Here is a 72,089-nt window from a genome sequence, read left to right on the forward strand (position 1 = left end):
TAATATCTCTAAGACAAGAGGTGGTGGAGGCGCTCGCGTAAAAGAGTCCACGTTCTCTGCAGCCTATGGGGACGGAGCCTAGTCCCTATCCCTATAACACGACCCCATAATAGCTCGGACCTATGATTATCTGGCAAAGCAAGTACTGATCTATCATCGGGCCCCGGTGAACGTTCGAATCCATGAAGGTGTCGTATCTGTAGAAACTAAATTATTCATTATTCTTGAAATTAAAATGAAATTATATTAAGGTTTGAATCATTTATAGGGAATATGTGAATTATGATAATTATGTTGTATTATATTTTATGATAATTTATCAATTGCTAACTAATTATTCTCCTAACTACAATTAAATAAATAACGAACTAATTTATTTAACGAGATATTGATATGATCCTAAGAAGCTCATAGGCGATTATGGGGGCTAAAATCCATGTTGAAGACTTGGACGTACATTCTCATGTCACACGTGCTTTGGTGATGAAGATTGGGCCTTTGGAGGCTATGGAAAGACAATTCACAAGGGCATACATAGTGTGAATTATTGCTTGGAAGAGGCACAAAGATGATGGTCAAAAGATGGAAGCCACAAAAAGTGGCTAAGAGCACAATTGGGTGTGTGAAGGCCCAATGTTGGGTTATTTGTGCAAAGGCCACTTTTGGACCTTTGTTGTAATAGCGATTAATGGTTAAATGTCATGTGTGGTTAGTAGTTAATTAATTGTGGCTATGCATGTAAAGGCAAAACTATATAAGCTTGACTTGGCCTATTTTCATTCCTTAGCTTGAGATTTGTGAATAAACTCTTATGAGTGTAGTTCTCCTTGTATGGAGTTAGATTAAGTTAGGATTAGCTTATGTTAGTGTTAGATTAGTGGGTGGATTCCCTTTAACTCTTATCTTGAACCTCTCTTGGATAATCTGGGATTAGATTTCCATGTATGAGTTTAAGTTTCTCTTCTTCCTTGGGTTGATTCATATATTTGACTGTTGATTAATAGGTGTTGATATCAAATCCTATGTTGAGTAGTCACAATTAGTTGTTGATTAAACCCTTTCTTTCTTCTATCTCATCTCAAATTTCTTCATTTTCATCTCTTGATTTTCTACCTATCTTAATTTTCGCATTTTGATTGTTTGATTCGGTTTTAAGTTGAATCTTATCAAAAATTGTATTAACTACCTAATTAATAATTAATTTAGTAATTAACACATAAAATTAGATAACTAATTAGTATATTAACAATTAACATGGGATAAATAATTTCACAAATAAATAAATTAACAATGGCATAATTAACAAATAATAGGTGATTACTATGTTTTTTCTAATTAAACAACTAATAAACAATTCATAATCAAATCATAATAAATTAACAACTAATAAATTAACCAAAATATAAAGGGGCAGTGGCAGTCTCGAACTGCCCGAGCCAAAAATCAGAAAAAAAAAATCCATTTTTCGAAATTCGAGACTATGAACCGTTAATCATGCTTAGGATTATAATGTATTTAACAAAATAATTAGAAAGTTCATAGTAAAATACCTTGATCGAAGCTTGTTGTAGGGTTGTCTTAATCGAGTTGTATGTCGCTTTTTTCTAAAATTTGACCTTAGAATCTTGTTCCTTGACTCGAATATACCGAGAATCTAAACTTTTCAAATGAAATTTGAATAGAAAATGACGTTTTTGAAAGTGGGCCCGACGGTTTTTGACCTTCAATGGCGGTTTTTGATTTTTTTAAGTGTGGTGTGGGGGAACAGTGGTGGAACCCGATGGGTTTTGTGTCGGGGTCCTATAGCGCAGTATTTTACTGCACTAAAGGAGAGAAAGGAGGTCCTTTACCGCAATAATTTATTGCGTTAAAGGACTTAACAGTGTCGTTATGGTTAAGTCCTTTGGTACCATATTTTTCTCTTGGCGTATTTTGGTTCAAAACGTCTTTTTTGGATCATTTTGGTTCGGAACCCATGGCCCGAATGGGGGATGGGTGGCGACAAAGGTAGGAGGGTAAGGTGAGAAGGGTAGGAGCAGGGGTTGGATTCATAGGGGTGAGGTGAAGAAAAGACCATCAACATGGAATTTTATTTTATTTTATATTATTTCTTTATTAGTTCGTGTCAAAAAGAATAATCATTTTATATATTTTGAAACAATTTACCTCTATGCAATGATTTATAACCACACAAAATATATATAACTCATTTAACACCACAAGTTTAAAAATCTTTCTTCTTTGTTAAACTCTGTGCTCAGTCAAATAAGTTCACATAAATTGAAACGATAGAAGTATATGATTGGGCACAAAATTTATGAAAGAAAAGAATATGTTTGGGGACTTACAACCTTCTTGAACATGTCATGACATATATGTGACAATGATCATGTAACAAACATATATTAAGATGTTTAAAATTAAATTATTTTCAACAAAAAAAAAACATAAAATTTTTACCAAAACAGATTAATAAAGAAATAGCGCGGCATAAAATAAATCAGATTGAGTAAATATCTTTAGTAACATAAGATCGGATACTTGGATTAAATTTAGACACACATCTATAGTGTCGGGGAACATACATGTGGGCATGGTAAGGTTTATAGTGATTTCAGAATAGATGCCTTTCTGGGTTCATGAAGAAATTAATGCAAAATGCAGCTTTCTCAATAGACTTCTTTAAAATATTTTCCCCAAGTAGTTGAAAAGTCATCAATCAATCGTTCATAGAAGCCATTTGGGGTTGAAATTAATTGGGCAACTTACATAAATAACTACCTTTTAATGTTTATTTTCAATCACTGGCTACCTTTTTGCTATTTACAATTCGTAGCTACATTTAGAGATTTTCTCTGTATTTGTTGTATTTCAGTGTATTTGAATACAATATTCAGTTGTATCCAATCTTATCTTATGTCACATGTAGTTGGTTGTATTTGGATACATGCAACCTTAATTTCTCTTAATATAACCACCTTTCAATTTTGTGCCTCAATTTTCAATGGATGGTCCATATTTGATTAAATGGTCCATAGTTAAAACCATAATGTAGTGGTACCTAGTTCCCATGGCCTGAAGTCAATCTCTGTTCTTGTTTAGTTAATATTAGCACTTGTCAATTTTCAGGACTCTTAGTACAATATATGGTCCATGAGGTATTAATAACTACATAGGTATCCCCAATTTAAGTACATCTTTTATCTAATCTAGAGCCTGTTTGGATGGGCTTATGCCTATAAGCTGCAAACAGCTTATAAGCTAAAAAAAATAAGTTGAGGTAGTCTAACTTTTTTTTTTTTTGCTTATAAGTTGTTTTCAGCTTATAAGCTGCTTTAGATAAGCTAAGTCAAATGGGCCCAATTATTTTTTTGAGCTTATTTTAAGCACAAAATGACTTCAAGCTGGCCAGTCAAACACTCAAAAAAACTGAAAACAGCTTATAAGCAACTTATAAGTCAATCCAAACGGGCTCCTAGTGTCCCAATCATGATTAGGACTTGTGAATTGATATGTACACAGGTTTTAATCATTAAATATATTGGAAATTTATGATCATTTGGACCACCTAAAATGATATGCCAAATTAAATTATACATTCTAACATTAAAATAATAAGTAACACTAAATTATAACATTGACCATGGCTATTACCTATTAAGTAAAGGACGTGCTCATGATTCATACTAAACCACTCCATGATCCAGTAAGTAGTTATTATTCTTTATAACCACCAACTCATGTTCTCCCATATTTCGTAACTTATTAACCCACTATTTGTTTCAAGGAAGAATTCCAACACCTAAAAACTATAGCCTTTTTTACCTGTGGTTCGAAAACTTTAATTTTGCCATTTTCCTTCTTTTTTGTCTTTTTTATTTTGTTTAGATTATGAATCGACTGAACAGGTTATCAATGTGCCTGAAAGAGAGAGTGTGCTCAACGAGTGGAGATTGTTCTAGTTCGATAGGCTAACCCTAGTGGAAATATATGCAAAACTAATTCAGACTAGAGTTTCTAAAAAGATGATTTAATTTTCAAAAATATTGTCAGGCGGCTATAAATATTTGCAGTCGACTGGCCAAAGTTCTTAAGATCTTTTGTTTTTTTAATTTATTTAATTATGAATTGGCTTATCTATCTCCTAAGATATGGGAAAAGGTCTACGTGAGATTTCACTAAGTATGTTGTTGTTGATTATGAAGCGGCTCAACGGTTTTATACTTTTATTTTGAGCCAATACTTAATATGGGCTGCTAATAAAGTACATTATTCTTAGTAGGACTAAGAGGGTGTTTAGAGCAATTTAACGGGCTAATTAATGAACAATTTAGCTTGATATTGGGCCACTTAATTTTAGGCCACGCAGTGTTTCTCAAATTAGGTTGATCAATCAATTTACGTTGAAAATTGCAAATAAATTTGAAGTAATTAACTAATCACTTTAGTGTACATTGACAATTTACTGCATAACTACATGAGGAAATAACATTGAAACTAATTAAGTCCTTACCTCCTTTCGATCAAAATTGTTAACTGAGCAAATTACATGCTAACAAAACACGCTATAACAATTCATTACTCCACAAACTACTTAATAATAGTCATAATTTAACTATGGTGTCCTAATTTAACTATGGTTAATACATGGTCAAGTGCTAGATGTGACGGTAAATACTTATCCTTATTCGGTATTTATGCCATACGTCCTGGTGCGAGCAAATTTTATTTGAGTTAAGTTTAAATTTAGCGGGTTTAACTTAAATATACTCCACCCTTTCAATTTAGTTTAGCCGGTTATAACCAAATTGGATAATATATTTCTTTAAGTTATCAACCCCTATTTACTTCAGATACACGCTTGTAATTAGTTTTAAAATAATTTGAATTGTGTAAATATTAAATATATTATCAGAATATAAAACTTAACATTCCTCATTCTTTTTTCCAATAACAGTAAATATTAGACTTATTTGGAATGTCAAATAATTTTTATATATTTTTCAAATTTGGGGGGGGGGGGGGGGGGGGGGTCGTATATAGGAAACTAATGGGAATGTCCATGCGGCAAGAAATCATTATCCAAAAATATTCACTTTATAAAATATTACAATATATATTTATTAAGGAAATATTATTTACAAAATATCCAACAAGTCTACAACACTGAAATTCAACTTTGCTTACTGTTATATACCTGCGGGATATATAATTATACTGATTGTATACCTCAAAGGTATACTATTTACAAAACTTTCTTGTGTAATCTTGTAAGTTGTGGGTGAAAAAAATCTTGTAAGTTGTGGGTGAAAAAAATCTTGTAAGTTGTAATGAACGAATTCTGTAAATGAGATATGCATATTGTCGGCATCTCCAATGACGCACATGCCTTTAGCAATAAAACTTCAGTCAATTTGTTTAAAAATAATTGAAGATAGTATTAGCTTTAGAGGTTTACGGATATATGGTGTTTTCTAAGTCTTTGTTAAGGGCATAATTATGTTGTTTTTCCCAACCACCTGTTTTCAAATTTTAGCTAGCTAGATATCTCGAAAAGTTTATACATAAATATAAAAATGGGAATTTTTGTGTCTGAATTCTAATGATATTCTATCATATTAAAGTAAAACATAGCAGGGATGATCAATTCTTAGACCGCTTATTAATATTTATCTATCGTTTGAAATGTACTTAAGATATATATAGTCAAATTTTGAGGGAAAAATAATATTTGCACAAATGTACCTCTACTTAGAAGACGGTTAAATAATTCCAGCACTTTATGCTGAAGCTCGAAAATTTGACAAGTGAATCTCCAGCATAATATGCTGGAGTTCGACTTTAAATTTTAAATGTGCAATTCAAATTCCAAGAATTTTTCAAGGATTTTGAACTGATAAAGGTTCAAACTTCAGGAATTTACCACATTTGTAATATTAGAGTAAAATAATATTTTTGAAGGTAGCATGAATATATAACAATGTTAAAGAATTTTGTTATTAGATACTAAGAGAGAAATAAGCACCTTGAATGAATTAATTTAAAGCGACTATTTCATTTAAGGTACTTCTTGACATAAGTTTCACATAGTAAGGAAATATATACCGGTATCTCTTGATATAATTTTCACATAGGAGGGAAATAGGTATGAGAGAATTTTCACTCATGGTACCTTTCGAAATTATTTTTTTCTTATAAAAGTGAAATTTAAAACAACTAGTATAAAGTGTTAGAATTAGAAGCTTTGACAAGTGAAATTTCAGCACAATCATTATTGTCCTAAGTATCAAAAACCATTTATTTAAGAATCTAATCATAAACATTTGCCGACACTGTTTGCCACGCTTTCCACTATTTCATCCTAAGTACAATGAAGCTTTAATTACACATCATATATACTCTATGTCCTTGCTAAGCTCGAATTATAGTCCATGAACAAAATGATATTTGACAGTACGTGATGATATTAATAAAAGTTATTAAGGCTCTTCAATTTGGACATGCAAAAGATGGCCCACAACGTAACTTAGGTAGTACAATTTTGTCCGGTAAGAAAAAATCAGCTAACGAAAATAGAAAAAAAGAAAAAAGTATGTTAGCTGATTTTTTGTTTTTTAGCTGTTATACTAACCCACTTTAGTAGCCCTATTAATTCGAGTTAGCATTGAAAAGTAATGGAGGGTAAAGCGCTCTCTACTAAAGCCGACTCTTTCTCAAGGTTTGTATGACCTCTGATTAATGATTGAGGGGTACGTACCACCTCACTATAATCTTTGGTGGTAGGCTAGCTGGATTTTTTTATTTTTTTTTGCAATCCATTCGGTATCCGCTTTAGAACTCAACTAATCCAAATTTGCACTGGAAAATTCTACATCGGGAGTAAAACATTCCTAATCAAAGACGACTTTAGTTTCAGGGTTCGAACTGAATACTTATAGTTAAGGATGGAGGGGTATCAACCCACCATAATTTTTTGTGGTATAGGCTAGCTAATTTTTTATTTTATTTTCTCTCTAGTATCTGATATTTTTGGAGCTCGATTAATCTGGATTTGTGTTAAAAATAATCCTGCTCTGGAAAGTGACACCTCTAAGGGCCTGTTTGGAAAGCCACCCAGGTAATTGGAATTGGGTGTAATTACACAGTTTAGCCTGTTTGTTTGACCAGGTAATTACACAGTTAGGTAAGAATTGGGTGTAATTACACTCTCCAATTCTCAAAGGGGGGGGGGGGGGGGGAGCGCTGAGAATTGGGTGTAATTACACCCTATAATTGCAGGGTTACTTTTTAGTCTATTTCTTTTTAATTTTATTTTAATTTATTTTCTTTTTTAATTTTTTTTATTTCTATTATTTAATTTCTTTTTTATTTTTATTTTTTAATTATTTGTATTTTTAAAATATATTTTTCTTTTTATAGAATTTATATTTCATTTCCTTTCTTCTCATTCCCAACCTTTACTTCTTGTAGTTCCATGTAATTGCTTATATTTTTTTTTAGTTTTTGTTTTATTTATTAACCGTGTTAATATTCTAATTTTTTAAATTACATCTCTTAATATTAGAAAGAATGAGTCATTAACAAATTTGGCATATAATAAGTGACATTATTAAAGTAGAATTTCGTTGTGAATGAGGTTATAAACTTATATTTTCTCTTTCTTTTGAATTATAGGAGTATTTACTTATGTTACATTGAAACTTACTTATGTAACGTTGCAATTTGACATAAGAGTATTATGTTAAAAAAAAATCTTTTGAATTTTGAATTTAGGTTATATTTTCAATTTTAACAATATTTGCTTTAGTACTATTGGCTTGTTATTTTCACATTATATGTTGTTTATTTTTCACTTCCAGTTGATAGAATTATTGTCAAACATTTGAATAGTGTTATGGCATTATATTTATAAATATTCTTTTTTTTTTTGTCAAACATCCAATCTCATGATGTTCTCACAAAAAAGGTATGCTTTTGAGTTTTATAATCAATTAAAATTAAAATATTATTAATTTTGAAATTATATATCTATTATTTTTTACAATATTAGTTACAAATATATGATTATTAATTAACATACTTTCAATAAACAATGTATTATTAAATAACTAATTTAATATCATTTATAAAGGCACGTATTTTTTAAATATTAATTTTAAATTTTTTATAATTAAATTTTATTTTTAAATTAAACGAACTATGTAATTACACTTGTGCAACCAAATAACACGCTTGTAATTACACTGTAAATACATAATGACAAACAAACAGGTCGTAGTAATTACTACTCTAGTAGTTACACCAATTCCAATTAAATTCCACGATCGAACTACCAAAAGAAAATAGAATGGACTAGAAATCGAAGCTCTAAATGATTCATTTTGGACTCAAAAGCAAGGACTTTGGGGTTCTTATAGACCTAATTCATTGAAATTTCATCCAATAAAACGGAAGAATTATAAATCTCCAAAATAATAGATAGAAATATCGCAAATAAGGTCATTGCGACACCCATCAAAGGAGTAGTTCCCCACCCAGAAGCTACTTTACCATATTCCGAATTCAATGGTTTGGCCTAAATGAAAAAATAATTTTAGCCACCACAACTTTTGGTTCACTATACATTTGAGTGATTAAAACATGGAGCTTTATGCAGGGCTTTTCACTCTGAAACATCATAATCAGTTTTGTTTTTTTATTACTTTAATAGTCAAGCCTGAGATAATCATTGGGGTCTACAGATGAAGAAAAAGAAGTACGTAACGTTATCTTTAACAGAAAGATAATTATTCTGTAATCTATATGCGGCCCCTAAACTTATCTTTTTTTATTTTTATTTTGACATCTTAATTAAGTATTATTCTTATTGAACCCTTAAATTCATCCTTAAATGTTTCTTCCAAACCCCCTATATATCTGATTTTTATTAAAAACATAAATTAAATTGAAAAAATAAAGGTGAAGTAATAATTTAACTGAAATCTAAATATCAATAATTGATGGTCCAAAAATGATATTAATGCTTAAGAAGATATGATACTGGTGTGACATTTTATCTGTACGTGGTCCTTAATTTTGGGACAATCGGGCAAAGTACAATTACTTTTTTTTAAAAAAAAGAAAATAATTATTTTTATTACATAGTACAATTACTATCTTCGAAACGTGACGGTTTTTTATTGGTTGCACTAAAAGCAAGATTTTTGAAACTTTTGTCTCCTTCTCCCAACTTATGTGTCACATCCAAACAAAATATAATATCTTTATATTTAAATATAATTTAACTTTAAAATTCTCATTAAAAATAAATTTAATTTATAGTCACATCAATATTTATTACTAGTTTGGATAAGTTTTCAAAATCTATTTATTTTGAAAAATATTTTTTGTTAGAAGTGTTTTTCGAAAAAAATACTTTTAGAGGGTAGCATTTTGTGTTCAGCTAATCAATCTGAAAACACTTTGTGTCAACATTAGAGTAGCAATTTGTGTTTCGCCAAGATCCCAGAAGTGCGTCAATGGGAAAATATTTTTTCCCTCTTATGAAAACAACTTTTTCTACAACTTAAAAGCATTGTTTTCTCTAAAAGCTTGACCAAATACATTAATTCTCTAAAATAAGCATTTTTTTGAAAACAAATAAGCACGCTTAGCCTGCCAAAATCTTGGTCAAATAAGCTTTAAGACTTGTTTTAGATCACAAGCTAAATATTAAAAGTTTTTTTTTATTTTTTAAATTTCGCACCCAATTAAATAGAGCACGCCATATGAATTGAAACAAACGAAATATGTATTATTCTTGATTTAGTAGACTAAAAAGAAAACGTATTACATAAAATGAGATTGTAGCATTTTTGTGGTTGTAAATGCAAGTAAAGTCTTGAAAATCTTCTTCTACGTCACCTTCTTCTTTATAAAGTTGAAGCGACAAAAACTAAGATGATGATTAATGATAGTACGGACTACAATTTAGCCATTTGGTTTTGTCCCTCAACAACGTTGACGTTTATTCTTTACATTCAATTATCATTTGAGATGAACAAATTTTCAAAAGGATAAAAAGGCAGAAGGGTCCACATTTCTCAAAAGTAAGATCATTAGATTAATTGGAACAAGAACACAAGTAGCACAGTGACACATGTATATATCACACCTACTTTCACCCCTTCAGCTTTTTTGTACTCCTATGGAAAGAGGAGGGAAAGGACTCGATGAAAATAGTTGAAAAGATACTTGTGGGCACACAATATACAGGTAATATACAGAATATAATTCCAATTAGGTAATCGAAGAAGGTTGTTGCGTTTGTCCCAAATCGGTGGAACGTAAATTTTGGATACTCATGAGATAATATTGGAGTTGAGCTATGCCCAAAATATATTTTTTTAGATAGGTATTAGAGTCCGATCCATCTCAATTCTTGGTCTACCCAATATTAGGACACCATGTGTTATCAGCTTTTAAGTTTGCAGGTATGAGTGTGTGGGGGAGAAGAGGTTGAGTTCCCACATTGGTGGGAGGTGAAATATTTGATCTCTTTATATAATCTTGGTGAATCCTTCAATCATGATGAGATATTTTGAGGTTGAGTTTAGACCAAGTTCCATTTTTTAACATGATATTAGAGCTGCCAGACTCATTTCAATTCTTAATTTACCCAACTAGACCACTATATATTATGTTGTTCATACTTTAGTTAGCAGGTAAAATATTTGGGCTTTTGTTGAGAACAATTTACCCTCTTAGAGTCTTAGTGGACTTCCCGGCACGATCTGAATTAATCCTAGCTAGTGCGACTGAGCTAATTATAAAGTTTCATGAAAGTGTTTACTTAAATCCCCTATATCGGAAAATGACACGGACAACAACAACATACCCAGTGTATTCCCACAAAGTGGGGGTATGAGGAGGGTAAAGTGTACACAGACTTTACCTCTACCTTGACAGTAGAGAGACTGTTTCCGATAGACCCTCGGCTCAAATAAAATAGGAACAATTATTTTGTGTGTGTAATTAAATTCTTTTGACATAAGAAAAGCTAGTGTAGTAATAAAGGTGATTTAGAATATGCTTTAGGTCGTAAATTTTTACATTTTTTTTTAATTCCCGTGTTATCACTAAGTCCAGCTACTGAATTTCAAATGCCAGATACCTAAAGAGAAAAGGATAGTCAATATTTCTGTACTCCTCATCATTGAAGATTTAGAAATATAGTGCTATATATGTGAATGGTCCATGCAAAGTGCATGGTGAGTTGACTGTTGTATTGGCATATATTTGCCGACGGAAAATATATAAAGGTTTGCAATGTTTGTATCTGAAAAAAGTAAATTGAAAAGTGGGGCAATGGGCGGTGCAATTGGCAGTGGATTTGTAGTTTGTTGAGGAACATAGTGAGGACCCTTCTAGATTTTGCAGACACAGATTTTATATTTTCTCAGACGCAAATTATCTTCAGCCCGTCATTACTGACTAAATTGGTGCACTTCATTTTTCTTAATATAATATAAATTATTATATACTGTCTATCTTAATTTATGTGGTACGCTGTCATGAGTTACATGTATTATCCGTTTCGACCCAAAATGTTTAGAAATTGTCTTTAGGGCTATGCCCCCATCAAGCTCAAGAACGTGTACTATGTGAATTTGTGAATGTTGAATTCGCCTAACGTGTCATGGTACCCTTTGTTCAGAAGTTTTCCAACTTAGAAGTCTATCAGTCCTTTCTTTGACAGGTCCTTTTCGGTTAGACCCTCTGTCATGGGCGTCACACACACTTTTCGTTAGTCTATCCCGAAAAAATATCAACTTTTTATAGTTATAAGTAATTTAACTTTAAATTATTATTTTTTTACACTTAATAAGATGATCTATAGTTACACAAATATCAAAGGCTAAAAAAATTCTTTTCTTTCGTAAATTTCATATCTAGTTGAAACAGTGCCATATAAATTGAACAGGAGAGTATCTCTTTATAGTCAACTAGTTAACTTGCCCGCGCATAGCGCGGCACACAAACTTATCTTTTTTTTCATAAATTTAATCAATATGGATGACAAAATTCTTATATAGAACTAAAAACTAAAAAATTGAAAACTTCTAGAAGGAAACTAATTGTAAGACCCTCTGATAAAAGTTTTTATACGAATCTCGTCTCACACACAGTCACACACAAAATATCAAACAAAATGGGAAGGAGAATTGAATATAAAACTCCCAAAAGCTTTCATATTCTTAAAAAGCAATAGAAAATAGACAATAATAAATTAACTTCTACAAGTCATTAACGATTTAATGTGATTGTTACCTTGTCGATCGGAAAAAAGTTGGAGTAATTGTATCAAGAGGCTTTTACACTTAAAATAAATTTAAAACAAATAAAATAAAAAAATACACAAAGATAAACAAATTCTATCGAAAACCACAAAAATAATATCGTGCATCAAAGTTTTTTTTTTTTTTTAAAAATACTATATAAGAAGAACAAATGAGAGCTAATATGATGTTTGCCCCACATTTTTGGAAACTTGCAAGTAGCATCTGAAAATTTATCAAAATTAACCAACAAAAATGCAAAAGCAATGAAAACTAAAAGAAAGTAAAGCAAATGAATACAACCTACCCATCTCATACAAAATTTTAAACAACTATTGCTGATAGGTAAGGAGAAGAGGACAGAAAAAAAAAATACATTGCCGATTATATATACTTTCTGTATTTTAAGTTTTTTATTAGATGCACTACCAAAGAGCACAGCCATTGTTCCATCTCCTTTTCTAAGTAATTTGTCCATCTAATTAGGCATTCTTTCACGCAATGCATTTCCCTCTTGCCAGTACCTGCTAATACGCGCTTATTTTTGGGATTTTTCTGTACTTCATTTACATGCTTTTAGCGATTTTCAGTAACAGAAAAGACGTTAACTTCAGAACACCTCCTAAAGTTGCTGGTGTGCGACCTCTAATTGGCTATCTCCACCTTTCTGGTGGCTCTCTGCCTCCTAAAATTTTCGAGCTCATGGGCAGATAGATCTCTTGAGTTTTATCATGAATTCATATTGTGTGTATAAATTTATAGGGAAAAGCTAGAGTAATTTAGCCTTTTTGGTGAGAATTAAGAGGGTTATAAATGTGCTGAGGACCTCTTCATGTTTTACGTTTCACACACTATCCATGTTTCCACACAACTTGATAACTAATCATGGAGGAAGAGGATGAAAACAGTTACAAATATAATTAGATATAAATATTATAAAAAATGGTTTTAGACTTTTACTGAAAACAGATTCAATGTATGACAAACGTATTGCTTCTAAATGGGTTGAATAAGAGAGTTAATGTGCTTTATTGCAAAGTTTACGTGGGCCGACCATTTTTACTTCACCATTTACTTTATGAGGTTTGTATTAATTCAATTAATTAGTAGATTTTGTTAAGAAAAAATGGCAAAAAAAAGGAGAAAAAAGATAAATATGAATGCTAGTCATAGAGAGGTGTCACATCACCTTGTCTATGCCTAGCTTTATTATATATATAGATTCACGTGTGTGTTCATTTTCTCAGGGGATTGGTCATTGGCTTGGCCACCTAACTTTTTCTTCTTTCTGGTATGGTCCCAGTTTTCACTTTAAAGGTCTCTATGGCGGTATTAAATGATGATCTAGACACACTAAAGTATAAAAATGGCAATAGCTCTTTTGATAATAAAAATAATATAATTGGTAAAATTTAATATTTGATAATAACTTAATTTTATTGTTAATATATATGATAAATCTTTTAAAAATGAACTTTTTTTTATTGCCAAACAATTTAATTTTGTTGTCATAGTATTGACTGTTGTTGCAAAAAGTATTTTTGGCAACAACAAAAAGTTATTACACGTCATTGCAATAACAGCCGATGGAAAAAGTTTATGGAACAATAAGAAAAAATATTATTGCCAAAAGTACTTTTTGCAATAATAATATATCTATAGCAACAAAAATATTTTTGTTGGCAAATGCCTTCTTTCTTGTAGTGACAAAAAAATAAAGGAAAAAATTTGATTATAATGCCAATCTTTCAATAAATCCATTTTGAAGTTGACAACTTATGAGGAAATGGTTCAAAGAACTCAAGATTTGATTATAATGCACTCTTCGTGCGATATATTCACTTTGAAGTTGACAACTGTTGGGCCAGAAGTAAGTTCAAGCTGATATTACTATCGAGAGGCATTTATAGTCCTCACAAAAATTTTCAATTTAATGTCAAATTTTTTAATTAATTACTTCTTGATTTAAATTTATTTTTTAAGGTCAAATTTATTTGTTAATTTTATTGTCTACTTTTCATTACTTTACTACTATACATAAGGGAGAATACCCATTTTTTGTATTCTTCACGTGATTTTTTTTTTTTTACTCTTTTTACCCCTAATTAAAATTTTAATGGCTTTGTGAATCTTCACACTTTTTGATAAATTTTGAAAACTTTAAGGACTTTTTTCATGCCCCTAAAAATGATGATTATGAAAAAGGTTATAGAGGCCCCACAAAGCATACTCATACATATTTGAATCTTTTATGTAGGAATATTATTAAACTTGTTTCAAATTATGTTTTTTCATAAGAATTTATTATAGACACACAAAGAGTTATCATGTCATTCAATTCTACTTTAATATAGGCTTAATTATTGAACTAAAATATTATTCTTATAATACTATTTATTATTTATTAATGTTATTTACCATTTATCATTTGCTATTTTAATTTTTTATTCGTCCATTTAGTAATTTCTTTTTAATTTTCTCCTACAATCTTATGTCGTACATGCTAGCGAACATAAGTAATTTAGAAGGATTTCACTTAAGTTTGGATTAACTTTTAAATTAAGAAAATAAATATAAATAACTTATATCATTGTTAAATACTTCAAAAATGTAAATTACAATCTCTCCGTCTCAATCAAAAAAATGAATTCCGAAGTACGGTAGTTAATTAATAAATTTTATGTGCGCAGACTGTTAAAATAAAATTTATTTACTATATTAAAAGAGTAACTATAAAATATTTGTATTATGAAAATGTTTGAAAAAATAATGTAGTTAAAGAAAATACAATTTGATTTTCAAACAGAAATAATACTAGACAATTGCAAAAATTATATTTTTTTACTTTTTTCTTATATATTAAAATATTTTGTAAAATATGGGATAATCAATATTTTATATAGTTTAGGATAAAATAGTTACGTTTCACATGAAAAAGTTATTACAATGTAGATTTCATAAAATGATTTATTAAATTAAGAAAAGGTAAAAAGTGTTATTTTTTAACATGCATCTTTTGGAAGGTAAAAGAAAGCTTAAAGTTAGAACAATTAATTTTATTGACATTTCAGTATTTTTTTTGTGATTTAATTTGAAAGAATCTACAAAAGTTTCTTGTAATATTCAAGGCTTTTAATTATTTATATTTATTTGTAAGTTAACTTTATTGATTTCATCATGCAACAATATTTGGCATCAAATATATTTGACATATATTGAATACTGTAATATCTTTGGTAAAAAATAAGTTAACCAATATGGATTCAATTGAAAGAAACAAATGAAATTGATTGAACATATGAAAACTTAATTTGGATTATCAGAGACTTTAATCTCAAAAAATTTAAGTAAAATGAAAATTAGAAGAGCTTTCAAATGTTTGATTTTTTTGAAAAAATATCTAAATATAAACTAAGAAAAATACTTTCCTTTAATTTTCAGGTACGTTTTTATAGTTTAATATTTTTGAAGTCTTTCAAAGTATCAGATTGATGTTGCAAAAGCAGAAAAATTTAAAAGATATCTACAAATTAAAATTTTAACGTCAATTTGGGTCCGGGCTTATCACAGGCCAAATGACACTAGTATCATAAATAAAAGGAGACATAATAGTACGTTAATGAACAAAATGAGCTGGAAATGCATTATATATAGAGAGTAGACACATGGTAGAAGAATCTAAAGCAGAAAATGGCCTTCATTCTAGATTGAATGGTTGAATTCATCAAATTTAAATTCTGAATCTGTCTTCATTCCGAAATATGCATTCGCGAGTGTAATTATTTAATAAACATATTCATTAAATTTAATTCATAATTACAAATATTTCGATTGACTTGAATGTTTAAACAAGGGCAAAAGACATAAATTGACCCTTAAACTATATCCCAAATGTCGATATCACACTTAAATTTTACTAGTGACCTATTACACACCTAATATATGAAAAAATGATATTATTTACTCCCTGAGAGCTGATATGGCACAATATATAAAAATAATAAAAAAGGATGTGCGTTTTGGTTATATATTATTTATTTCCTTTTTTTTTAATTGTAAAATTTAATTTTTTGTAACCCCCACCCCACCCCACCCCACCCCTCATTTTCTTCTTCACTTCCACCTCCGCTGGACCTCCGACGAGCACCCCCCACCGCACCCCCAGCCATCCCTTTCTTCCTCGTTTTTCCCCGCCAGCTCCGACGAGTAGCTCCCACCCCACGCCTCTTCTTCGCGCCCCACCTTCCACCGTCTTCTATTTTATTCTTTTCTCATAATACTTCTCTACAACTTAATTTCTTCGTCAATCTTTTTTCTCATCAAACTCATCTTCTTCGTAAAATAGCGGCTGTAAATCCAACCATTACACCTCAATTCTCAACCAAACAACCCAAAATTTCAAGTTTCGAATTCCTCTCGAAATAGGAGAACATGATTTTACAAAATGTGGGAGAGAAATAAAACCCCTTCAGTTTATTGTATGGAAGAGTACTGCAACTGGATCTTGACTCCTTTGAAGCCAAATAATGATATGCTGCATCTTTACAAATTAGACGTACACATGAACCACTAAAACACTGTTCGATAATGATACTAATAAAGTAAAATGATCGATTTAATTTGAAGTCAAACGTTGTTGCTCCATTTTTGGGATGCTTCATCTGTTGAAGATTTAGGTTTGCAGCAGTGAAGCATGAAGGGTTTGGGGGGTCGGGGTGGGGATGGCGGTGGGGGTGCGCGGGGGGGGGGGGGGGGGGGGGGGGGGAGGAGGGTGAAATGGAGAAGAAGGAATGATAAAAAGAGTTTTTATTAAAATCTAATTTTTTTAATTACTATAATTTTTCATTTCAGTATTAAAATATTAAAAAATAAAAGATTTCTGACATGGTGTTGACGTGGCGTTGATGTGGCGAGAGAATGTGTAACACCTCCCACCATGTGATTGATTTTCAACTCTCTAAGGGTTAAATAATATCACTTTTTTATATATTAGGTGTGTAATAGGTCACTAGTAAAATTTAAGTGTGATATCGACATTTGGGGTATAATTTAAGGATCAATTTATGTCTTTTGCCTTTAAACAAGTGTTGAACCACATTGTAATTTTTGAATTACATTACATATGAAAGGTATTGATGTTTGAAGTGATGGGGCACTTGAGCTTTCATATTAATTTTATCTCATTGAATACTTTGATATAAGCCCGTTAACCGGTTTGACCGGAACCGAATCGGTAATCGGTTATAAAACCGGCCGGTTTCTGGTCTAAAAATCGGAACCGGTGACCGGTTCCGGTTTACCTGTTTAAAACTCGAAATCGGAACCGGTCCGGTTCAAACACGTTCAAACCCTCTTTTTTTTTGTATAGTATATATATATATATATATTATAGTATTTATTAGTATATTGTAGGTATATTTACATATGTTATATAAGTTTATAAGTAAAGTTTATATATTTACTGACTAACAGGCTAATAGCAAGTCAGCAATACAACATATACGTGTATAAGTTTATAAGAATATACTTATATATATCAATATACTTAGGTTATATATATATATATATATATATTATAAGTATATTCTTAGTATATTTTAGTTATTTTTCAAGTATATAACTTTCTAGTTTTTAATTTAAGTAGATGTATGTTATAGTATATTCTTAGTATATTTTAGGTATATTCCTAACTTAATATTAGTAAAAATATGAACACAAGTAAATAGAAGAAAGCTCAATGAGCCATATATTTTATTCATTCTTGGATAACATTTATTTGCAAGTTGTAGTTTTTTTTAACTTGCAAATAATACATGAGTTGCAAAGAAATAGTAGAATAATAAAACCACCAATTCTCAATCATTTGGTTAATTTGCCCTATACCATATTCGGTCATGGAGATATCTTCAAAGTCTTCCATTTGGTCCGGTCCATTTGCTATCAAATCTTCAATCTCTTTCTCTTCGCCTTCCTCCGCTTCTAAGTTTTGGTTGCGTCACTCCGATCTAATCCAATCGCAAATGCACACTAGTACTTGCAAACTGAAGTCGGATAATGAGTGTCTATGGTCTCCAATTTGTTGTCTTCCTTGGCTGAATGCACTCTCCGAAGCCACGGTTGATACTTGAACCGTAAGGATATCTCGAGCCATTCTTGAGAGCATCGGATGACTTGCCTTGTATTTCTTCCACCATGCTAAGACGTCCAACTCATCTAGTTCCTCGATATCCACTTTTGGCTGCATCAAATAAAAGTGATATTCATCAAAGGTTGCATTACAAGAAGGAGTTGGATGTGAATGTAAAACTTTTAAACCCGACAAGCCCTTTTTGCTACTTTGAGAAGTAGTAGGGCGTGGAGCAACGGGTGTAGCATGTTCTTCCAAATTAGAATAATGACTAAAAACTTTTCTAAACTCGTCATCAATAGCGATTTCGGCTTCAGCTAAAGATGGTTGAACTCCCTCTTCAATTTCTAAAAATGTATAAATTTGACCAACCAATGCTTTAGTATAAGACACTTTTAAACAAGGATTTAAAAGAGAACCCAATATAAATAAAGTTGGGATGGGAAAAAAATATTTCTTAAATTTTGTTGTCATATCAAAAAGCTGCTTGATAACCGGGTTTATATTTATACTCTTGTAAAACTCTTGCTATTTCCCCTAAGTAGGCTAAAATTCCGGTTACCGTGGGATAGTATTGTTTAGAAAAAGCAAGAGTTGCATTATAAAAAATTTCTAAGAGTTCAACACATTCCTTAACATCTTCCCAATCCGTAAAATTTAACCAATCATCACTATTAATATTATATTTATTGTGAACTTGTTGTATGGGAATCCTATACTCATATGCTTGTTGTATCATAATGTAAGTGTAGTTCCACCTAGTCTCAATTTCTACTTGAATTTTCCTAGGTCTAAGGTTATTTTTCACACAAGCATTCTTAAAATCTCTAATTCTTCCCCTATTAGCATAACAAAAAAGAAACGCAACCGCATCTCTAACTTTTTGAATAGAATCGTCAAAACGCACAAGACCATCTTTAACAATTAAGTTTAAAATGTGACAACTACATCTTACATGAAAAATATTTCTTAGCGGAGTGTTTAGTTCTCTTTTTAAAAGACCAATCGCCTTTGTATTATTAGAAGCATTATCTAAAGCAATACAGAGTGTTTTTCTATAAATGTTAAAAAATCTCATAATAGTAGACATTGAATCCGCTAAAAAAATTCCATTGTGACGACCTTGTCCTTCATCATATAAAAGGCTATAATTCTTTTTTGCATAACCCAGTTGTCATCAACCAATGACATGTAATAGCAAAAAAATCTAACTTGTTAAGACTAAGACCCAAATCAGCGGTAAGACAAACATTACAATTTAAAGAATTAAATACATGGCGCAAATAAAATCTATATTTTTTATACAAATCTATAACATCCGCTCTACAAGTACTTCTAGGAATACCCTCAAATAATGGATTATAACAACGTTGAATGTAAGTAACAAACCCCAAACCCGAAGGAAAGGAAAATGGTAAACAATCATAAGCTACCATTTTAGCTATTTCTACACGCTCTTTTTACTTGTCATACTTAAAAATTTTACCGGTTCATGGGTCTATCGTCATTTGAATACCCCCACATTTGAACCCGTTTGCTCTCCCCAAACATCCATATGTTTCTTTCTCATATGAGCATTTAGTGTACCCGTTCCACCATCCTTACTAGTTTCTTGCTTAAAAGTAAATACTTGTCCACATAGGGTACATTTAGCTGTTTGGCTTTCCCTATCCTTAGTTATAAATTTCCAAATTTTAGCTGTTGGCTTACGAGTTCTAGGCGGTTTGTCTTGTGTATGTGATTGTGCAGGACATGTATCTCCTATGGGATTTTCGGGGGGTTGTGTTTCATCATCATCATCAATTTCATTAAAAATGTCGGTATAATGTTGTTGCATTGCCTCGTGACCTAAAAGTGGATTATTTCCACCAATATCAATACCTAAATTAGGTATTTCTTCAACCAATGTTTCCTCATTAAGCCCACGCCTAACAATACCACTACTACCGACACCACGTCTAAATCTCTTCGCCATTATTAAATAGAATTAGTTTAAATCACAAGAAAATGAATTGCAACAAATTAAATTGCGAAAAATAAAGATAGAGTTGGAACGAAGGTACCAAATTGCCGGACTAATTTCCAACAAAGTGAAGGCGGCTAGAATTGCAAATCTACCAAAGCTACTTCAGATTGTTGCAAAATCACCAACTCCACCAACAATATTATAATTGCAAAATTAATAATTGAAACTATAATAAGACTTTATAATACTTATTTGAGAGAAATTTAAAGTGGCTAATTGTTGCAAAGTAACTATATTTGAGAGAAAGAGAAGAGTGAATTGGTGTGGATTAAAATGGAAATAGAGAGGGGTTTAGGGGTGGGGGTGGGTTAAAGTGTTAAAAAAAAAAGTTTGGGGGGTTTTTTTTTTTGGGGGGGGGGGGGGGGGGGGGGAATGAGTTGGGGACCGTTGCCCAACGGTCCAATTTGGGGCCCAAGCCTGCCAACGGCTACAAACTAAATAAAAAAATCCACCGGTTCCGGTTCCGGTTTCAAAAAAATTAAAATCGAACCGGTATATAATAAACGGTTAATCGGAACCGATTAATCGGTTTAACCGATTCCGGTTACCGGTTTGAACCGGTAAAACCGGACCGATTGACGGGCTTACTTTGATATAATATAGACAAAAATGTCAGGCGCCACACGATCTAGTGGTGGACGACAAAAAGGAGAAAAGCTTTTTACACGATCTAGGCTTTATTGGTGATTATGATATTCACATTCCTACTGTTTCAAACATGTTTAAGTTATGAATATTTCATTTTCAAAAATGAACCGAAACACTTATTGGCCAATTGATGAGTAGACTTGTAGTTTTCATCATTTTCCATTTGAAAAAGAATTGATACATTGGAAAAGTAATATCCTTTCTCTAAGTATCACATCCACTAGCACAAAAAAAAGTTACATAATGCTCTATTACTTCCGGACATTAAAATTCTTAGGACAAAGACTACCTTAGAAATTAAAAAGTGGGTCCCGTAATTTTTATCTTTTCTATTTGAAGTTAATATGGTTAAAAATATACTTAAACTATCATATTTACGCGAGTTTCATATCTCAACTATTCATTGTTCCATATTTACCTACCTTAACTATCATTACTTTTGTATTAAAACACATCTCGATGCTGAGTTAGTCTTCACATGCCTGTTGTCGATTGATTTTAAATATTTTGCCGACTTAACATCGAGTTGTATTTTAAAACAAAGGGAGTGATAGTTTAGGTAAGTAAAGAGAACAACGGATATTGAGGTATGAAACTCGCAAATAATTTAAGTGTGTTTTTTACCATTAACTCTTCTATTTGAAAATGAATTGATACATGCAGGGGCGAATCTACCCATTAAAAATGGGTCACATGAACACATGGTCTCCCGACTAAACTCGGTATATTATGTATATAATCCTTAAAATATATATCTAATATTAACTGAAGGAACACATGGTTAAACTAGATTTAGTGGAGCAGTGGTTAAGTGTTGGTTATAATCCCTTAAGGTTGTGGGATTGAACCCTACTAAATGCACTTTTACATCTTTTTTTCAAAAAAAAAAAAAAAAAAAATCAAGTTAAACTCATCCTCTTGAAATCCTGGATTCGCCTCTGGGGATACATGGGGAAAGTTACTTATTCTTTCTCGGGAAAATAACACTCTATGGCATTTTGGGTAAAGTATTTACCCGAAATGGCCATAGTTTTTTTTTTTTTTACATTTTGTTGCCTTCATCCCATTTTTTTTAAAAAAAAAATTTACCCAAGATAGCCACCCCCCTTCCCCCCATATCAAACTCCAAGATGTTGTTTTTCCTTCCAAATCTCTTTCTAATGTTGGTGTTTTTTCAAGGGTAAAGTGTGTATAAACCACATACATTATGTTACACTTTTAACACTGTATAAACACTGTATAACACTGCATAACACTGTAGAAGTGTGTATAAACAACTCTTATACGTTATTATACATTTTTATACAAGGTTTATACATTGTCTACAGTAGGTGTATAAAGTTGTACATTGTTGTATAATGCTGTATGTATAAGCTGCGGCCATAATTTGTTGGGTCATAGGTTTGTAATTTAAAAATATGGCTACGCAAATATAATTTTGTGTGCTAAATTGTATATTACTGAAATTCCCCCTTCTTTCTCCGTAAGAGTGTATCATCTGATAGAACAATAAAAACTACGTAATGCTTTATTATTCGAGACATTAAAATTCCTAAGATAAAGGCTACTCTTAAAAGATTAAGAGATGGGTCGAGTCCTTGTTTTCATCATTTCCATTTGAAAAATAGTTGATACTTTTCTCTTTACAAGTATTATGCGGGAAAAGTTACACATGCTCTATTATTTGAGGCATCAAAAAGACAAGGACGACGTAAGAAATTAAGAGATGGATCGACTCGTAGATTTCATATTTTCCATTTGAAAAAGAATTAATACATTGCAAAAGTTATTTCCTTTTTCTTTACAAGTATCAGCGATAGTACGAAAAAAATTACATAATGTTCTATTATTCAAGACATCAAAATTCTTTAAGACAAAGATCCTAAGAAATTAAGAGATGGATTGATTTGTAATTATCATCTTTCCAATTTGAAAAAGAATTGATATGATACATTAGAAAAGTTCTCCTTTCTCTTTACAAGAATTATTCAATAGCACAAAAAAGAAAAGCTACATAGTGCTCTATTAGTTAGGACATCAAAATTCTACATTAGAAAAGTTCTCCTTTCTCTTTACAAGAATTATCCAATAGCACAAAAAAGAAAAGCTACATAGTGCTCTATTAGTTAGGAGTTAGGACATCAAAATTCTCAAGACAAAGACTACCTTACAAATTAAGAGATGTGAACTCGTGGTTTCATCTCCATTTGAAAAGGAATTAATACATTGCAAAAGTTATCTCCTTTTCCTTTACAAGTATCTGCGACAATACGAAGAAAATTACATAGTCCTCTATTATTCAAGACATCAAAATTCTTTAAGACAATGATCCTATGAAATTAAGAGATGGATTGACTCGTAATTATCATCTTTCCCATTTGAAAAAGAATTGATAGATGATACATTAGAAAAGTTCTTATTTCTCTTTACAAGAATTATCCAATAGCACAAAAAAGAAAAGCTACATAGTGCTCTATTAGTTAGGACATCAAAATTCTAAAGACAAAGACTACCTTACAAATTAAGAGATGTGAACTCGTGGTTTCATCTTCTCCATGTGAAAAAGAATTGATACATTAAAGTTATTTCCTTCCTTTGTAAAAGTATATCATACATATGATAGCACGAAAAAAGCTATGTAGTACTCGAGTATTGAAGACATCAAAATTTTCAAGAGAGATTGCCAAAGAAACTATAATGTGAAACTCAATAACTTGACTAATTTTAGAATCGCTCCTCATAAGACCGTTAAGAGGATGCACTCCCTCTAGAAATTTTTCATTCCCAGGACTCAAACCCGAAAACTATGGTCAAAGGTGGAGAAAGCCCACATTCCTTGATGGTATACACAATCTTATTAGTTTTTACGAACATTTCTTTCAATATGGTTTCCTCTACAACCCCTATTTCCCCGGAATATTATCAAGGACAGTTTCTGTACAAGGGTTTATCAGAACTGTATATATTAGTGGTACATATCCCGAGTGCTTCCTTCTAATTTTGCATTAACAGATGTTAGTTACAGTTGGTAATTTTATAGAATCAAACTCGAAAATCATTGCAAACCCTATAGAAACTCTGAATACATGCCTAGATTGTTCGTCTGTAAATGGACAGACGGATGGTCCAACTATATAACAAGAGAGAATCGAGACATTGAATGGTCCAAGATAGTAAAGAAAACGATAGTACACTAGTATAGTGAACAACCGAATACATGAATAACTTCCAAACTCAAAAACATGCAAAAGGGATTGGAGGGCACACACACACACGACTGGTGACAAGATTTTTTTAGGTTCAGCATATTAAAATTTAAATAATGGACTTGAGAGAATATCAGAGTAAAAAAAATGTATAACACTAATATCAGCCGATTAGTTTTTAACACTTCAAAAAATCTCAGTTACAACTATAGTGTTGGACTCAGAAGAGCATTTTCAGAAGTAGACTAATTGGTATGCGCCTAATAAGCAATAGATACATGTGATTCCTTGCTAAGTCTATATCAAAAAAGGTGCGGACAATCGTCTTCTCTGTATAATAATCAAGGCAATTCAAAATTTGAGGACTATAGAATTTGGGATACTTTGGCGTACATTCAAGGAAAAAAGATCGAGCGTTTACAGCACACAATCCTTTCACATGAAGCTCATTCTACCAAGTATTCCTATCATGAAGCTGATAAATAAAGTTACTCGTTATGAGTAGCCCTTTATTGCCATGGATTCTTCTTTCGTGTTGCACTTCTTTTCAAAGTAGGTTTCTGCCAATTTTCACAAGAAAAATACAGGTGTAAGACATTTAAAGTTGCATGTATTCGGAAACAGAGGAGTCCAAAACATACCGATTTAGACTTCTTAGTCTTTCCACGCATTCTGTTCTTAGGAGGTTTTAATTTGTATATTCGAACCATCCAGTGGTGAGTAGTAAAAACCTGCATAAAATACATATACCAGGAGGTGAATAATATGTAGTAGTTCACTAGGTTGCATGAATGCATGTCCATTCACAAAATTGCAGGTGAATGACAAATACTTCAACCAATGTTTGCGGGAATGCAAGGCCACCCACAAACTATTTTTTCTTTGGACACACTATCTTTTAGAAATTCCTAACATGTAAACAGGTTATACAGCCAACATCCTTATGCCTTCCAATATATCCAATAATATATAGAATCTATATCACACTAAATGCCTATCTAGTTATAATCATGGAATGCCAAAAACTGCTGATTCTTGAAATTTTATCTGAAATTCTGATATATTCAGTAAAAGAAACATTGAAATCGTCTAATACTAATTTAAATATCCTATTCACATCAATGTTTCATAGATTAAAACAAAAAAAGAAATGTGCCTGTGCGTGTCTCTATGTGTTTTCAACTGCATCTTGATCGAAGATAAACACTAGTGATATAGGAAATCGAGAATCTGTGGACAATTGTCTGAGTGCTAATTTATGCACTCAACTTCAGTCTTCATTAATTCCATGATAAAATTTCCAATCACCACCCCCAACCCCCACAAACCTCACCGGTATCTTTGCTTTCTTTGTGGCATCCTTTCTTTCCACCCACCACCAGAAGAAACAGAATTAGGAGAACCAACACACATTCCTATTGTTCTCCATGCAAAGTAGGGCATGTACAGTTCTGATAAACATTCATATTTCCAATCTACGGAACAATCTCATTTTTCTTTTCTCATTGTTCGGTCTATAATTTCCAGAAATGACTGGTCAAGGATCTCTGGATCTATTTTGCAAGAGTTCACCTACTCATTGACAAAAGCCACAAACATATAGTAGCATAAGTCAATTCAGCTCTTGAAAAGCAAGTACTGAGATAGTAGGGTTGAGCTGAATTCGTACATCACAGACAACAGAAAATTATGAATATTCTTTACTGGGTATTCCTGTGTCCAACTCTCCTAACGATTTCCACAAAGCAAAATGAAGGCCTTCCGTACTCCACTATTAATTGGGAGTTAAATTTTTTCAGTAAATCGTCCATCCTTTTTCACCCTTTCAACTTTCTTTGTTCCTTCCAATTCAAGATTTTGGGTTCCAAGAATAGCTCACAGCTCACACCCTTGGAAGGTTAACCCTTTCTATCAAATTAACAAGAGCAGCAAGGTGGAGAGCAGAATGAATAGTTGAAGTGGAGAAATCAGCGCCCTTCCAAGGCTGCTATCTAGAATTGTATAGCATTTACAATATACAAAAAGATTTGCATAGCTCATCAATGGATTATTTCAGCAAGAAAATTCAACCTCTTGGTATCAAATTTGTTAGATCTGCAAAGTGGGTGCAGGTGTAGAAAATGCTAGAGAAATTAGCATTCTCCGTCTACGGTACGCTATCTAGAATAGTCATATGTATGACCTTATATTTATGAAATTTATATTCATTTTAGGCAAGTTCATGAACAAATTTCCTTTAACAGCGCCACATTTATCCTTGCCTCAAAGCATATTAACAAGGCCATAGTGATAAATCCAATGAACCAAATGAGTCGTGAGTTGGTGCACAAAAATGCTTCAACAAACTATTGTTGCTTCATCATCAATTCCCACCAACCAACTTAGAAATCAAAATGATAATTGGTTGACGACTAATTAAGTCTTCTCGGAGCTACAAAGATTCAACGCGAAATAGCTTTCAACACACACAGCACGCATGCTTCACTTAATACACATGCAATTTTCAGCAAAAATATGCCTTCATACGTACCTCCTCAAAGTGGGTGAGCTTAAAATGTTTCTTTCCAATTTCAGTCCGCCTTACTCTATCGAAACCTTTGCCATCTGTCTCCACAAACCTACAGCACAGGATAGAGACAATGTGAGTAATTGAAGTTCATGCCTAAAGGCCACCTAAAATAAACTTGCATGTTCTCAATAATTTAGCACCTGTAATAAGATAGTTTGTACATAAGGCAGTTCAGCATGGTTGGAGTAGCCATATTGTCAATCCGGTACTGGCCATCTCTCTTTCAAAAGAGAAGGAAATGATTAGTGGAATTGAAACTAGGATTCTAAGATAAACTCAAACATCAATATGTAGCTCTTAGCCTCTTAGTGCCTAAGAGCATGAACTTAATAAACAGACATCGGACATGCAATAACACGATAAGAAACAATTGTGTAGCTTTTAGTGTCTAAGAGCATGAACTTGATAAGCAGTTTATAAATGGCTCGAATACTGGTTAACTCTTAAAGATAGGCAACTGCATCCTATGATAACCATATCAGAGTTATCTACTTGTACTAGGCATAATCTCACGATTATATTATCACGACTCCAATAAGAGCCTGCAAATGTTCCAGAAGGAAGATCCTTAATAAGCCTAGGACTTGCCTCATAAAATATATTATTAAAGAAGCAACAAATATGCTCAATGTCTGCTCATCAAAGTAAAATATTAATGGCAACCACATCAAGTTCAGAAACAAAGAACAGTCGATTATTTGACCACAAAAAGAAGGTAGCTAAAGGACAGTAACACACCAGATAATCAGGTTCCTTGATATGAGGGAAGACACCTCCACCAATTCGAACCATCCAGAGGAACTTGTTGATATCATCACTTGGGTACCCAACAAGACCTGAAGTTGATGGTAGGCATTACACTTCAAGGCTATTGCTAAACAGTAAGTCTTGATTGAGTTTGAGCAACACTATAGTACCAACCTCCAAAGACAACAAGAACATATTTTACATCCAAAGAGTTGAAGATTTCCCAGGCTGCCTTTTCAGGAGATGACATGGCTGTACCAACTGTTGCAATGTGTGTATTGTTCCAGGTGTTATTATCAACAATAACAGTGCGATTGGCCATGGCAGTCGTCTGATAGCCATAATCCCACCATGATGCCACCTGAAAAGAGTTAGCAGAATAACATAAACACCAGTGTTTGAGCGAGGCATACACAGACACAGACATATGTATGTATGTAGCAAGAAAATAACTACAAAGAGTGAATAATTACATGGGTAAAAGAATTGAAAAGGAAGCAACTAAGTAAATTATACAAAGTAAGAAACCATTTCAATCACATTTAAAACTATATTTAATTTTCATCAAATGCATAAATTTAAGTATAAATTTTAGATCTAGTGACTAACCTGCTCATACAATATTTCTAATTTCACATCCCTAATCACTAACATATTCATCCCCTTTTCTAAATCAGGCTTTCAAGAACAGATAAATAATTTAATATAAAATAAGCAGTTGGTTGGCTGGTGTTTGCCAAGATGCATGCCTCAACGCCTTCACTAAAGCACCGCATAAGTCAGCGAAGCCCCAGTTTGCACTCCGCCTATCCTTATGGCTTAAGCAAGCTTCATGTACACTTTTGAAAGCAATGGTTTACATTAGTTAAATATGAATCCAACTCCAAAACAAATTGTTTCAAGATCAGTTGTGCGGGTCTATAATTACTCACTGAATGCTAATTGGGTTTGATTAGCAATCTTTAGATCATGATCATGCCCAGTGAAATCCCACAATTTGGAGTCTAGGGAGGGTAAAGTGTATGCAGACCTTACCCCTACCTTGAAAGGTAGAGAGGCTGTTTCCGAAAGACCCTCGGCTCAAGAGAAAGCATGGCAAAAAAGGTCAGATAGGGACAAGCGATTCAAAGCAGTATGAAATGAAACTAACGAAAGTGAAAAAGCCATGATAAAAGCAGTCTGAAAAAAAGGAGCAGTAGCTACTAAGAATTATTTAAAAAAGATATTTTCAGCAGGTATAAGTAACCAAGCCACGTTAAAATTTCATACTATCAAATAGAAAAAAAAAATAGCTGAATTGGGTCGATCTGAAAATATACTTCAAGCAAAGCAAAAACCAAATCTTGGCCACCATTACAATGTCCTACTGCACCGCCACTACATCCATTAGTCAACCAGAATTGGTGCATAAAGAAACCAAATTGCAACTTCTAGAACCATCTCATCAACAGAGGGAAACCATAAATCAAGAGAAAGAAGAGGATTAGAACTCACTTTATCATCTACATCGGTATTGTGGCTCAACCATGCATAAGCCTCTCTGAAGTCATCAAAAACATGAAGTCCGTCATGCGAATGTGATGTTAGTACAATGGAAGGAGCTGAGTATGCTTCCGCAGCTGCCCAGACACAATGAACCTATAAGGAAATTTCTTTACCGAATAAGTCAACAAAGAAATAAAATTACCTTTTCTCTCAAAAAATCAACAAAGAAACCAAGGAGAAAAAAGTCTTTAAAAAGGTTGCAAGGAAATATGAGAACTTGAAGAAATGCAAATGCCATAAGGTATTTCATTGGTTCATATGGGATTTAGGTAACACTTTTCAGTTTGCTATGGCACCGAGATAGTTGTGTACAACTAAGAATAACACAGCACATGAATGTGACAATCTATTTATTCAAACATATCAAATTGAGATATTCATCAAAGACAGCTATCAAATTTAATCTACAAACTGACAGACCATGTAGCTATATGAGATTGTATTTTCTCTTGCATTAAAACCGGGTTTGCACCTCAGGAAGTAAGAAACAGAACTAGAGCTTTCCGTTTCTGTCATTTACTGAGCCATGAGTTTAAGATGCTGCACCACTAGGAAATGAGGACTGTAGCACATACCAACAATGAGTCCCTAGAACTTTTCATTTACTTTCTTAGTTTACCCATGACATATACCCATCAGAGCAAATGTTTACCTAAAACATAAAAAATCATCCTTCATTTGCAGCTATGTTTACCTCTATATTGCTATCAATAAAACAAAAAAGTTGGCTCACGCAGGTATCAACCTAGGACATATGTTCCTAATCATTCCCAGGGAACAGCTCCAGCATCAATTCCTTGTCCACTCTTTCCCTTCTATTCCCAGAAACAGCAACTAGGAATAGTGATGGTTGATAGATGAATGAAAAGGAAATAGAATCCAGATTGCCAGCGATGAGGGGAAAATTCTTCTTTTCTTGAGCAAAAAAGGAAGAGTGTGTGCTTTTCTCAGTGGGATAGAATCCCCCAAACACTAGTAATGTGATAGCCCTGAGCCAAGGCATGGGACCATCATCTAAAAATTGAATTTGAAGCTTGGCTAGTCTTAAGTGCTAGCTTTCTCCAAGCAACTTTGTCAGGGAATGAAAAGAACAAAGCTAGCAATTAAGAATTGTAGTGACGAAAAAATTTAATAAATGGTCGCTTATTTAATAATTAATCCACTGGAAAAAGCACCACCTCAACCAAGCCAAATTATTTAGAATGTTTCCTCTAAAAAAATATATCATTATCAGACAAGGAAAAGAAAAAGAACTTAATTACTTGTATCTAAAAACATAAAAATGGAATTAATAAATAGGACTGATATAGCTGCAAGTAGTACATTCTGGACAGAGCAAAGGTACATACCACATAAAAGGCACCCAGCAGTATAAGTAAAAGAATAGCAACAACAGACGTCTCCATGGGTAACATCAAAAGCCTCCTCTCATTTTTTTTAGTAGCAATAGGAGCTTTTGCAACATTCTCCTTTTCTTTCTTCTTTTTTCTTGAAGCTTTTTCCTTTGGTGGTTCTTCATTTCTATCAGGCTTCACCACATCATTCTGTGTAACACCATTACCAGTATCCCCTGCCTTGATGGTGAATAAAATGACAAGAACTAGTTCAGAATTATGAAAATAGCTAACAATTGGCATCACCTTTGAAAGAACAACAAAGACACTTACATCGGCCTCTTTTCCAATTGATGCGAATTTGATTGATCGAGTAAAAACACCAAAAGCTGATGATAGAGCAATCCCAGACATTATACATGCTGCTGGGGCCAGTACAAGCATTAGGCGGACCTGTGATTTCAGCAAATGGAATGACGTTTAGCAATAAGGGAGCCTAAAGAAAACAGAAGAAAAAGGCAGAAAATCTTGAAATCCTTACCATAACACCAGAAAAGTATACGGAAGTCACTAAATAAAGAATCACAAAGGAGCTAGCATCAGTCAGGGGCAAAAAGCATGCCTACAAATGGCAAAAGTAAAGATCGATTCGAAGCCCAGAGAATGATAAATTAACATGAGAAAGTCGAGATAAATGGAGCTGAAAATTGACACTTACAATAATGCCTGCGGGGACCAAGAAAGCTAATACATTTATGTCCATAAAGTAAGAAGGCCAAGTAGGTGGCTGATGTTCACTAACACTGGCAATAATCGGTATATACTTGCTCGCATAAGTTCTGTCTCAATTCAAAGAAAAATAAAAACAGAAAGTTGCTTCAGTACGCTGCATGAGATAAGAATTGTGGAATCTAGAAGCAACTCCCCCAGAATTTAACAAGGGACAAAACTCGAAAGCGCAAAGTAGAAATGCCAAGATTTTGTAAGGGTGAACGGCAGCAGGGGCTTTAGCTACAAGCAACAAGGTAAGCTTACAATTTAAAGAAAATCAAAAAATACAAAGCATTTGTGAACTGAGTGCTTATAACATAAGTACTACTTTCTACATCAAACAGTCCAAAAACACATCATTAGAACGCAATTTCAACAAGCCAATAGAGACATAAGTTCAATTTTAAAACTGATTTTCACTTCTGATTCTTCAGATATCAAAAAGTAACAAGCATAACTCAATTTATAAGAAGCAACATGCATATTTTGCTTCTTGTAATTATTTCACGGCACCTTCTTGCAGCTGATATCAATGCTATACCTTTAACTATCAAAAAAGGAAATAACATGCATAAATCAATTTCAAATAATTGCTTAAGTAACTGCCATAGTTAAACAAGAATCACTACTTGTATTTTCAAAGCAATCAAAATAAGAATGGAAGAACAGAAAATGAATCAGAGGTTTAGAAATAAAGAAAATAGAATCATACTAAGAGATAGTAGAAGAGAGACATAGAAGATAAGAAGCCCAAAAAGGGTAGCAAAAGAGGATCATGTACAATTGAAGGAAGAAAGAATCATCATAGAGAAGGAAAAGAAGAAAAAAAGTAAACAATAAAAGTTGAGTCGCAGCTGTAGACAAAGAGTCATTGCATGGCTAAGTAGAGAGAAGACTATGATAACAAAGACAACAAGGAGAAAACCGAAGCACACTTGAAAGAGTCCTAACACAAAGATAACAAAAGCTATTTCTCCTATTTTTCTTTGCCCACCCCTTTAAAGTCAAATTCAAAAAATAGACCCTTTTTTGCTTAATCACATTGCACGCCCCACTATCTCAAGCGTGCACTTCTTGAAATCGCATTGCTTAACGAATGAGAAGCGATAAACCCTCACTTCATGTTTAAAGCGCTGGAACGACCGCTCTTAACAATACTGGGGCCTAAATGTTGCATGAAAATCAATCAAATCTCTTGAAATCCAAGATTCAACATCTTAATCGTCACCGCAAAATCTTCATAACACTGAGAGATAGAGGGAGGGAGGGAGAGATTCTACTCTTTTGGCTTGTAATAGAGGCATCTGCGACAACAAAAATGCAGGAGAAGCATGGATAATTTTGTAAAGATCACTATTTGTTTCTTAAAGGCTCAAACACAATCATCTCATAATCAGGTTATACAGGTTCCTTAAGAGCTTAGTACCAAGACATAAATATTCTCTACACTGTTATATGTAACAGTAACTGCAGTATATGTAACAATCACATCAAGCCCTCCAGACACCCGAATGGAATAATTCATATTTGGTCATCTGCTTCAAGATACTGGATTCTGTGCACCAATGTGCATCAGAGATCATAAGTCACAGCTTTATCTTGAAATGTCAGTCGATTTTCTTTAGGGAAAATCAAAGTAAGATATCACTGTGTCCTCTTTTTACGGTAGAAAACTAAAGATAATGTAAAGTAATCATAAAAGATGACAACATGATACACAAAGCAAGGAGCATACGGATCAAGCAGGCTAAGGCTTCGTCCACTCCATCCCTTTGTTGGGCTAGAGGCAACAAGTGCAATTAGCACAGCTACCAACGCGCAGCAAACAATCCTGAATAACGAAAGAAGAAGCAATCATAACTGGAACAAATAACAGAATTCAAAAACAGAAATTAATTAATAAACAGGGGTTGATCCAATTAATTTAATTAATCCATGTCCACTGAGCATTTTTTTTTTAATTAATTCTAGGCATCAGTATAAGAAGCTATTCATATAAATTAGAGGAGCTTACAAGCCTGCAGATACAACAAGAGTCACAGCTACTTTGAACATTTTTGGTGTGAGCATCCCTTTGATGTAATAGACAAGCCCCACAACATTGAGAATTAGGAACACCTGTACATAACCAGCAGAAATCTCAGTGCACATAGGGATAGAAAAGTCATCCCATGAAAACATGACCCACCCATTACTGACACGCCCACTTTGAGTTGCCCAATTCCGTCCGTCTAAAAGTTATATAGCCTGAATTGATCCATGAGAAACTTTGTTGATATATATGGTCATAATAAAAGAAAAAAAGTTATACTCCCCCGTCCCAATTTAAGTGTCTTACTTTGACTAGGCACAGAGTTTAAGAAACAAAGTGAGACATTTGAATCTTGTGGTTTTAAATTAAAGATGTGTGTAGTCCTTGAAATCTTGTAGTCTTAAACTTGCCATGTAGAATGTTGGAATTGGAAAACTAAGTGGGCGTTTGGCCATAAAAATTATTCACTTTTTTCCGGAAAATTTTCACTTTTTTTTTACTTTTAGCGTTTGGCCATAAAAATTATTCACTTTTTTCCGGAGTTGTATTCCGGAATACTGAAAACAAGAAAAACTTGTTTTTCAAAAAATTTCAACTTTTTTCACCTTTTTACACTACATTTCACCAAAAACTACAATTTCAAAAACTATGGCCAAACACAACTCCAACTTCAAAAATTCCAAAAAAAGTGAAAAAGTTTTTGGTATTTATGGCCAAACGGGCCCTAAATATAAAAAGAGGCACTCTTTTTGGGACAGACCAAAAGAGAAAGTAAGACACTTAAATTGGGACGAAGGGAGTATTAGTTTTGTTTAGTAATTGAACGAACTACAACAAATAGAGAAATTAAAACCTGGTAAGAGTTGAGTGGGTTGGATTAGACTCATTGGTTAGACCGTATCAACCCAAATAACCTTTGGGTGGGTTAATGACCCATCCATTTATTACGTCATCCCGCTTTAACCCACCCAAATTCAGCCCAACCGGCCCATTTGACACCGCTAAGTGCATATATCAATTTAATTAGGACCCAAAGATGTTTCATAATATTTCTAATCACAGAATATTACTTTGTAATCTAGATATCATCACAAATATAATCATTCATTTTCATTAACAAAGGGTTTCTTTCATCCAATTAACTATCCCACCCCATAAAGGCCACTACGCTACTTTTCTAGTACTCGAGCAATCTTCCTTCATAATGATAATGAACTTCCTAATTCCTTTTTCTAACAAAGATGAAACCTAGGCCTGATCATTTGACCGCTTTATAGAAGCTGATAATCACAAAGCATAGTAGAATAAAACGTAGACCGGTATAGTGTTTAACACTCTGTTTAATCTAATGCTCCGGCAACACATATTAAAAGGGCCTTGGTTTGATTTAGAGAGAGGTTGAAGATTAATCGTAGCAAGCTAAAGTAGAAATAGTGTATACTTTCGATGAATTCAAATTTTGAATCTCATCAAGTGATACCGCACACCTGAAATGAAAATTTTTTTTAAAAAAAAAAAGGATTTTGATTTTCTTACTGTAGTTGGGAAGATTTCTGAACTGTCTCTCTCCTCTCTCTTCCCTTTCTCCCCAACGGTAAGTAGCATAACTCCCCCACCCCCACCCTCTCCCCAGCAGTGAGCCACTCCGACCAGGTACCCCTCTCTCTCTCTCTCCTCTTTTGCCGACGAACACAGACGGTAGGTAGTTTTCTGGCCAGATCTCTCTCCTCTCTCCTCCTCTCCTCTTTTCTTTGCTTTGCGCTTCTTGCCTTCTCTATTATACAACCGGAAGCCCCTTTCCAGTAGGTTTCCGGTCAGGTCAGCACAGGTACTCAAGTTTTCCGGCAGGTCACTGTGGTGAACAGTAATCCCAGGTGGCGGGCAGCAAATCAGGGCGGCAAACTGTAATTTTTGGCTGCGGACAGGTTCTATTCACCTGGAGTTAGTACCTCCGGTGGCCCGTATCCATTCTGTCTTTTAGCCTTGTTAAATTTTGCCTGCTTCGCATTATTGAATCTTTTGAATCTTGACGTTACATTCTTGCCTTTATTCCTCTCACTTATAGTGCTATCACTCCTGTCGTAGTAGCCCGACTTGCCTATAGTTTCTTGCTAACTTGTGCTTTGTATTGATTCCTGTTTGTTTTAGATAAATTTTTTATTAGCTTAGATTTGCCTTAGTGGCTTGGGGGTCAGTGGGTTCAGGGAGTGTCTAGGTTGAGAGTAGGGTCCTGGAACATTGGGACTTTGACAGGAAGTCCATAGAGCTAGTTAAGATTCATAAGAAAAGGAGGATTAATATAGCTTGCGTCCAAGAGACCAAATGGGTAGGACCAAAAGCTAAGGATGTGGACGGGTATAAGTTATGGTTCTCAGATAAGTCGATGTATAGGAATAGGGTAGGCATTTTAGTAGATAGTGAGCTAAGGGACCAGGTGGTAGAGGTTAGGAGGAGGGTCAATGACCGGATGATGGCGATTAAGTTGGTCGTCGGAGGGTTTACTTTGAACATTATTAGTGCTTACGCACCACAAGCATGCTTGGACGAGGAGGAGAAGAGGCGCTTTTGGGAGGATTTGGACGAAGTGGTGGGAGGTATACCGCCCACCGAGAAGTTATTCATAAGAGGAGATTTCAATGGACATATCGGGTCAACTTCGGGGGACTCCGACGATGAGCATGGAGGTTTTGGCTTCAGAGACAAGAACGGAGGAGTCTCACTTCTGGATTTCGCAAAAGCTTTTGGATTGGAGCCAACTCGAGTTTCCCGAACAGGGAGCAGCACTTGGTAACCTTCCGTAGTTTGGTGGTTGCGACACAGATAGACTTTTTGCTCCTTAGAAAAAATGATAAAGGTCTTTCTAAAGACTGCAAGGTCATTCCGAGTGAGAACCTTACGACCAAGCATAAGCTCTTGGTGATGGATTTGGAGATTAAGAGGAAGAAGAAAAAGAGGGTCGTGGATGACCGGCCGAGGATCAGGTAGGGGAGTCTGACTTCGTCTAGTGCCCAAGAGATAGGGGACAAGTTGATGGATATGGGGGCTTGGGAGAGTAGGGGGGACGCGAGCAGTATGTGGGATAGGACGGCCAGCTGCATTAGGGAAGCAGCTAGAGATGTATTAGGGGTTTCGCGAGGTCGTCGTGGTGGACACCGAGGGGACTAGTGGTGGAATGGAGGAGTCCAAGGGAAGGTGGCGTACGCGAAGTTGGTCGACAGCAAAGGCGATGAGGAGAAGCGGACCAATAGGGAAAGGTATAAGATTGGGAGAAAGGAAGCGAAGCTGGCAGTTTCGGCGGCAAAAACAGCAGCTTTTGAACGCCTATATGCAGAACTAGAGGATAAAGTCGGGGATAAGAAGTTGTTCAGGCTAGCCAAGGCGAGGGAGAGGAAGGCACGGGATTTGGATCAAGTAAACTGCGTCAAGGACGAGGATGGCAAAGTATTGGTAGAGGAAGCTCTCATTAGACGGAGATGGCAGTTATACTTCCATAAACTCCTGAATGAAGAAGGTGAAAGAGACATTGTGTTAGGAGATTTGGAGTACTCTGATAGGCGTCGCAATTTTAGGTATTGTAGGAGTATAAAGGTGGATGAGGTTAAGGGTGTTGTTCGCAGGATGCGCAGGGGAAGAGCGACCGGGCCTGACGAGATTCTTGGGGAGTTTTGGAAGAGTGTAGGCAGGGTAGGTTTGGAGTGGCTGATAGGATTGTTTAATGGCATTTTTGAGATGCCGAAGATGTCCGGGGAATGGAGGTGGAGTACGAGGGTTCCTTTGTACAAGAACAAGGGTGACATTCAAAGTTGCAACAACTATAGAGGTATCAAGTTGCTAAGCTACACTATGAAAGTGTGGGAAAGGGTGGTGGAGATGAGGGTGAGAAGAGGCGTGTCCATTTCAGAGAATTAGTTCAGATTCATACTGGGGCGCTCAACTACAAAAGCCATTCATCTTGTGAGGAGACGGGTGGAGCAGTATAGGGAGAGGAAGAGGGACTTACACATGGTTTTCATCGACCTAGAAAAGGCTTACGACAAAGTACCAAGACAGGTTTTATGGAGATGCTTGGAGGCTAGAGGTGTACCTGTGGCGTACATTAGAGCGATCAAGGACATGTATGAGGGAGCCAATACCAGGGTAAGGACAGTAGGAGGAGACTCAGAGCACTTCCCAGTAGAGATGGGGTTGCACCAGGGATTAGCTCTTAGCCCATTTTTATTTACCTTGGTGATGGATTGTTTGACGAGGCAAATTCAAAGTGAGGTGCCATGGTGTAAGTTATTCGCGGATGACATAGTCTTTATTGATGAGACTCGCAGCGGAGTGAACGCTAAGCTGGAGGTTTGGAGACAAACTTTGGAGTCTAAAGAGTTCAAGTTGAGTAGGACCAAGACAGAGTACTTGGAGTGTAAGTTCAATGACGTGACACATGAGGCTGGCGTGGAAGTGAGGCTTGGTACCCAGGCCATCCAAAAGAAAGGAAGTTTCAAGTATATTGGGTCTATTATACAAGGAAATGGGGATATTGAGGATGATATCACACATCGTATTGGTGCAAGGTGGATGAAATGGAGGCTCGCTTCAGGAGTGCTATGTGATAAGAAGGTGCCACTAAAACTTAAAGGCAAGTTCTACAAAGTGGTAGTGAGACCGACTTTGTTGTATGGGACGGAGCGTTGGCAGTCAAGAACTCTCACGTCCAAAAGATGAAAGTTGCGGAAATGAGAATATTGCGTTGGATGTGTGGGCACACCAGGCGAGATAGGATTAGGAATGAGATATTCGGGATAAGGTAGGAGTGGCATCGGTGGACAAGATGCGGGAAGCGAGGCTGAGATGGTTTGGGCATGTGAAGAGGAGAGACACAGATGCCCCAGTACGGACGGTTTCAAAAGAGGTAGAGGTAAGCCGAAGAAGTATTGGGGAGAGATGCTTAGACAGGACATGATGCAGTTCCAGCTTACCAAGGACATGACCTTAGATAGGAGGTTATGGAGGACTTAGATTAGGGTAGAAGACTGGTAGGTAGTCCCGCGTATCCCTTCGTATTAGTAGTCGCAGTTTTGATCTATAGTTTATTGTCCTTTGATTCTTGCTACTATATGTTGTTCCTTGTACTTCGATTATCTTATTTATCTGTGGTAGCTACTGCTTTTTTTTTTTCCAGACTGCTTTATCATGGCTTTTTCGCTTTCGTTAGTTTCATTTTCATATTGCTTTGAACTGCTTATGCTTATCTGACCCTTTCTCATCATGTTTTCTCTTGAGCAGAGAGTCTTTCGGAAACAGCCTCCCTATCTTCCAAGGTAGGGGTAAGGTCTGTGTACACTTACCCTCCCCCGACCCCATATTGTGGGATTTCACTAGGTATGTTGTTGGATTTTTTTTGTAGAAAGGCTTTACATTAAGTAGCTAGAATTTTTATGTACTAAGAAAGAAAGTGGGGATGGAGACGAAGGCACTAGTAATGAAATAGTAGCACATCCAATCATAATATACAACCCAACCATGCCATCTCAATGCAACAAGCTGTTTTTTATAAGCAATGTAAGCTGCTTTTTTATAAGTAATGCAAGCTATTTTAAACTTGAGGATTCTAGTATCCTTACAATTCAGTCATGCAATATAGACAGCCAAGGTGATTTCAAGGAAATGTGGTACTCTGAGAATATCTTAAATTAGGCAGGTAATATGCAAGAACACATCATTAATCATATATTTCAGCCACGACAGAACTACTACAAAGAGTAGAAATGAACCTTACCAGAAATGAAGCAAAATGTTCTGATGTCATTACTGCATTAAAACCTACAACAGGGACCAAAGCAGCCAATAGTGTTCCCAAGATAACCTGCACCCATATCCCAGATAGTTAGAAGAATAAAACAAACTCAAATTTGTACAAAAATTGTAATGGGAATATATTCAGACGAAAAGATTTTACGCCCTCAATGAAAGAAATTTACTCATTTGTTGAACATAATAGCAATCTGTTTGCAGAATTTTACAGACAAATTACTTTGGAATTAACAGGAGTGGGCATAATTCGGTTAAAATAAAAAAAAATTGGTTTAGTCGGTATCGGTTTAAGATTTCAAGACTTTTGGTTCTCGGTTTAGTTTTGGTTTTGCTAAAATCAATTTCAGTTAAACCGAACAACCGAAATGCTTCTAAGTATTACTATTCCCCACTAATGTCCAAGATAATCTCTTTGAACCCCTATCTAGACAGCAGACGAGTATTAATACTCAGTCACTAACTATTGTTTGAAACTAAGATCATCACTCCTTTTGTAAAAAACAGCAGGGTTGATCATTAAACAACGATCAAAATCCATGTTCAAATAGACTGCAGGAATCTCATAAGGTACAAGGGTATCACCTAGTTATTACTTATATTTCCAACGTGCTAAAAAATGATGGGCTTTTGGTTATCAAGTACTAACCCAGGTGATCATTACACATTTTTTCACATAAAAATGTGACATTTTAATTGAAATTGAATGAAGGCCTCTACATTTTCTGTCGCCTTTTTATAACTTATCAAAACGTGAGAGGTTCACCAAAGTATGTAGTCAGTAATTACACCAGGCTACCATATAACAATTTCTTGGGTGTACAGACTATTTTTTATTGCCCAATTTTTTTCCTTTTGACCAACTCATTTTTGGGAAAAAAGAATAGCAAATCTTTTTCCAAAATAAAAGACTCAAAATGAAAAAACTGAACCGAACTGTTTATTGTTTGGCTTAGGTTTTCTTATTCATAAACCGGAATAATCGAACCGAAAAATGGAAAACCGAACCGACCGATGTCACCCCTAATTAACACCAGAAATCATTTATCAATAAGGCTCCCAGGTGCTAGTACTTACCAATGGAGCGTACGCAATATAAAGCCGTGGAGAATAACGCCCTGTTACGATGCAAAGTAGGGCGTGCATTGGAATAAGGTTGATAATAAAAGTATATCCTCCCCAGGAGCAAACCTGAAAGAGTATAGAAATACAGTAAACTCAACGGCAAAGATGTGGTGAAGAACAGAATGAGAGGTAAAAATAACAATCAACATGGAGGAAGTATTTGCCTACCATGTAAAAGTATGACAAGGCATTTAGAGTAGCATAAAAGAGGGAACCCGTGTTCAGTGTCTGCACCAAACATTCACCGTCATTCCACAACGTGAAAATAGAACACGAAAAATCTTAACAATAGGCACCAGAAATATTGCACGTAACACCACTAAGTTAAAAGCTGAACATCATGTAGACTGAACCTTTATATAGAGATAGAAAGTGAAGATCAATGCAAATATGGCCACAGCTTCATTGTCATAGCTGCCGGCCACTGATCGAGATATATATGATGGAACCTGCAGGTAGCATGAAAATAAAATTCACCATTCCTACAAAGTACACTAGCAATTTGTTTTTCTTTTTTGGAACAAAAGGTTACTCTAGACTGCCAAATACTATTATAAAGCCAAAAGAAAATGCTACTTTGTCTTAAATCAAAGAGAATAATAACTTGAGTAAGAAATCGTGAAGCAGCTGGGTGCTTGAGTAAACATATGTGCAGTTGCATGCACCCAAGAGTTTGTGTTCTTTCTAAGCCCAATGCATCCTACGGAAATGATATATCCAAAGGCCATGTTTCGGAGTCATCAGATGAAATGTGTGCAAGAAAATTTACCAGGGCCAATAGAGCTGCAGCAGTTAATCCAGCCCCAGCCCCTTTAACTTCCTACAAAAGCAGAGTCGTATGGATTAGAGCTCTCGCTTCACAACAGAGACATGATTTTAGGTTGCTACACGTTCAAGAGAACAAAAGAAACAAGGAGCATCTACATCAATTTGGTAAAAGTGAAAAAATATCTAATCAGCCCAGAGAACAAACCTTTGTCAGAAGGTATGTTGCCCAAGCAGCAAAGGCAGAGAATGTAGGTGCAGTAAATACACACACAGTTTCCACAGAAAGAGGAATATTCAAGGAATTCAGTATCCTGCCAACAAACATATATATAACACCATTATTCCTTTGGTGGCTGAACAGATCAGTTCATAAATTTAACCACATAAAAAAGATTCCCATAATTTGAAGACTGGCAACTACAAAAGAGTGTTCTAGAACAATAGTGATCTGTAATACACACCACCACAAGGTGCCAGCAGTCAATGTCAGTCCAGGGTACACAGTTCCGCCAATCACTCGTCCAAGTGGATACCTATCAGACAAGGAAAACTTAATTACCAGTTATTTTCCATTAAGAACCTATAAGTCATGAAAACATTGTCTGGAATAACTAATTCACTCCTACAATCATAATTACCAGGTCCGATCATCAAACCAATTCCAAAAGTCGTAAATTCCATTCTTTGTCAGAAACTGCAATTGAAATAGCATGGTTATATTTCACATAGTTTTGTGGTACTGACAAACATTTAATATGAATAATAGTAAAATAACAATAATGATATGATATGATCATTATCATCATCCAAGGATATGCTCTGCAAGAATGGAAAAGTTCTTTTTTTATAAGGGCAAGAATGGAACAGTTTTATGATCAAAGATGAAATTACCAGGGAGCAACAGCTTCATGATCAAAGATATATCCAAGATTAGCACCACAAATTGACAGTGTAAAATATGAAGAATCAAGAGCATAAGAATCTAAAAGTGATGACCTAAAACAATTATTTATAGAATTGTTTTGCCAAAACACTCGGAAAGAGCACTAAAGTTCATCCGACCTACTACAAGGTTGATTTAGTTTCAATGGACACCATACTTCCTAAAACATGTTCTCTTTTGGGGATAATCAAAATTATTACTATTAACTGCACTATAATTCTAGTTAAACAGCTCATATTAACTTGCAAATTGTTTAATCAATTAATCCATTATTCCAAAGAGGAAATAAGCTTTCTCTTGCCAGTTCGTCTAAAGTACCCAATTTACTGGTTTCCATGAATAATAGTGTAAATGATGGAAAGAATGTCCCATGTTTTCCCCCTGAACTAGACATCCTAACCAACACCTGCTGAAGATAAATTCACCTAATAATGTAGCTTTACAAGGTATCTAAATATACATCACCGGCTTATCAACTTTGACAATTTTATGGTCTTCTTGTCATATGATTGAGTAAAACGTAGATTTATCTCCTATGAGCTACCATCATGTCTATAATGGAAGTAAAATATTAAGGACGGTACAACTTTCGTGAATATCTCATTATTGATAGTACACAAGGATGCCACTAAATACTTTTCTGTGGTAACAGTATTCTGCTTATACCATATCAAAGGGTTCCACACAAAATATATATATATATATATATATATATATATATATATATATATATATATATATTGTAAATCCACATGTTAAATGCATTGACCTGTTTAAATTGCACCTAATTACGCATTTCACTTTTACATGTCGTCAGATCTATTGTGTTTGAACGTTAAATCCCAGTCACGAATCCTTTGCCCTAAATCAGCTTAATTCAAATAGTTCTTTAGAGCATTCTCGAGAAAAGAGCCAAAATGTAGGATCTACTCCTCACTGTATCACTTCCTAATTCATTTTATGCTACTGTACATAATCTAAGGAAAAAATCAAATAAATATAGTACGACATGAATAAAATTACAGCAATTACTTTACACAAAATATATATATATATTATAAATCCACATGTTAAATGCATTGACCCGTTTAAATTACACCTAATAACGCATTTCACTTTTACATGTCATCAGATGTACTGTGGTTAAACGTTAAATTCCTTTCATGCATCCTTTGCCCAAATTCAGCTTAATTCAAATAGTTCATAGAAGCATTCTCGAAAAAGAGCCAAAATGTGAGATCCAGTCCTCACTGTATCACTTCCTAATATATTTTATGCTACTGTACACAATATAAAGAAAAGAACCAACCAAACATATATATGCATAAACACACACACACACACATATGTATATATATGTTAATGTCATAATGTGCATATACACATCCGTTAGATATTTACTAATAAAAACTTAGATCTGATGGGAAAAAAAAAAACAAACAAACCTGAGTAACTCTGTAGTTGAAATAAGGATCGAACTCGTGAATAACACTCTCATACTTAATCACCTGTTGTTAAGAAAAAAAAAAAACAATCAGACCTGATCAAATGTAAAATACATGTATATTAGTTTATGTGACAGTGCGAAGGAATGAAATCAAAAAATTCCGTTAAGCATATCAACAATCACATGTAAAATGCTGAACAACAACAAAAATGCATGTGAATTATTTAGATCTAAATTTCACAAACAAAAACAACAAAATATCTGACAACAGATTAGGTCATGGTTTAAGTGAATATACAGATATAATATAGTTTTAAAATTTGCATTAGTAACAACATGATTAATTAATCACACGTATGGAGAGAAAATGTAAATAAAAGAGTGAAGAATATTACAGAGAAAAGACGGATCGAGAAAGCGAGAACACCGATAAGAATGAGAATGAATAATGAGAAGACATTGCCAAATGCTTGACGGAGACTTGACGGCGTTACTACGACGGTATCTGAAGACGAAGAAGAGGCCGCCATTTAACGGCCAACTGAAAATGAAGGTTTGTTTGTGGAGTTAACAGAGTGGAGTAGTGATTTGAGGGAAGGGTTTTTGATCTGAAGAAGACTCTGTAGTAGCTGACTGATGAAATGACGCAATTGCCCTTGTGGTTCAGTGTGAAATGTCGATTTTGCCCTTAGTATTTTTGTCACAAAGTGACACGTGGCAAGCTGTTATTTGTTAGTGATACTTGGCCTTTGTTTTTTTTTTGTCCTGCTATTTTGCTGCGGGGTAAAAATGGAAAAGCATGGTATATTTCATAAAATGAAGGTTTGTGGAGATTAACAGAGTGAAGTAGTGATTTGAGGAAAGGGTTTTTTGATCTGCAAGGAGACTTTGTAGTAGCTGACTGATGAAATGATGTAATTGCCCTTGTGGTTCAGTGTGAAATGTCGATTTTGCCCTTAGTGTGTTTTGTTGCAGAGTGACACGTGGCAAGCTGTTATTTGTTAGTGATACTTTGGCCTTTGGTTTTTTTTGTCCTGCTATTTTGCTACGGGGTAAAAATGGAAAAGCATGGTATATTTCATCAAATGAAGGTTTGTGGAGATTGACGGAGTGAAGTGATTTGAGGAAAGGGTTTTTTGATCTGAAGAAAGACTTTGTAGTTAGCTGACTGATGAAATGACGTAATTGACCTTGTGGTTCACTGTGAAATGGCTGTTATGCCCTTTTTTAGAATGCTTTGATTGGTTTCCTCGGACAGAGTGCCACGTGGCGAGGATTTATTTGTTAGTGATACTTGGCCTTGTTATTTTTTGTCCTACTATTTTCCTACAGGGGTAAAAATGGAAAATCATGGTATATTAAGGTCCAACTGAAGCTTTGGAGTTTGAAGTTTTTAGTAGTAAATGAAATTTCAAGTCATTCAAAAAAAAAAAAAAGGCATAATTTGGAATTTTAAGTCATGATTTTAAAAAATTTAAATGTAGAGCTTATCTATAACTTTATATTTTATAAAAAAAAATCTATAAATTGATAGACATTTTTAATAACTATTCCCATCAACTATTTACCAACCTCCTCATTAACTTTTACTAACCGTTATTTATGTTCGTACCATGTGGGATGATTATATTAAAGAATAGTTACATTACTATTCATGTTAAAAATTTCTTTTTATTGAATTAAAATTTGATCAATTTATGTTATATTTTTTAGAAAAACCTTCTAGTAGCGTATTAATTTTGTTATAAACTATGACTTGCTCATTTGATAAGATTGTATAAGAATTAGAAAAAAATTAATACACAACTTATGAGATTTTTATGTTTATACGAAAAAATATAACTTACAAAATTTAAATTATATGTCTAAATATAATTTATCTCATGATTTCAAATCATATCCAAAAACTTAGGGGCATCATGCATGGTTTTTGATCTCTGAAATTTGAAGAGACTTTGCAGTAGCAGACATTTGAAAAGACGCAATAGACATCGTGGTTCGATGTGAAATGATTGTTATGCTCTCAATATTTTTTCGCCATTTTTTGTTTGGAAAAGGGCCAAATATACCCCGTACTATTAAAAAAGAATTAAATATATCCTTCGTTATATTTTGAATCTAAATATATCCCTGTTGTTATATTATTTGCTTAAATATACCCTTCCGTTAAAATTATCCATTTTGAACAACTTATTCTATGTGACAATAACATTTGATGAGGCAGAAACATTGTCACCTTATCCCTAATCCATTTTACTACTCTCTTCCTTCACCACTAAAATTTCCAATGCCCAAAAAGCCCACTTTCAGAATCGGAGTTTGGCCATGGCTGCTTTGATTGGCCATGGCTGCTTTGCCTCCAATTCCCATAAAGCAATGCCAGCTAAAGATTTTGTGTGGCAGCACTACTACTATTTGGACCCCTCAAGTTCCATATTATTTCCAGCGGGAATTAACTGGCTCTAATTCGCTAAAGCTTTTTATCTTTTTAAGTTAATCATGGTAATAGGTTATTGAGGTGCAAGGTTTTGGGTGAAACGGACGATTTGGGTTTTGAAGTGAGTAGTGCCATTAAAGACTATCTATTTGTTGTTGTTTTTCAGAGAGTTGAGAGCCATGGCTTTATTTCCTTGCGCATCGAGGAAGCACCTTTGTTGTTTTTCTAGAGCTTGTAAGTATATGACGGTAATTGTGGTGAAGGAAGTGGAAATTTTAGTGGTGGAGGAAGAGAGGAATAAAATGAGCTAGGGGTGATGAGATGACAATGCCACGTGGTATCTACCTCATCAAATATTATTGTCATGTATGGTAAAATATCCAAGGTAGATAATTTTAACAGAGAAAGAGTATATTTGAGTCAATAATATAATAGCAAGGTGATAGTTAGACCCAAATATGACGAAGGGTATATTTAGTCATTTTCTAACAGTACAGAGGTATATTGGGCCCTTTTCCGCTTTTTGATTGTATTTTTCAATTGGTTTACTCTGACATAGTGCAATGTGGCGAGCTTTTATTCGTCAGTGATACTTGTCCTTGTTTTTTGTCCTACTCTTTTGCTTCGGGGTAAAAATGAGGAATCATGAGATATTGCATAGAAGAAATTGTATTTAGTTCCAATAATAAGTATATATAATTATAGAAATGTATCGGTTGATCTTACAATTGCAATTGCCTATTTCACGAGGGCTGTTAATGTTTAAGATAATTTCATTTTGACCCAAATTTTGCGAACTCTTTTTAGATTTTATTGTTTTTTTTTTTTTTGAATTTGTATTAACTTCTCATCCATCCAGTAGCATAATAGTATTGTTGAGTTGAGGATATAACATAATTTCATTTTGATCCAAATTTTGCGAACTCTTTCTAGATTTTCTTGATTTTTTATTTATTTTGAATTAACTTCTCATCTATCCAATAGCATAATAGTATCATTGAGTTGAGGATATAACATGTTCTTCAACTATGTTATTGCCTATTTGTCGCTCAAGACAATATAATAGAAGAATAATAAGATCCCTTGTGAAATATTTTTTATTATGAAATTATAAATGACTGTCTCATGAAAAATATTTTCTTAAAAAACAAATAATTTCATGTCATGCCAAATAAAATATAATGTAGGTGTTAGTAAGATAAATATTTTAAAGTAATTTACTTGAAAAGATAATTCAATTAACATTGAAATTTCTCCTAATTAAATAATATTGAAGATATATATTTATAACGTCAGTTGTTATAGAGATATATGTATTGTATGCATGATGCATACACATTATTTGTTTGAAGTATTGGATTGTAACCTGATTCAATATAGCTATAAGCTTTTAGTTGACTCATAATTTGAGTGATCTGATGATTCTTTTTCTCTCCAAATAGGTTTTTTGATGAATCAATGGTTATTTAATATGAATAGTAATACATGTTAGAATATTAATTAAGATATCTATATTTCATTATCATGATAAATATATATTAACTAGTTTGTTTTTTTAATTACACGCTTTAACTTTGCAAGATTCCTGTTATTTATCATCTTTGTTCGAAATGAATCGACTTCCTTACATAGCAAACACCAGGATAAGTCTGGTTAGTAATTGTCACACGCCATCATATCTAATACAGTAATATATTTAGAAAACTTATGCATGATATCAAGGAATAAGTACAAAAAAAAAAAATTAAATATTCGATGCGAATAATTTTTTATCGTTCCTCTAAATGTAAAAGATAATAATATCTGGACCATCCTTTCAAATTAATTGAAAAACTAATAAGATGTTCCCAAAATTGAAGTGTCTAAAGAAAATGAAAAAACTAGCACAAGTTAAATCCCTTTTTTTTTTTTTCAAACAAGAAAAGAAATCCAATTCCATATATATTTGGGGAAAGCCGACCTTTTTTTTTTTTTTTTTTTTTTTTTAAAAAAAATTGTTAATGAATTTCACCCTAAGTATTTTTGGGGCTATATAAAATGGAAAAGATAAGCACGTCAAAACAGACCATACTCCTCCAAAAAGGAGAGAAAAAAATCCCAATTGCGATCGATTATTAGTCCCCTAAATTACCGACGTCTTCTTTGGCGCGTTCAGCCCACGCTCCGGTAAACTCACGACTGAGAAATCGACCTGTAAGTACCTTTTTATTCTCTATCAGTCCAAAACCCTAGTTTTTCTCTCTCTCTCTCTCTTTCTTTTTTTTTTTTTTTTTAAATTCAATTGTTTTGTAAAAATTGGAGTTGTGAATTAGATCTTATGATTTGTGTAGAAATTAGAAAAGCCTCAAATCTGCTCTGTATTGTTAATATGTGGTGAAAAGCCTATGCAAAATTAATAGCTACAATAGATGCTAAGAATTGGTTGTTAATATGATTTTTGTTGCTTGTTATCTAGAAATCAAGTTGTAAGCACCTTTTTAACTTGTTTTATATAGTGCTTTGTATGGTTGCTTGTTAATATGTGAGTAAAAAGCCTATGCAAAATCAATAGCTGCACTCTTGTTATGTGATGTAATAATATGAATCAATGTCTAGAAATCGAGTTGTAAGCACCTTTTTGTTTTCGAAACCCTAGTATCTCTCCCTTTTTTCTTTTTATCGTGAATTGTTTTGTAAAATAGGAGTCGTGAATGGGATCTTATGGCATTACGTTAAGTACGAAACCCTAGTCTCTCGTTTTATTGATTGTTTTTGTAAAAATAGGAGTTGTGAATTGGATCTTATGATTTGTGTCTACTCTCGCTGCGTAAAGGAGAGCTTCAAATCTGCTTTGTGTAGTACTTTGTATTTTGCTATGGAGGACACGGATTAGGGTGGAAGACTAGTAGGTATTTGAGTGTTGTCTCGCTTATCCTGTTCTTTGATTTCTGTTACTTTGATTATAATATTATTTTGTTGTAGTTACTGTTTCTTTAGTATTTTGCCGTGGCTTCTTCACTTTCGTTATTTCTTTTCTTGAACTGCTTTGAAACATTTTTCCTTGAGTCGAGGGTCTATCGGAAACAGCCTGTTTACTTCCACGAGGTAGGGGTAAGGTCTACGTACACTCTACCCTCCCCAGGCGAGGGAATACACTGTGTTTTTTGTTGTTGTTATTGTTGTAATATCTGAGGAAAAAGCCAGAGGAGAATTATAAACCTCGAGAAGTTAAAAGGTGCAAAATAAGGGGTGCGATAGATGCTACAATTGCTTGTTAATATGGTATTGTTGTTGATTGCTATCTGAGGCAGTAATATTAAAATCAATGTCTAGAAATCGAGTTGTAAGCACGTTTCTTCTTTTTCTGTATTTTTCGCTGTCTGTTTTTCAGGTGACTTTCTCTTCAGTCCGAAACCCTAGTTTTTTTTCCCCAATTGTTTTGTAAATACTAAATACGAATTGGATAGTTGTGCTTTGTAATATGATTTGGATAGCTGTGCTTTGTTTTACTCTTGGTGAATAACGGAAATCCTCAAATCTGATTTTTGCAGTGCTTTGTGTTCTTGCTAGTTGATTGATATTCTGGTTTGCTTCTAATATGATATAATAGTATGAATCAATGTCTAGAAACGCCTCTTGTAGAAAGGGGAAAGGGAATTAGGCCATTAAAGATCGGATCTCTACCAATGCTTTGTGAGTTTTAGACTTTTAGCAGTTATAATTAAGTTATCAGTTTAAAGTCATTGCAAGTCTGTTTCCCTGATTCTTTTGAATAACTAATTTGAGCTTCCAACAATCAACTAATTGATTAACGAAAAATCTATATATTCCAATTGATCCGTCAACACTAGTGCTGAGTTTAGGTTAATACGGTAGAGCCTTGATAATTAAGTATTCCAACCCTTTTTTATATGGTGGATACTTAATTTTTGCATTTAGTTGGTTATGTTTTTCAGCAGCATTCTTTTAAGGTTCATTGAGGCATGGTTGAGAGATTGATATATTGATCTGTACGTGTCTTTTCTGTGTATACAGGGGGTGGAGGAACTTTAAATAAGGGGTTTTCATTATGGCATCTCTCAAGGAGCTTCTCCCACCAGCAAAGTCAGCTACCAGTATAGTTTATGATCATACAAGTGACCCATGGTTCAAGAATAGGTACAGTGCAACTGAGGCAGAGAAATCTGCTATAATCAAGGCAAATCCAGTACCCCCTTATCTAAAACGGGCTGGCTTTAGGCCATCCAAGCTCGAGGATTTTGGGGATGGAGGAGCATTCCCTGAAATCCATTATGCACAATATCCACTTGATATGGGAAGAAAGAAAGACTGGAAACCTGGGGGTAAGAATTTGCCTGTTACTGTGGATGAGCACGGTGAAGTGAGATATGATGCAATTGTGAGGCAGGGCGAGAACGCGAAGAAAATTGTTTATTCTCAACATAAAGATCTTATCCCGAAGTTTGTGAAGGATGAAGAGGATGATGAAGAGATGGATGAGGATGAGAAGCAGAAAGTAATCGATGAGACAATGGAGGAGACTAAGGCAGCACTTGAGAAGATTGTAAATGTGCGGTTGAGTGCTGCACAGCCCAAAAATGTTCCCACACAATCTCAAGAGTCCAAGTTTATTAAGTACAAGCCTTCCCAGCAAGCGGCAGCTTTTAACTCGGGTGCAAAGGAGAGGATTATTAGGATGGTAGAGATGCCCGTAGACCCTCTGGATCCACCAAAGTTCAAACATAAGAGGGTCCCCAGGGCCTCTGGTTCTCCACCAGTGCCTGTTATGCATTCTCCTCCTCGTCCTGTTACAGTGAAGGACCAGCAGGATTGGAAGATTCCGCCTTGTATATCAAACTGGAAGAACCCCAAAGGTTACACAATCCCACTTGACAAGCGTCTTGCTGCTGATGGCAGGGGACTTCAAGAAGTCCAGATCAATGATAATTTTGCAAAACTATCGGAGGCTCTGTATGTTGCAGAACAGAAAGCCAGAGAAGCGGTTGCAATGCGGTCAAAGGTTCAGAAAGAGATGATGATGAAAGAAAAGGAGAAGAAAGAGATGGAACTTCGGGAGTTGGCCCGCAAGGCAAGATCTGAGAGAACTGGTGTGGCACCTCCTGCTGCTGCAGCTGTGCCTTCTGATAGGGACACCAGGAATGGTGATGGTATGAGTGTGGATTATGAGCGTCCAAGAGATTTGCCCAAAGAGTCGAGGGAGGAGAGGGAAGAGCGATTACAGAGAGAGAAGATACGTGAGGAGCGACGTCGGGAGAGGGAGAGGGAAAGGAGATTGGAGGCAAAAGATGCTGCAATGGGTAAGAAGAGTAAGATCACCAGAGATAGAGACCGTGATGTCAGTGAAAAAGTGGCTCTTGGTATGGCTTCTACTGGCACATCAAGAGGAGAGGTCATGTATGATCAAAGATTGTTCAACCAGGAGAAAGGGATGGATTCTGGATTTGCCGTTGATGATGCCTACAACGTCTATGACAAGGGGCTATTTACCGCTCAGCCCACTCTTTCTACTCTATACAGACCGAAGAAAGATACTGATGCTGAAATGTATGGAGGTGCAGATGAGCAGTTGGATAAGATCATGAAGACAGAGCGCTTTAAGCCTGACAAGGCATTTGCTGGAACATCTGAGAGGGCTGGTACAAGAGATGGGCCTGTGCAATTTGAAGTTGAGGAAGCTGAGGAAGCTGATCCATTTGGTTTAGACCAGTTCTTGACAGAGGTTAAGAAGGGGAAGAAAGCTATGTCAAATGTTGGTAGTGGAGGCACCATGAAGGCCAGTGCTGGCTCCACCCGAGATGGCTATGAAACATCGAGCAGAACCCGTATTGCTTTCGACAAAGGGCGTTGAATTATCTTCCACTGCCAGTGTCTGGCCTTTATGTGTCCATCTTGGCTGCATCTGTGCTGTTGGTTTTGCGTTAGCATGAAAATAATTGAACTACTCTTTATCTTCCATGCCTATCAATCTTCAGGCCGACTGTAACATCTCTTAATGATTGCTTTCTGTATTCTCTGCGTTGAAACAGATGGTTTTTTACTAGATTTGGAAGATGATGACATTCACCGCTTAATTAAATTACGTTATTTTGACTTAGTTGGATATGTGGAATTTCTGGGATATATCTGCGTTTGTGTTTTCTGTTGTGAGGTCTTTTCTTCCATTTTAATCTTTTGCTGCAGAGGATTTTCTCTTTGCACAATATTCATCATTGTCAAGGTTTCTTTGTATTATTGACCATTTATATTTCTGCATCATAATATCGCACAAGTTATACCCGTATCCTTAAAGAAATTATGGCCACTAGGCATAAGTTTGATTGCTAAAGGGCAAAAGTTTTAAGATCAGCCCATTTGAAGGACAATCATGCAATTTCTTCAAATTTATGTGGATTAAGATGAATTGGATAAGATGAGTTAAATAATGAGTTATAACCCAACTCGCTCAACTTCACTCCAATTTCTTTCTTTTTGGAAATACCAGTAAACTTTCTCGACCAAATATTCTCCACACATTACAAATAAGTTATAAATTTATACAAACAAATCCTAAATTCTAGCTTATTTAAGCATAAAATATCTGTATATCTTACAAAATCTTATTACATTGCTCACAATCCAATGAGCAAATATTTATGTAAATAATGTAGGACGTCATGAGCCTATTGTAGTGTGGTGAAACATTTATGCACTCCGCTTTTAGAAACAAATAAAACCCATAAATTTTAAAGCATTAAATTGGATAAACAAAATGCAATCAAGAACCAAATTGAAATACATAAAATAGAACATCAATAAGCAGAACTCCAAGAAATATCATGAAATCTTTCATTGCTAATTGCCTTTAATTTCCTAAAGTACCCGCAAGGGTGGCTCAGTTGGTTGAGCATAAGGCTTTCATAATGGAGGTTTCAGGCTCGAAACCCCCTGCCTACGACAACAGGTGTTGACACTCAATTTTGCCCCGCTTTTCTTCCAAAATATTTATTTGCGTTTCTAGTATTTGGACAACTTAAGAACAGTTATTTATATTTTATTACAATTATTAGCTTTCTATTAATATCGTCGTTTTTCATTATCCAACTATAGTCATTGCCTATTATCGTTATTATTATTATTATTATTATTATTATTATTATTATTATAATAATTATTATTATAATAATAATAATAATAATAATAATAATATTGCCATAACTTAATATTATAATCGTCATGATCACTTCTAACATTTCTATTTATCGTCTTACGCAAAACGCATCACATTTCTTTTATACAATTAAACGATAGCATTTACTTACTTTTAAACTTTACAAATATTATCTCTCAACTAGTACGATATAATATAATATTTTGTTTAATTCAAGTACTAATAAATATATTTGTATATTAAGTAATATTTTAGCACGCGTTAATATATAATTAACTAAAGAGTGTCTTTCATTTTAATTTAGAAGCCCAAATAAATATAAGAAAGAAAGCATCTTAAGTCCAAGATAAAAAGACTTCATACTAGCTCAATTCATATAATATTTGATCCTTAATTTGGCTAATATTAGCCCAAAAGAGAGCCCATCCAAACAACCCATTTCCATACCCTCTTTTCCACATGGACGCCACGCGAGCGCCCCGTCAGCGCCACATAAGGCGCCAAACGGTCACAGCATAGGGCTGGCACACGCCTCTCAATTAACCAGCACATGCCTCCCACATCCAACACACTCCTCTGCCACGTGTTTCCCCTTTATTGGCTAGTTAATTGGGAAATACCAATCTACCCCAAATGGCTGTCCTAAATAACTAAAATAACCCTCCACCATCTGTAAACCCTAACATTTTTCCTAGACGCCTCTTTTCTTGTTCTCTCCATGGCAGAAACGTTTTTGTCACCTCGCCCATTTTTGGTCCATGTTCAGCCTTTCATCAACCAGGTCCACATTTTACTCTTCTCAATTCAAGTAAAGCTTTGTGCTTTTCTGCTAGTTTCAGCGCTTCATAAGGATATTTCCCAAGTTCATGTATCAAAGAGAGTCGAAAATCTCTGATTCAGACCGAGACACCACCATTTCGGGTAAGATCTTAAATCAAATCTTCAATACAAGACAAACCTTGGTGAGATCGAGCAAGTTTGACCGACGTTTGCTTCTAATCGTCCCTTTAAGATTTCCTTTTCTAACAAAGAGATATGTTTTTCGCTCTATTCAAAAAACAGCCATGAGATTCGTTCAGAGAGATTTTTTACCGTTTTGAAAATCCTCGTCTCCAAGAATCCCACCCAAAACATCCGAAAACCATAGCTCTCAATTATAAATATTTGCCTTGCATCCATTTTAGGACCACGGTTTTTGGGAGCCATCACCCCTCACTTTAAATTATTGTTGAAATCAAACTTTATTCTAAAAAAAAAGGGTGCCTTGGTTTCTATCAAGGTTTCGGACTCAAAGGTTTTCCGAGTGCAAAGTGTTCAAAGTTTGAGCCTTAGATTGGTGACCCAAAAGCCCTAGTTCGCTGCACTCGAAAAAGGTATGTAACTCTCCTTCCTCTTCTTTTCAGTTCAATGTAGGATTATGTAATTAGTTTAGTTTAACTTAGTTTTAATGTTGTAAGTTAGGTTACTGATTTTGTAGTTCACTTTTAGTATAATTTTTCCTCTTCTCTGAATATCTTCATTTTTTTTGTTCAAACGGATGAATTAGTTCAATTTCAGTTCTGTTTGCTTTGTCATGTTTATTTGCTAGTTCTGCTTTATCTTGTTTTAAATCAAGAACTAGTTAGTTTGATTTCATGGATAGTTTAGCTCTACTTTGGCTATTGTATGAGTTTAATGTATAAATCGATCTTACGTTTTTTTTAGTTCGGTGTTTTCACGTTCGGTTGTTATTTAAGTTCTAGGTGTTGAATTCCATGTACTTTCCCTTTTTTTATTTTTTTATTTCTTCCAGTTTTCCTGTTAAGTTTTGCTACTATACTAAACCACTTTCTCCCTTATCTTGTTCGAGGAAATATGATAGATTGGTATAATCTTAAAGTTGTTTGAGTTTCTGAAATCATGTCTAAATGTTGGTTCGTTTGGGTTAGCTGAAATAATTTAAATCAAATTTGTGTGTTACCCTCTTTAGTTGTAGTTGTGGTGTAAATTTGAACTTGTATTATTGTTGTCTCTGTCCAGTAAGATTATGTGTTCCTTTAATACTAGAAATAATGTTTCAATGCTTTTCATAGTTTGTCTTGTTCCTATTTGAATACTGTGACGAAGTGTGATAGATGACTCTATTTTCGTAAAACAATGCCTACGAATTCTTATTGAACCATGACTGAGATTACTCTACTCTGAAAATCACGTTTGCGAGATCTTAAATTACTCTTATGTGCACACAACATACTACATGTTTGCGGGTAAATAAAACTGAGATTGTTGGTTTGGCCTTGCTGGTGTAGAGAAAAGAAGGATCCCGCTGTCATGTCCAGTTCGCTGTTATTGGTTTTGATTTTTCCGTAATAATTCCATGCTTAGGGATATTTAGAAACCATATATTTGGCTACTGTTACTGTTTGTTGTGTCTGCAAAATATGCTTTCCTACTATCTATATATCTCGCCTATGAGTTTTAACCTAATATAAATATGAACAAGGAGGATATTGTTAGAACTAGTATGTGGACATGTTTTATAGCAATCGATTTGGCTTGTTCCGTTTATTTACATACTAGACTTTAATGAGCTGGAAATAATTGACAATGGTTATTGCTTAAGTAATCCTACCTCCAGGAACTTTCCTTTAATTGGTGCATGAAGTGCTGCATATGTTGGCTTGTCTGCTGATGTTGAATCTGGAATGGAATTTTTCCACTGCTATGTATTTTTTTTATTCTACTATAATGTTAACATATGTTGCCCCGCTAATCTTTATTTCCTTTTTCTTTTACATGTCCACTTTGGAGCAAGTGGAGTCCTAATTCGGGACTCTCGCAAAATTGGAAGTCTCAAGACGAGACTCGACATACCCTCGACATATCCATGATTGGAGTCGTCATTCATCATCTTCCCTAGAATGCCCAGAACAGCGAGAAAGCTTGCAAAACATTTGGGGTCGCCTATGACGTCCTTTCTTCTTTATCATTCATTATATCTCTTTAGAGATTATTGGTTTATCTGTGTGTGATTTGATTTTATCTCAAGTTTGAGATTGTCTATTATGACCCCTTTTTCTTAAGTTAGATTAGTAACTAAGTTTATTTAATTATTCGGGTTCGTTAATCTAATTGGTTAAAAGACGTATCGAATTTTTAGTATTTTTGGTCATTTCAATCATAAGTCATCTCCCTCTTCTATAATGTTTAAGACAAGTTCAGATTTTAAAAAGGGTTGTTGAAATTTTTTTGGGGCGTATTTTCCCATTTTAAAGTTTTTAATCTCATAAGTCTTTTGAGAATTAATCGGATTGAGTTTGTGCGAGCTTAAAGTTTTAAGATTATATTGAGGTTTGGTGGCTGCTATTTCTTTTTCTTTCTTCTTCCATAAATGAGTTAATAAGTTTTAAGGCAAAACAGTTTCTAAAAGGTCTGAATCTAAACCGAATCTCTACATTTTAGTAGAGTTAGCAAACTATTGAAATTGTTATCCCATTCTAAATTCATTTCTACCTAACTTTGGGTTCAATTTTTTTCTCTGAAAATGGTTTTACCCTTCTCTAATTCATTTAAGAGGTTGAAGTTTAGCTTGTTTGGAATTCAAACATGTCCCAAGGACTCAAAATGAGTTCGCTGATGCTTTGGCAACCTTGTCCTCTATGATCCAGCACCCGGACAAGAACTACATAGATCCTATCAAGGTGAATGTGCAAGATCAACAAGCCTATTGTTTCCATGTAGATGGAGAACCTGATGGAGAACCTTGGTACTATGACATTAAGAAGTATCTCAAGGCAGGAGACTATCTAGAAGGCATAACCAGTGTTCAGAAGAGAACACTTCGAAGATTAACAAATCATTTTTTCCTAAATGGAGAAATCCTTTATAGGAGGACTCCAGATTTAGGATTGTTAAGGTGTGTTGATGTCAAAGAAGCGGTCAAGTTGATTAAAGAAGTGCATGGCGGTACATGTGGGCCTCATATAAATGGTTTTACTCTGGCTAAGAAAATTCTACGAGCTGGCTATTTCTGGATGACTATGGAAACAGACTGCATTCGTTTTGTGCAAAAATATCACCAGTGTCAGATTCATTGCGATTTGATTCGAGTCTCACCAAATGAGTTAAATGTGACGAGGTCTCCTTGGCCATTCATAACTTGGGGCATGGATGTCATTGGTCCTATCAAGCCGGCCGCATCAAATGGACATAGGTTCATTTTGGTAGCCATCGACTACTCCACAAAATTGGTAGAAGCATCTTCGTACAAGTCAGTGACGAAGTAGGTAGTGGTAGACTTTGTTCGCAATAACATCATTTGATTCGGAATCCCCGAGTCAATTATAACAGATAATGGAGCTAATCTTAACAGTGGTTTGATGCGTGAGATATGCGAAACATTTAAGATTACTCACCGCAATTCCACCCCTTATCGACCACAGATGAATGGAGCAGTTGAAGCAGCCAACAAAAACATCAAGAGAATATTGCGGAAGATGATTGATAATTACAGACATTGGCACAAAAAATTGTCATTGGCCCTTCTCGGTTATCACACCACTGTTAGGACTTCAACTGGAGCAACGCCTTATCTTTTGGTCTATGGAACACAGGCTGTGTTACCTGCAAAGGTAGAGATACCATCCTTGAGGATTATCCAAGAAGCTGAGTTGAGTGATGCCAAGTGGATACAAAATCGATATGAACAATTGATGCTCATTGATGAAAAGAGGATGAATGCAGTTTGTCATGAACAACTTTATCAGAACAGAATAGCCAAAGTTTTCAACAAGAAGGTAAGACCGAGACAATTCAAATCGGGGAAATTGGTGTTGAAGCGCATATTACCACACCAAAATGAAGCTAAGGGGAAATTTGCACCTAACTGGCAAGGGCCTTACATGGTTCACCAAGTACTGACTGGAGAAGCACTAATTCTAGCAGAAATAGACGGCGAAGTGTGGCCGAAAGCTATCAATGCAGATGCTGTCAAGAGATACTACTTTTAGGAGCTTTCCGTTTATTTTATATGTAATATCTTGTAATGTCTTTCTATGTAATGAAAATACGTTCGCTCGGTGGGATACGTAAGAAACTTATATTGGGTTTGGTCTCTTTAAGATAGAAATTTCTAAAATTTCCATTTGCTTGTAATATGAACTACGCCTGACCTGATTCCCGTGGTGGGATACGTAGGCGGCCTACATAGGCTTCAGTCACATTATTAGAAAACCCAATTTTATTTTGCCTTGTATGTTTTGAACTACGCTTGACCTGATTCCCTCGGTTGGATACGTAGGCAGCCTATATAAGGCTCGATCTCGTCATGTTAAAAGTTTAATATCCTCCTATGCCAGAAACTGAGAATATTTTTAAGGGCATCATTGCAAAACGACATCGAGAGACATGAAAGAGTATATGGCCAACAGAGTCATCAGACAAAGGAAGGACTTTGGAGAAAGGACGTTCGTTTTGTTTCACAACGGGTCACGGTTCAAAGTTCGGCAGAAATTATTTATCACTATATACATATTTACCATAAATTTATGCATATTTCTTTTTGAAATAATATGATTTTTAATCAAATAGTTTTATTAGTTGGCCAAGATTTAGAAATAGGCGGAGGTTACAAGTCCAGACAAAGCTGGAAGCACGAAGCATCAAGAGCTGGATCTTCAAAGTCAACGCGAATCAACCACCCCCGAAATTTACAAATTTTCTTTGAGTGCAGGTTTTCAAAATTGCGGAAACTGGAGATTTGTAATGTTTACAGCCTTGCAAGGACTATGCGTCAAACGGTTTGAGTTTTCTTATAACATTTAGGAGAAATTATTTCTCTCAAGTGTTAATAATTCTCGAAATTTACGATAAATTAATGCTTAAGTTTTACAAAGATTTTTAAATGTATCGATGCACAAATATTTTCTACTGCTTTCAAATGCTCCGCATAAATGCTTTCAAATGCACTGCACATGCATTGCACTACTGCTTTCAAATGCTCTGCATAAATGCTTTCAAACGCACTGCACATGCATCACACTACTGCTTTCAAATGCTCTGCATAAATGCTTTCAAATGCACTGCACACGCATAGCACTGCCGCTTTCAAATGCTCTGTATAAATGTTTTCAAATGCACTGCACATGCATTGCACCACTGCCTTCAAATGCTCTGCATAAATGCTTTCGAATGCACTGCACATGTGTTGCAATACGACTTTCAAATGCACTGCACATGCATTGCATAACTGCTTTCAAATGATTTGCATGCCTAGTTTAAGAAACACTGCACACGCACTGCACAAATACTTTTAACCACTTCGCGTAAATGCTTTCAAACACACATGCACCGCACAAATGCTTTAAAATGCACTGCATAAATGCTTTACGCCATGAATCATGTTGGTTAGAAAAACCTCATTTTCATCAATCATTGGGTTTTAAAGAAAAACCTCATTATGCTGGCTTGGAAAGCCTCATTTGCATAAATCATTTCGCTTAAATAGTCTCATCTTCATATCTGGTTTAAGGCCTCATTTTCATTAATCATCGCCAAAAGGTGTCATTCTCATGAATCATCGGCCTGGAACCCTTTTTTCATAAGCTTTTGCCCAAGACTTCATTTTATTAAACCATTTCAGCTTACAAGGCCGCATTCTCGCAAGTTAACGCTTGAGAGGTGTCATTTTAGTGTGTTTATTTTGCGTTGCTTTACTTTCGATATTTATTTACTAACTATTTTATCTAGTTTAAGTTTCGCAGAAGCTTTAGCGCAACGTGGAACTATTTCTTCGGCAGTGAACTGGGGCAATTTGTTGGGAAGAGTAATCAGACTTCCCAACAAAGGTCAAGGGTCTACCTTGAACGCTCGTCTCTACCCCCAAATATTCCGCTTACATCCATAACCCGATCATCGAATTCACACGTATTTATATTCCAAATACCCAGGGTCATCATAATTCTACACTGGGGCAATATTTTTAAAAGATTTGCACCAGTCATGATTGCTTATTCGTAGGTGTCGTAGTTTTCCAGAACTACACACGGCCTGATTCTCGTGCAACCCGAGATATGTAGGCAACTCAGAGATCGGAGTTCGACCACAATTCTCACAAATTTTCTTTATCCTTATATTCTCACTAATTCTTTAGTCGAGACAAAATAGGCTACTAGGTCAACGTCTTTGCCCGGAAATTCTTTCATCATTACCGGCCAAAGAGGGGCAAGTTGTTGACACCCAATTTTGTCCCGCCTTTCTTCCAAAATAGTTATTTGCGTTTATAATATTTGGACAACTTAAGAACAGTTATTTATATTTTATTACAATTATTAGCTTTTATTAATATCGTCGTTTTTCATTATCCAACTATAGTCATTACCTATTATTATTATTATTATTATTATTATTATTATTATTATTATTATTATTATTATAATTATTATATTTCCATCACTTAATATTATAATCGTCATGATCACTTCTAACATTTCTATTTATCGTCTTACGCAAAACGCATTACATTTCTTTTATACAATTAAACGATAGCATTTACTTACTTTTAAACTTTACAAATATTATCGCGCAACTTGTACGATATAATATAATTTTTTTTATTCAAGTACTAATAAATATATTTGTATATCAAGTAAAATTTTAGCACGCGTTAATATATAATTAACTAAAGAGTGTCTTTCATTTTAATTTAGAAGCCCAAATAAATATAAGAAAGAAAACATCTTAAGTACAAGATAAAAAGACTTCATACTAGCCCAATTCATATAATATCCGATCCTTAATTTGGCTAATATTAGCTCAAAAGAGAGCCCAATTCGAACAGCCCATTTGCATACCCTCTTTTCCACATGGACACCACGCGAGCGCCCCGTTAGCGCGACATAAGGCGCCAAACGGTCACAGCATAGGGCTGACACACGCCTATCAATTAACCAGCACATGCCTCCCACATCCAACACACGCCTCTTCCACGTGTTTCCCCCTTATTAGCTAGTTAATTAGGAAATACCATTCTACCCCAACTTAGCTGTCCTAAATGACTAAAATAACCCTCCACCATCTGTAAACCCTAACATTTTTCCTAGACGCCTCTTTTCTTGTTCTCTCCATGGCAGAAACGTTATTGTCACCTTGCCCATTTTTGGTCCATATTCAACCTTTCATCAATCAGGTCCAGATTTTACTCTTCTTAATTCAAGTAAAGCTTTATGCTTTTCTGCTAGTTTCAGCGCTTCATAAGGATATTTCCCAAGTTCATGTATCAAAGAGAGTCGAAAATCTCTGATTCAGACCGAGACTCCACCCATTCGAGTAAGATCTTAAATCAAATCTTCAATACAAGACAAACCTTGGTGAGGTCGAGCAAGTTTGACCGACGTTTGCTTCTAATCGTCCCTTTAAGATTTTCTTTTCCAACAAAGAGATATGTTTTTCGCTCTATTCAAAAATCTGCCATGAGATTCGTTCAGAGAGATTTTTTATCGTTTTGAAAATCCTCGTCTCCAAGAATCTCGCCCAAAACAACCGAAAACCATAGCTCTCAATTATAAATATTTGCCTTGCATCCATTTTAGGACCACGGTTTTTGGGAGCTATCACCCCTCACTTTAAATTATTGTTGAAATCAAACTTTATTCTAAAAAAAAAGGGGTGCCTTGGTTTCTATCTAGGTTTCAGACTCAAAGGTTTTTCGAGTGCAAAGTGGTCAAAGTTTGAGCCTAAGATCGGTGACCCAAAAGCCCTAGTTCGCTGCACCCGTAAAAGGTCAGTAACTCTCCTTCCTCTTCTTTTCAGTTCAATGTAGGATTATGTAATTAGTTTAGTTTAATTTAGTTTTAATGTTGTAAGTTAGGTTACTGATTTTGTAGTTCACTTTTAGTATAATTTTTCCTCTTCTCTGAATATCTTCATTTTTTTGTTCAAACGGATGAATTAGTTCAATTTCAGTTCTGTTTGCTTTGTCATGTTTATTTGCTAGTTCTATTTTAGCTTGGTTTAAATCAAGAACTAGTTAGTTTGATTTCATGGACAATTTAGCTCTACTTTGACTATTGTATGAGTTTAGTGTATAAGTCGATCTTACGTTTTTTTTAGTTCGGTGCTTTCACGTTCGGTTGTTATTTAAGTTCTAGGTGTTGAATTACATTTACTTTCCTTTTTTTTTTTTTTTTAATTTCTTCCAGTTTTCCTGTTAAATTTTGCTACTATACTACACCACTTTCTCCCTTAACTTGTTCGAGGAAATATGATAGATTGGTATAATCTTAAAGTTGTTTGAGTTTCTGGAATCATGTCTAAATGTTGGTTCGTTTGGGTTAACTGAAATAATTTAAATCAGATTTGTGTGTTACCCTCTTTAGTTGTAGTTGTGGTGTAAATTTGAACTTGTATTATTGTTGTCTCTGTCCAGTAAGATTATGTGTTCCTTTAATACTAGAAATAATGTTTCAATGCTTTTCGTAGTTTGTCTTGTTCTTGTTTGAATGCTACGACGAAGTGTGATATATGAATCTATTTTCATAAAACAATGCCTACGAATTCTTAGTGAACCATGAATGAGATTACTCTACTCTGAAAATCACGTTTGCGAGATCTTAAATTACTCTTATGTGCAGACAACATACTACATGTTTGCGGTTAAATAAAACTGAGATTGTTGGTTTGGCCTTGCTGGTGTAGAGAAAAAAAAGATCCCGCTGTCATGTCCAGTTCGATGTTGTTGGTTTTGATTTTTCCGTAATAATTCCATGCTTAGGCATATTTAGAAACCATATATTTGGCTACTGTTACTGTTTGTTATGTCTGCAAAAAATGCCTTCCTAGTATCTATATATCTCGCCTATGAGTTTTAACCTAATATAAATATGAACAAGGAGGATATTGTTAGAACTAGTATGTGGACCTGTTTTATAGAAATTGATTTAGCTTGTTCCGTTTCTTTACATACTAGACTTAAATGAGCTGGAAATGATTGACAATGGTTATTGCTTATGTAATTCTACCTCCAGGAACTTTCCTTTACATGCTCTTTCATTTTTTAATCAAGTTTAAATGCATTTTCTCAATAGTTTAATTAGTGCATGAAGTGCTGCATATGTTGGCTTGTCTGCTGATGTTGAATCTGGAATGGAATTTTTTCACTGCTATGTATTTTTTTTATTCTACTATAATGTTAACATATGTTGCCCCGCTAATCTTTATTTCCTTTTTCTTTTACATGTCCACTTTGGAGCAAGTGGAGTCCTAATTCGGGACTCTCGCAAAATTGGAAGTCTCAAGACGAGTATGTGTGTGTGATTTGATTTTATCTCAAGTTTGAGATTGTCTATTATGACCCCTTTTTCTTAAGTTAGATTAGTAACTAAGTTTATTTAATTATTCGGGTTCGTTAATCTAATTGGTTAAAAGACGTATCGAAGTTTTAGTATTTTTGGTCAGTTCAATCATAAGTCATCTCCCTCTTCTATAATGTTTAAGACAAGTTCAGATTTTAAAAAGGGTTGTTGAAAATTTTTTGGGGCGTATTTTCCCATTTTAAAGTTTTTAATCTCATAAGTCTTTTGAGAATTAATCGGATTGAGTTTGTGCGAGCTTAAAGTTTTGAGATTATATTGAGGTTTGGTGGCTGCTATTTCTTTTTCTTTCTTCTTCCATAAATGAGTTAATAAGTTTTAAGGCAAAACAGTTTCTAAAAGGTCTGAATCTAAACCGAATCTCTACATTTTAGTAGAGTTAGCAAACTATTGAAATTGTTATCCCATTCTAAATTCATTTCTGCCTAACTTTGGGTTCAATTTTTTTTCTCTGAAAATGGTTTTACCCTTCTGTAATTCATTTAAGAGGTTGAAGTTTAGCTTGCTTGTAAGAAATGACGTTCTCAAAGTTTTATCCATGCCTATTTCAAATATCCACTGAGAATCAAGTTTTTTCTTAAATTCAACCGCGAAGTTTTTTCAAAGGACATTTAACTTTAACATACTAATTTTTTTTTCATGTTTTGAACTTTAGCGTAATTTTAATTTGACGAGTAGTATTCCTGTAATAATATTTTACATTTGTTAATTATAAGTTATTTTTCTTAAATACTTAGAGTATCTAAACGCTATTTTCATAAATATTTGGATCATGCGTTAATCAACCTAAGTTTGGCCGGTTAACCGTAATTAACGGAATCTAATGGATGCCTAAGACCTTCCCATTAGGATATTTAGAACCCTTACCTAGAATATGTTAGGTTATTAAGACTTTTAAATTGGAGTTTAGTTAAGCGATATTTAATTAATAATTAGGTGTCCTAATTCATCATTAAAATAATTAGGTGGCGACTCGTTGAGTTAAATAATTAGGAATCACGAATATGTTGTATTCCGCTTTGACCCGGTTAAAATGGGGTATAACAGCTTGACGATTCCGCTGGGGACATTTAGGTTCTTAACTATAACAAACATAGGTTAATTAAATTATGGTGCTTTAGTTGTTTTATGGAAAAAAAAAAAGAAAGCGATTTTATCAATTTATCTCTTCATTTGCTTTAACTATTTCTTTTAGGTGATAATTTTTGTTATTTGTTGTAACTATTTCTTTTATGTGAATTCTTGTAATTATTTGTTATTGCTTTCTTTAAAACTGTCATTCCGCTCATATTTCCTCCAATTACGAAAAATTCACACTATCACACGTGCACGCGAGGTGTGTTTTGCGCACCCGCAAATTTCTTTCAAAATCCCAAAATTTAGGAGAGTTGGCATATACGCGGGGTGTCCGAATTTCTGGTGACCGCGTAGCCTTCTCACTCGAGTAGTCCGCTCGGGAACCTTGTGTCTAGTAAACCAAATCTTAGAAGACTTGGGATAGAGCTATGCCACCAATTCCGTCTAAGTCATGCATGCATAAACCTTAGGTGGGTCTGTCCTTGGTATCGACTCCACAATTAGGAAGCCCACCAAATTGTCGACGAGTTTCATAACCTAACGACCAACAAGCATATTATGTGTAACTTGATAATGATAGAAGGTTCCAAGCCTAACCATGACATGTCGAGTTTGGAAATCATTTCTTTTTCTTTTTTGTAGGATGGATTTCGTCCCCCAGATCCCTAAAATTAAGATGGTCAGTGGCGTTCCAAGCAAGCTGAGGCTATAGTGGGAAGATTTGGACCTTGGTAGTAAACTGGTTGTTACGAGGAGGTTGAGGTTCCTCACTTCACTGTTCCAGATCACTCCCGAGTTTAGAGCATTATTTCAATTTTGGGATCCAAATCGAGTTGTCTTCAAATTTAAGGACTTTGAACTCACACCCACATTGGAAGAAATAAGTTATTTCACTAATTTGAAATACCAAGGGAGAGGTCAGATTATCCCACACAGTCAATCAGGGAAGAAATTTCTTCGCTACTTGGGGTTGAAAAATACTAAGAAACTCTGATGCTTCGAGAATAACTGGGTTTATTTGGATTATTTGTATGAGATGTACGGTCGTCAAGATGGTTACAAGCTGTTCAAGAAGGAATTCTCATTCACTCCCGCCCATTGGCAAGTTAGACGTCCCATTGTATTTGATGTTGCCTTACTTGGGACTTTGGTATTCCCACGTGAATACGGGAAGATCAGTATTTGCATATGTTCCGTTGCTCGAGCACTTTTTGAAGGAGTTGACGGTGCGTAACTCACCTTGGTTCCCATGATTTTGGCAGAAATATTTCGAGCTCTAGGAAAGTGTAAAAGAGGTGAAACAAATTTCTTTGAGGGTTGCAATCTTCTCCTCCAGATGTGGGCAATGGAGTATTTTTACCAACGTCCGAATATGGTAGACATATGTTTCAGTGAATCAAATAAAATTGATAGTTTTAATGAAACCGTTTGTATCTCCAGTCGACACTAATGATTGGTATGAGTTCTTGATTTCCCGCACTGGTGACCAAATCCAATGGAAATGTAACACCTCGTGCATTCGGGCTAAGATTTGACTCATACGATGGGGGTATAATGAACCCAATTTGAGTAGTGTATAAATGGTGTTTGAAACCCAATCAAGACATGAGAAGAGTCCTTGAGCAAGGAAAGTCGGAAGCTACCCTACGGAGCGTGTTTTCAAGTGAGTTTGCACCATGTCTCAATTAAAATGAGTATACGGAAAAATATGTAAGGAATTTGGGAAAATTTCCTTCTTGAAAGTTGTAGGTCTTTGAAATACCTTTCCAACGGTATATTATGGAGCTCAAACAGACATCTGTACAAAAAGTTATGCCCGTTTTACTAAAACAGTATTCTGCCGATTTACTGTGGAATATACGGGCCGTATATTTAGACTGTAAAATTGGTCCAGAAAGCCCAAATCACTGTAATTGATTTACGGTGGAATATACGGTCCATAAAACTTTTATGGGACGTAAAATAGGGCATAAAATGGGTCCGACAGCAATTTTAAAACTTCATTTTAAGGCTTTTTCACTTCATTCTTCACACCCCCAAGCCCTAGAACGACCTTCTATTCTCTCTCATCATCAAGAACACTAAGGTAAGCCTATTCTAATCATTCCAAGTCAATTCTAATATATAGTTGTAATCTAAACAATAATCATCATTCCTAACCTAGGGTTTTCAAGAAAACCCATCTCAAGGTTCAAGATTCAAGATTTTGGAAATCTTCTTCAAAGTTAAAGTCTTTAATTCAAGTTTGGAGCATTATTAGGTATGTAGAGTTACTATCTACGTGTGGGAACATCATTGTTCTTCCCCACGCCTCCTAATCCATAAAGTATGAAACTTTACAAAACAAGGGTTTTTATTCTATACTATGCTCATGATAACCCTAGGTCCATGTCTATGACTATATTATGTTTGAATTGCTATTATTTTATCATTGTGTTCTTGATACTCATTATGATTATTGAGAATCTGTCCGTAATCCATGAAAACCCATATTTTGTATTCCATGGGTTCTTGCATGCATGTTTTTGACTAAGAATGATTATTTCATGAATATCCTATATGTCTACAAGTTTTCATGCAATTAAATCATATAATTACTTTCATGCCATGATACAAGAAATATACATGCTAAATACAAGTTATTTCATGAAACCATGCTACAAGTTATCTCATGAAACCATGATACAAGCTATGTTACAAGTTACTTCGTGAAATCATGATTACAAGTTATTTACAAGTTATTTCATGAAAATCATAGGCTTCTTAGCCAACTATATTATGTTCATTTTTTTGGGAGTTGCACGAATTATCGAGAAGGCTCAGATATCCTAAAACTACGTAGCCACCGTAGGACAAGGATCGCTTCGCCCAGTTAGGACGATACCTTAATTTTACACTGAATGGATCTATCAGGGACGTTACCACCTTATACCCTGGCAAGGTATGAGGGATCTGCTGGTCCGGCGAGGTACCAGACTCCATGTAACCACGTGGTGATATCACATGTCGGTTTATGAAATGCTCTCCCTACTTATCATATTTTGCTTATATATAAATATGTACCCATGCTCATGCTCATGTTCATGTCTAGGTTTTCAGTTTCAGTTCTTATCATGTTATTCCATGTCCCATGTTATTTCTTTCAGTTGCTTTACATACCAGTACATTCAATGTGCTGACGTCCTCTTTTATTGCCCGGGGGCCTGCATTTCACGATGTAGGTACGGATTTACAAGATGACGCCTCTGCTCATTAGGATCTGCACGTACCAGCTTATTGGTGATCCCCATCTCATTCGAGGTTTAGGCATTATATTTCTTTATCTAGTTTTGCATCTAAAGGTATGCTGGGGGCCATGTCCCAACAAGTATGTTACGTGTTTTTCAGACTCATGTTAGAGGTTTCATAGACAAGACAAGTGTCATGTTAGACTTCCAGAGTTGGTTAGCCGGTTTGGCTCACTTATGATATTGTCTGTATTCATGACTTACTCAAGTATTTATGTTTAATATTATGACTTACTATATTTTATAGAAGCTTATCAAGCACTTCACATTATATTTCCGCTCATATATGCCTCATGATAGTTCAGCAAGCTATGTGGTTCGCTCGGTCACATGCAGTCAGGCACCGAGTGCCGTATTACGCCCAAGCCATAGTTCGGGGCGTGACAGGAAATACCCCTTGCTATCACGTACCACGGCCTACATAAGAGGTAGGAGACTTTACTATATCGAGCTTATTGGATTAAAAGAACTTCAGCCATACGCTCCAGTACGCGTACTTCGACATTTCGGTCTAGATCAAGTAATACCTCTCCAAGCTAATATGAGTGGTTCTGAAATCCTCTTTGGGCCAAACTTTAGAGTTCCTAGAGCCGGCCAGATTCTCGATGGATGGGATAATATTAATCCAATAAGTATTGGAGTTGGACCGGCAGGAGGTATCCCAGAATATCATGCGTGGCTTCAAGAAGAATATGGTAACATAGATCCCAGCCCAGCAGGTGAACCAGGCTTCGAGGATATTAGGAAGACTATTTGGATAAGACATTCTCGCTTGGGGACCGTGGTCATCACTCCCGAGATGTGGGCTCAAATAGCGAATATAATGCAGTATTTAGGGAATGTGGGAGCAGGGCCTAGCAATGACGGAGCATCATCTTCATTTCCGCCGCCAGCATGATCAAGTGCAAAAGATCTAGGCCAAGTCTTAGGATTGTTTTTACATTATGTCATTTTTTATGTATTTCAGTTTATTGTCTCATCAATGTACTCGCTTTTGTTATTTCAATGAAACTTGGCCTTTTATTTCCAAACTCAAGTGTCTTAATTTAATGGCTTAAATCGCTCTATCATAATCTCGAATATTTGGCGTTAGGCCTACCTCTGGCACAAAAGAGGCCCTATGCATAATAGGTTGCGCTATGGTTGCTAGATTTCTCTTTTACTATGTGATTTGTTGCTATGTAATATATGTTTCTTTCAACATTATTTGTCAAATGTTAATATTGTTTTATTAAAGTAGCAATCATTCACACTATACTAACGTAGTTTTCTTCATTTTTGAAGGTTTTCTTTTATTTTTATTTCCCCAAAGGTTGATTCGTGTAGACTGCGAACTGGTGGATCACCCATACTTCACAAGATCAAAAGCACAAGCATCCAACAACATGAATGATTCAGGTGCATCTGAACAGACTGTCTTGGGACTTATCACCGTTCTGAGAGACGAACCTGAGGCTTCAGAGGGAAGGAATGCAGATGACCTCATCGCCCAATTGATGCAACAAATGGCCAACATGCAAAGTGAAATAGAGCGACTTCGAAATCTCACCAACCTGTCCATTACACTCAATACTCCTCCACATGAACAGAGAACAAGTGCGATAATCCCACCATCCTTTTCGCCTGTTGACTCGCCTGCCCCTCAACCCTTTCCCTCAAACCCTCCACTTCACACAATCAATCCAAGCGCTACTAATTTGCCCCCCATCCCACAACCAACTAACCTACAACAAACCATCTCACAACAATATAATCCACAACAAGCCATCCCACAACCAACTAACCCATAACAAGCCATCCCGCAACAAGCCAACCCATAACAAGTTAACTTTCAACAAGCCAATCCGTTACCCTTCACCACTCCATATGTTCCTCAGCCTTCAGTTATCCAAACTATCCCACTCAACCAGACCGCCCCACTTACCCAAAGCTACCAAGCAACCCAACACATACCGTTGGCACACACCGCTAACCATAACACGCAGAATATGCTACCGGTATATGTAGTGGAAGCTCAACCTTTCACTACCCCATTGCAAGCCGTGCAGCATCCAAAGGCTGATCCTTATGAGGAGATGGAAAGGGAAGCCAGGAAAAAAGCAGACGAAAGTGTTGCAAAGGAGATTCGTAGTCTGAAGGAAGCGTTTAGAAGCATCCAAACCCACAAGGGATGTGAAGGACTTGAATACGAGGATCTATGTATTCATCCCGATATTGAGTTACCTGCTGGATATAAGGTGCCAAAATTTGATATGTTTGATGGAAAAGGAAATCCTCGGGCTCATTTGAGATCGTACTGCGATAAGCTTGTTCGAGTAGGGAAAGATCAAGCCATTAGGATGAAGCTGTTTATAAGGATCTTGACAGGAGAGACACTTGATTGGTACACATGCCAAGATCTACAGATATGGCATAGTTGGGGAGAGATGGCGCAAGAATTCATGGATAGGTTTAGGTTTAACACTGAGACTGTCCCAGACAGATTCTATTTGATGAAGTTAGAAAGGAAGTCAACAGAAACTTTCAGAGAGTATGCTATGTGTTGGAGAGCAGAAGCCGTGAAAGTCCATCCCCCGATGGCGGAAAGTGAGATGACGACGCTCTTTGTACAATCTTTAAAAGATGCAACGTACTATGAAAGGTTGATAAGTGTCATCGGGCAAAAGTCTTCTGAAGTAGTTAGGATGGGAGATTTCATAGAAGAAGGTATCAAGACAGGAAGAATCACAAATTTAGCAGCCTTGCAAGCAACAAGTAAGGCAATTCAATCAGATTCAATTGGGGGAACAGCTAAGAAGAAGAAGGACAGAGTGCCCGAAGTCATGACCATCCAGGAACGTAGACCAAACCAGATGTTAACCTACCAATACCCTTCATCCCAACCTTCATATTACAGCCAATACGCCCAATTCCCTCATCCTTATTATCAACCTCCATCCGCTCCCTATCCTGTTTACCAGCACCAGCCAACATATTGCCCACCTCGAACACCTACCTATCAAAGCCCATCACAATACCAACCAACCTACCCGCCTCAACCCCAATACCAACCATAAAACCGTCCACAAAATGCACCCAGACCTCGCCCAAACTTTGAAAGAAAGACAACCAAAACTTATACACTATTAGCCGAACCTTTAGCACAATTATACGAAAGGTTGAGAACCGCAGGGATACTCCAGCTGATTCAGGGAAGAGTTCCTAACCCTTTCCAGGATGGTATGATGGGACTAAACGTTGTGCGTATCACTCAGGAGCTGCCGGACATGACACTGAAAATTGCGTTACTCTCAAAGACAAAATCGAGGCGTTGATCAAAGAAGGAGTTATCCAGCTCAAAGGAGCTCCCCCAAATATAAACAACAACCCTTTACCCAATCATAGTAATGCAAATGTGAACATGATTACCATTGATGAAAATTGTAACTTGGAAGGGACTATTGTATCTGTCAAAAAAGAGGAAAATGTTGAATCATCAGCCTTTATTGCTCTCGTAATCACAGTCCAAATGAGGGCACCAATTGAAGTGGAAGTGATCGCTCCAAGGCCTAGGATCACAGCCTTAGTTGCTCAGGCACCTTCTTTCAATGCAAAGCAGTTCCTTAGAATTAGTAGTCTGATGAAAGGAACAAAGGAAAGGCAAAATTGGTTGTAGAAACTGTTGCTGCCAGAATAACAATATCTGGGCGGTGTTATGTCCCTAAAGTGGTAGCACGAGGAGCACCGAGTAAGGAAAACAACCAAAAGAAGGTTTTAACCGAGGTTGAAGTAAAAGAATTCTGGAGGAAAATGCCAACTAAGGAATATTCTGTTGTAGAACAACCGAAGAAAACACCAGCCCAAATTTCTTTATTATCATTGTTGATGAATTCTAAAACTCACAAGAGCGCTTTAGTGAAGGTACTAAATGAAGCTTATGTTCCAGCCGAGACCTCTAGCGAGAAATTTTCAGCCATGGTTGGAGAAGTCCTCGAAGCCCATAAAGTCTCTTTTCATGACGATGAGTTGCCGCTTGAAGGTTTGGGACACAACAAGGCATTGAACATTACAGTCAAATGCAGGGATAAATTTATTTCTAAAGTGTTGATTGATGGGGGTTCAACTGTCAACATATGCCCTTTCACCACTCTTCGAGCTTTAGGAATTGATATCGGGAAACTTCATGACAGTCACGTGAGGGTTAAAGGTTTTGATGGAGCTCAAAGGGGTGTCGTAGGAGAGATTGACTTAGCACTGGAAATTGGACCCGTGGAGTTTACGGTGGAATTCCAAGTGAGGGATATATCTGCTAGTTACAACTTGCCGATAGGAAGACCATGGATCCATATGGCTGGTGCAGTCCCTTCTACCCTGCACCAAAATTTGAAATTTGTCTGGAATCATCAGGAAATTGT

General features: G+C 35.1%; 2 protein-coding genes across 2 annotated transcripts; one reads left to right on the forward strand and one right to left on the reverse strand.

The window, feature by feature from the left end:
- Positions 1-24,457: 24,457 nt before the first annotated feature.
- On the reverse strand, positions 24,458-44,247 carry LOC132636815 (dolichyl-diphosphooligosaccharide--protein glycosyltransferase subunit STT3A-like). Its single transcript, XM_060353845.1, has 23 exons — positions 43,797-44,247; positions 43,400-43,462; positions 41,650-41,705; positions 41,473-41,544; positions 41,217-41,322; positions 41,013-41,063; positions 40,597-40,692; positions 40,412-40,471; positions 40,196-40,309; positions 39,087-39,173; positions 33,305-33,408; positions 33,026-33,121; positions 31,238-31,358; positions 31,061-31,141; positions 30,853-30,972; positions 30,535-30,759; positions 29,135-29,278; positions 27,815-28,001; positions 27,632-27,729; positions 27,034-27,113; positions 26,855-26,942; positions 24,966-25,055; positions 24,458-24,884 (listed from the first exon to the last, which is right to left on the reverse strand). Exons 1-23 carry the CDS (start codon positions 43,929-43,931, stop codon positions 24,834-24,836), a joined length of 2,325 nt encoding a protein of 774 aa, XP_060209828.1. The 5' UTR covers positions 43,932-44,247; the 3' UTR covers positions 24,458-24,833.
- Positions 44,248-47,873: 3,626 nt separating this feature from the next.
- On the forward strand, positions 47,874-51,958 carry LOC132636816 (SNW/SKI-interacting protein A). Its single transcript, XM_060353846.1, has 2 exons — positions 47,874-48,031; positions 49,853-51,958. The coding sequence occupies exon 2, from the start codon at positions 49,887-49,889 to the stop codon at positions 51,684-51,686; it is 1,800 nt and encodes a 599-aa protein (XP_060209829.1). The 5' UTR covers positions 47,874-48,031; positions 49,853-49,886; the 3' UTR covers positions 51,687-51,958.
- The last annotated feature ends 20,131 nt before the right edge of the window (positions 51,959-72,089 follow it).

This window comes from Lycium barbarum, chromosome 4 (assembly GCF_019175385.1).
Source record: "Lycium barbarum isolate Lr01 chromosome 4, ASM1917538v2, whole genome shotgun sequence".
Taxonomy (NCBI): Eukaryota; Viridiplantae; Streptophyta; class Magnoliopsida; order Solanales; family Solanaceae; genus Lycium; species Lycium barbarum.

Coding starts and splice junctions, on each gene's coding strand:
- LOC132636815 (XM_060353845.1), bottom strand. CDS start 43,931: ATGGCGGCCTCTTCTTCGTCTTCAGATACCGTCGTAGTAACGCCGTCA. Junction 41,064..41,216: donor CAACATACCTTCTGACAAAG/GTTTGTTCTCTG, acceptor CTGCTTTTGTAG/GAAGTTAAAGGGGCTGGGGC. Junction 31,359..33,025: donor AGCCTTAGCCTGCTTGATCC/GTATGCTCCTTG, acceptor GAATTGAGACAG/AACTTATGCGAGCAAGTATA.
- LOC132636816 (XM_060353846.1), top strand. CDS start 49,887: ATGGCATCTCTCAAGGAGCTTCTCCCACCAGCAAAGTCAGCTACCAGT.